Source organism: Eleginops maclovinus, chromosome 3 (assembly GCF_036324505.1).
Source record: "Eleginops maclovinus isolate JMC-PN-2008 ecotype Puerto Natales chromosome 3, JC_Emac_rtc_rv5, whole genome shotgun sequence".
NCBI lineage: Eukaryota > Metazoa > Chordata > Actinopteri > Perciformes > Eleginopidae > Eleginops > Eleginops maclovinus.
Genome location: NC_086351.1, coordinates 18,583,084 through 18,655,172, shown reverse-complemented (window position 1 = coordinate 18,655,172; position 72,089 = coordinate 18,583,084). Strand labels below are relative to the sequence as shown.

At 39.6% G+C, this 72,089-nt stretch overlaps 2 protein-coding genes across 8 annotated transcripts; one reads left to right on the top strand and one right to left on the bottom strand.

Annotated features, from left to right (window-relative positions):
- The first annotated feature begins 37,597 nt into the window (after positions 1 to 37,597).
- zhx2a (zinc fingers and homeoboxes 2a) lies at positions 37,598 to 65,207 on the top strand. 7 transcript variants are annotated; one of them, XM_063878978.1, is made up of 15 exons: positions 37,598 to 38,014; positions 40,069 to 40,156; positions 54,360 to 54,565; positions 54,637 to 54,821; positions 55,919 to 56,599; positions 57,192 to 57,404; positions 57,686 to 57,937; positions 58,626 to 58,841; positions 59,033 to 59,117; positions 59,377 to 59,562; positions 60,083 to 60,483; positions 62,043 to 62,289; positions 62,406 to 62,577; positions 62,896 to 63,019; positions 63,867 to 65,207. In XM_063878978.1, the coding sequence occupies exons 4-14, from the start codon at positions 54,729 to 54,731 to the stop codon at positions 63,011 to 63,013; spliced, it is 2,664 nt and encodes an 887-aa protein (XP_063735048.1). In that variant the 5' UTR covers positions 37,598 to 38,014; positions 40,069 to 40,156; positions 54,360 to 54,565; positions 54,637 to 54,728; the 3' UTR covers positions 63,014 to 63,019; positions 63,867 to 65,207. The 7 variants fall into 7 exon arrangements, with proteins under 7 accessions (XP_063735048.1, XP_063735047.1, XP_063735046.1 ...); XM_063878977.1 differs by lacking the exon at positions 40,069 to 40,156; XM_063878976.1 differs by having other exon boundaries at positions 54,360 to 54,821.
- Positions 65,208 to 65,957: 750 nt separating this feature from the next.
- derl1 (derlin 1) lies at positions 65,958 to 71,833 on the bottom strand. The gene is made up of 8 exons (XM_063878983.1): positions 71,503 to 71,833; positions 69,935 to 70,046; positions 69,658 to 69,722; positions 68,976 to 69,002; positions 68,273 to 68,368; positions 68,075 to 68,127; positions 67,758 to 67,868; positions 65,958 to 67,117 (listed from the first exon to the last, which is right to left on the bottom strand). The coding sequence occupies exons 1-8, from the start codon at positions 71,653 to 71,655 to the stop codon at positions 66,961 to 66,963; spliced, it is 774 nt and encodes a 257-aa protein (XP_063735053.1). The 5' UTR covers positions 71,656 to 71,833; the 3' UTR covers positions 65,958 to 66,960.
- Positions 71,834 to 72,089: the final 256 nt, after the last annotated feature.

The window sequence follows — 72,089 nt, the reverse complement described above, 5'->3', positions numbered from 1 at the left end:
GACCTAATGAGATATTTAAAGATGTGTGAACGCTAAGCTGACAGCCCTTAAAACAATAAATAGTATTTACCTTGACTTTCATTCTCTTATGTGAATCTCTGAAGTATGTATGCTATGTGCGCACATGTTGCATGTTTCTCTTTGAACTCTATTTGTGAGGTCCAGAAGTTGTCAGTACGACAATACAAATGTAACTTTTGAAGAGTTATCTCAGTCCTCTGCGGTAGGATGAGCCCTGAGTCAGGATCTGTATATGTTTTTGTCTTAGGCTGTGTGTGAAGTTCCACTACTTCAAAGGCCGTCTGTGGCCCCCTGAGGCCCTCTTAGACGTAGGTGTTTCCTTTGAGTAGACACCTACTGTCAACATTTCAGTCAGGAGCCAATATTTCTCAAACTATTAACCCAGGAAATAGCTGCTCCTCAACATATAAAGGCTCCTCATCTACAAAGCAATCAACATCTGCTGGAGTGAAGTGCTAGATGTGGCTCCTGCTGCGGCTATAACATGTGAACAACTTTTATACGTTCATTCCTAAAAGTCCGTCACTTTCATAGCCTGGTGCTTTGAGAATAACAGCATGCTAAGGTCACACAGACACACCTTCTCACGACTTTGCTAAGGAGAAATAATGCAATGTTTTATAGGCCACTGGGTAGACAGAGTTTAACACATGTGAAATACTTTAGGTCCAAAAACCAAATAGAGATTTCTTTAGCTCATAGAATGCTCACAAAATATTTTTTGGACTGGGCAAAGAACAGATCTTCAAAGAGACAACATGACACCGTGTCACAACATCGCACCGTCTCTGCTCAGTCAGCAGTAAAATCCCTCCATATGCTCTTGCTTACTTATCTTTTCTCATTGTGAAGCACACTCTAACAGGAGTGGGCCACTGACCTTTTTCACCTGCAGGGTGAACAGTAACAGGGCATGTTGTCTGTCTGGGAGTCCGGATGGATGATCGCATGGCTGGCTGCTCGGCAGACTGTCTGTCCACCTCTGACTTTTTCTCACTCAGTCTTTCTGGCTTCTGCTGTCTCTTCTCATGGAACATTTACTCAAAGGGAGGATTCTGGGGAGGAACTTATTTGAATCTCATCAGCATTGAACTCTTTGGAGAGAGACACACTGCATTACTTTTGTCAAAATGTCACCTCGCCTCTTAGAATTTGGTTCAAACTGTTGAAAGCAGTAGGTCAACGTAACATATCAAATGCAAAAGATCCCAGATTACCTAAATAAAGAAATATATTCCAATTAACACCATTACAAATTGACAGTGGTTCATTGGTTATAGAGAAACTAAACCAGTATACACTTAGTATACTATAAGTATAAACGAATGTGTGTTTTATATTTTGATCAACTTTTGCGAGTCCTCCAAAAATAAGTGGGTTTTTTTAAGGTCAGAGGGTCAGCCAGAGATATTCTCGTTAGCCTGCCAGGATGGAGAATTCCTAAGGATGAGTCATGAGAAACTCATTAACAATGTTTAGTCTGAATGGGGGAAGACGTGACTGGGTCAAACAGTCTGTTCAGATCACAGTCAAATGAAAAGAAGCCGCACCCTGAAGAGGAATAGGATGGCTTAGAATGCCACTGAATTTGGCCAACATATTATATCTCATGATATAGAAAAGAAAAAACAAACAAAAATCATCTGAATATCTTTAGCAAAGATTATAGGATGGCAACACAGACACCTGAACCTCCAACTTTGAGGATTTACCTTCAGTGTAATCTTATCTCATCTTTAATGCTTCTTGGGCCTCCTCCAGCTCATGAGCCGGAAGAGGAGCTCAAAGGCGAGCGCCTGTTGGTCAACTCATGACCCTCAGGCCCCCTGCTGGGATAACCTGGTGAGGACACATGCCTCTGGGCTCACTGAATGAAATATCATTAAGTATTTAGTGTACCAGCCTAGAAGCTCAATTCATGGATGAATTGTTCGGATTGTCTGCGTAGGGGTTGTAAGAGCTATGAATGTATTACCTACAGTAGATGTAGACAAAGATGTCAACGTATGTGTGATGTGTGACTTTGGTTAGTTTGAATTCACTAAAGTTACACAATAATATTACCAAACTAACCGAACATGGCAGCGTTCGATTAAACAAGCTGTGCTTTGTAGTTAAAGCTACTGTTTTTGACAAAGGAGTCTTTTGTCTTATACTGATATACCAGTTTCAATTCCCCGTAGTGCTTTCTGAAGGCAAGATTCAAAATGTATTGTACACTCCAACTGATATAGATTGATGTAGATTGACTTTTAAGATGTTGCTGCTGCCCCCCAACCGCAATTTCCTTGCTTTGCGTCTTTGAGAGAACTTCTCCAAACTGTTGCTTGCTGACGGTCGTCTGCTGTGGGTACTCCACTGACTATGGATAAGTAGCTCATACAACCCCACTTCAAACAACGTGAACCATCGATTTAACTTATACACAAACATACATAGAAGCCAACATGTCCCACGCATCATTCTTTTTTTTAAATCATACTCAGGCATTGGACCTCTACATTTTTACAGTTTGATGGAATGTAAAGGATGTGGTCAATGACTTACAGAATATCATTACCATGTTGTTGGTGGCGATATCCTATAACAAATAACTTTGGGGCTCTGATATAAAACCCAAGCACTTTTCCCTGTGAAGGCCAACTGCATAGTTAGTTTATGTTGACATGTGTTTATAGCTTACAATGCTTAATATAAAGTCCATAGCAATGTATACATACAAGGATGACATTGTATACTTTACACCTGTGTATGTGTAGGGAAAAGCCATTTAACAGATGCACTTAATTGGGCATGCTATGATGCAATATTCCCTTGGTAGCAAAGTCATTTTTCGTCTTAACATTTACGTTTATTGTTGGCTTATTCAACACTGAGACCAGGGCAAGAATCCAGAAAGGAATATGGTGTGTCCCAGAGGCACAGGATCTGCGACCAGTTTTCCCTTTTGACAGTTGTGTTCTTTAAAGTCAATAATGAGTTATTCTTAAGGGTTGTGGACCATTTTCTCTTCAAAACAAAAACCCAAGCAGCTGTATGCAGAATAAGTTCTTAGTAAAGCATTCTTCTTGGTAATGCAGTCAGAGGGTGGTGAACATACACATTCTGTGGACAGACTTCGTACAGTCTGCAGTATGTTGACATGTATGTAAATAGCATGTAAACCAAGGCCTATTAGATCCTATGGACTTTTTTGTCATTGTATTCATGAGTCATCTGCCTTAAACTTTTTAATGCTTAATTGAATTCATCTATAAATATAGATGGGGGATAAACAACTTGGAAAAGCTATCAGCTTTGAGCAAAAATGTACAACACATCTTCTTTGTCGAGTCCAAGTTGATTTCACATTACAATTTAAAGCTCTTTAACACATCGTAGATGGCAGAATGACTTCCGAAGTTTGGAAATTGGACCATTCACAGAGTCCTGGGCTCCCCTAGTACCATTGTAGTTGTTTATGCAACTACTGGGATGGTATTTAATTATAAGGGCCCCAGCACTGACTAGTGTCATTGCTGCTTGCAGTGATTACCGTGTTGTATTCCATTGAGTCCATAGTGTGTACCATATCATTAATTTATTAATATGAACCGTTACTGAATTTAAGAAATATTACAATGCAAGTTTCACAACCATACCAACAAAATGCAGTCATTAACATTAAAATAAACAACTGTATAGCAAAAGAAGTCTTTGCGTAAACAAAAATGTTGTCTGTTTTTCTCAAAAAAAATCCAAAAAGCTCAAATAAAAAAACAGGGTTCTTACATTCACAGTATCACCATGGGTTGCTCCATGCTTTGATCATCAAACGTAACGTTTACCTGTAGTGTCCTGATGGTGTCCGCCCTGCGCACCTTATCACAGTCAAAGTGAGTGAAACCATAGGGTGACCTCATGCTACAATGTGGTCATATTCCTGCATTGGTTTAAATCCACACTTCCTGCCCTCTCAGCAGTGAACGCAACTCAGAGACCATAGAAAGAATGGGTGTGTGTGTGGACAGCCATGTGAAAATGACATTTGCAGATTTCAGTACTTAGCAATCCGATTATATGAACTTGTGTGACTGCCAAAGAACATGTATGACACACAGGGCACAACAAGAGCTAGAGATCAAAGGGAAAAAGGTTAAATGGACAGATCATTTATAAGTTATGACATTACTTTATACATGGATAAAGATAAAGATCAAGGCAAAGAGAGAGGGAGGAGGTACAGACCAAATGCACAGATGGCACTGCGGTTTGAATCTACTCTCCAATGAATATATTACAATATTAGCTGGTTTCTCTACACTGTGATATGATTTACAAACTGCTACCCGCTACTCCTCTCTGCAGGGATGGAGCCCTGTGGAGAGGTGTTCATTTGAGAGAGACAGAGTGCTGACAGTGGAACGGATGCTCCTGCTGTGAAGGTTGACAAAGTCTCCATATGTTCTTTCCTATTATAAGATCTGACCAAGGACTTTTCATGACACAAGTGTGTGCCTGTGTTTGAATGTATTTTAACATATTGCCTTAACCTGCTTTGTGTTTTCCACTCTTTTATTATCCATTAACTCTCTCCATAGTTTTTTCCACATGGTGTCAGATAACAAGTCTTAATTCATATTTTGAAATGTGAAGCTTATAAGGCAGTAGATAAGGACAAAATAAAAGTTTCTGTCATTTCAAATCCACTTCAGAAGGGTTGACCATTTTTATATAAGATGCTGTTTTTTTAACCTGCCTTTGTTAAGTTGTGCTTTTGTTTTGTTTTTTGTCTTTAGTCTTTTGAACTGTGACACAAACTGTAACAGAGCCAGCTAAGCTTGGCATCACTTCCATATTGGATGCTTCCCCACCTCAGAATTCACTTACAATGCCTTTTAAAGGAGTGGGTCTTTTTTGTAGCAATACAGGAAGTGCAGAGGTTGAGCTGGTGAATCGACAGCACTTGTGACTTTCATCAGTAGATCATGTCCGATTACAGAAATGCTACTCTCATTTTAATTACCCATATCCACCAAAACCAACAACATTCAACAATCTTGTATGCTGATAGCAACCTAGTTTGCAAAAATGTTTTGGGCATTTCACATTAATGCAAAACCATGGATTTGAATTTGTTGTATATGATGTTGTTCATACAACATAAGGATTTAATGAACCTCTGCTTAAACAAACAAGAAGATGTGAAAGCAAGTTCAGAGTTTTTTGTTTTCTCCAATATTGTCCATTTCATTTAGTTAATTCTTGCTAAGCTGTGTTCCCACAGAGATAATATTGCTTGGCATTCAGTGTTTAAATCGGTGTTTGTGTGTTTCATGGATAATTGCATACAATGCAGTAAAAGAAAGTTAAAGCATCTTTGAAGTCTCAGTTTAACAGAGCAGATCCCTCAATGTGGTTCCCATCAGAACCAAACGTGACTCTGCAGGAGGCCGAGAGTGGGATCAGTGGAAACAGTGGTAGCTACAATAATCACAACAGTGCACTGTCAGTCACAACTTGGCTTCTTTAAATTCACGGGACACACAATCATATTGTTGTATAGGGCGAAGTGAAGGAGAGGAAGAGATAAACATGGGGAAGGAGGGAGTTTTTCAAAGACAAAAGAAAGAGTGTATTTGAGGGTATGGAGGGTATACCCAGTGGCTGGAAATGATTAGGTGATGTAGAATTGTATAATACGCTGTCTTTTTTTATTCTGGGAAAACTCTGGGAGATCAAGGTCAGCACAGATCAAACTATTAGCCTTAATCAGCCCTGATCCACTGGCATTGAGGGTTTTTGGTTGCATATGAGCAACATTATGCCGAAAAGAGCTGCCAGTGTGCAGCACTGCTCAAAGCTGTGTCATGGTTTCACTGCGAAATTGGCCAAATAGAGAAAATGTGTCGGTATACACGTTCAGAAAACTACATTTTACTATGAAAACATGCTTTTGCTGTAGCCTTAAGCAGTTACATATAAATCCATTTTGCGGTACAGGATAACCCACATTGCTCAGCAACGTATGTTTCCTGATTATTTGGGAATTATTTCTATAATAAACGTTCCAAGCTGGATTATACTCCATGCTGGACATGGGATACATTGGTTACAAAAAATAATCACCATGTTACATGTTGAACATTGATTTGTTTTTCTTGCTTTATCTCATGTGTGTCCATCTGTACAAAGATTGTAGTTCATATGTATTCAGTTTATTTTACTGTCTCTGGCTCCAACGGTGAACGCTGCAATATTTATAACCAGCTTGTAAAATATTTCATAAAGACGCAACAAGGTGTTTTATTAACATACATTTTAATTACATTAGGTCTGACAACATCAAAATCTGAGGGATTGTTTTTGGAAACAGTTTATTATTTCATTTTATAGAGGTGTATGTGGTGCGGGAGACAAGGTTAAATGTTAATCATTTAACTATTGATTGGCAAACGTGTGAGATTGCATAAGGTACATATGGTACAAATTCAGTTTACAGTACTGTGAGTGATCCTTAATACTGGTACATCACGTAGAATTGTGAGAAAAAACTTCAGAAACCATTAAAACATCAAACATTCCTCTGCCAAGGAAGTTATCTTTGATGGTTTGGTTGTTTTGTCAGTTTTTTAAATTACTACTAAACAGAATTTTAATTATTCTTGGTGGAAAAATGTTTAACATGGGAGGAAAGAACCCATTAAATGTTAAGCATATCTGAATGCACAGGACCGGCGTTTTATTTTCACTTTTGGTAAATATTATGGCCATGGTCTGCCTTTCCTATTGCACTTATTTTACCATACAGTACGAGTTAATCGACATTAATATATTTTTTAAAAACTGGCAGCTGGCTTTACAATGACTCGCAAGTGACCCTCTGACTTCTCATTTCTTATAAATACCTCATATGAAGAACATGTCTTGCTGGAAATACTGAAGATGTCAATTTGTATGGATGTGTTCCTCAGAAAGAGTGTTGTACCATCGATCTAGGCTTAAGTCACATGTGTGCCAGTTTATGCTCTTGTACAGTGTACGTCAGTGTTTTGAGAGAGCTTTTTTACAAGATTTTGGCCTGTTTGACCTGTCTGTCTGAGGAGTTGTTAGGAAGGCTTAAATTCATCAAGGGCATGAGTGGAAAAGACGAGAACAAGCCAGCAGTTGATTTAGTGTATTTTGAGAAAGCCAGAGAATAGTGTGTGTGCACATAATCACTCAATCGAACTTTGAGTAACACAAGGGCATTTGTGTTTTCATGCATATATGTGTCTCCATCTTCAAGTCTGAACAAGGACATTGTGATTTTACAACTATTTTGTTGATTTATTTTGATTATACTTGGCGATGGTGTTGTTTAATCATTGGCTGACATGGAAAGCTCTTCAGGCTGCATGTGGCACATTTTGAGAGGTATCATGAAAAGATTTTAGCACATTTGTAGATATTTTAGAGTCTTTAAAATATAAAAAAAACATGTATGTGCACTCACACAAACCAAGGTTTAATGAATGCAATGTAACATTTCTGGGTTTCTTTCAGCATTAGCTCTTTCTTAAAAAGCCTTTTTGAACACAAGGACATGGTACTTTATTGCAATGGTTCTATGTAATGAATAACCTCACTTTCTGTTTATATCATCCTTGAATCATTATAATGGAACACATCTGCTCGATTACGTGATAACATATATTGTATTTGCAGTTATACAAAGTGTTCAGCACAGATCAGAAGTAAATGGATCAGTCACCAGGGCTGTTAGTCTCTTTATGTTGCTTTAGAGAAACAATGCACAGAGATTAAAAACATCTTGATAGACTATAACGATGCACCATGTGTGGGAACACTGCAGTGGTGGAAAGCCCCAGAGTTTAATACACTCCAATTGGCAAAAATGTTGACTTCTTAACCTGGTTTCTCTTTTACCTCTTTGACGGATCTTCATGGGCTCACGGTTTGGTAATTACAGATTAGATTTGTGTCCGCTTTACTTAAAAAATGGCATCTTATCCAAACATTTTTTTAAAGTCTTATCTTTAACGCTCCCCAGTGCAGAAAACTCTTGTGACCCTCTGCAGGTGCCACAGAGTTTTTGGGGGGTCACTGAGTTGTAACATAAGTAGCTTATGTAGTTTAAGTAATACTGACAGAATGGAGGTACCACTCATCTCCAGTGACCTAGAAAAATAGAAACACGAGTAAGTCTACAGCCATGCTATGGACTCTGGGATCCTGTATTAATGCACAGGTGTGCTCAAAACTAAAACTAACAGGCTCTTAATTACAAAGCTGATGCTAAGCTGGTACAAAAGTACCATTTTCATTTTCTTAGTTTAACAAAATAGCAGCATGTTCGCAAGCTGATGTTTGCCAATTTGCACTTCACACAAGTACAGCTGAGGCTGATTAGCAGTGGTGTAATTAAGCTACTTGAAACCCAGAGATGAGAGGGAGAGGTGTTTCCACAGAACGTGGCATTTGAGGTGCACATATTGACTTGCGTACAAAAACATTCCTCAATCTAACTGTGATGATGAAAGTGTAAAACAACTGCATTCTGCATATACCAACACATACAGAAATCCATGACAATTTCTACAGGCAATCATGGTTCCTAAAACATGAATCTTATGGTTTTTTTTCTTAATGACTGACTTTCAGTCCAGCGCCAAATGTAGTAAACAGACATTCATGATCTCTGACTTTTCTTCTAGGATAATATCAGGTCAACATGTGTCCAATACTTTGGTTGTTACTTGCATTTCTAATGACAAACCCATCAGCCTCAATTTAACTTTATGATTTGTGCTAAGGAGCAACTCTTAGACTGCTAGCATGCTAACTAAGAAGTTGCACATCTGGCATTTAGCTGAGCAAATCTGGGCCTAAGTAAAACCTAGTAAAGCTGCTAGCATGACTATATACGGGGCCTTGCTTGGATTATTCTTCTCTATAATACATAGTACAGTATACTTAGAGTGGAACATAACTTGTGACTGACAATTGCTTGGCTTCTATAATTGAGAACTCTGTTCTCAGTAGACTCATTGGAATTTAAAACCCCTAATATTCACCACAAATATTCAGCCCTACTCTTTTGTCTCCTACAGTCTGGCTTCTGCCCAGCATCAGTCACTGCCACTGCATTAGTCCAGTTATGGGAATGCTCTTTGATGCTTGATGGTTTTTATTGCAACTAAAGTGCAGGAAGTAACGTGAGAAGTTGTGGTTGCAAAGTAACCTAATAAGAATGATGTGCATTCGGCCCACCTGTGAGAGCACACATGGACAGACATGGCTTCACAGATTTCTTGCATCTATTTTTTCCATTTCCACTGTCACTTGTCTTTTGAATGTGAGCCAGTTAAAGCTGTGAATCTCGTCAAAGAGTTAATCATACTCTCCATTCCACACATACACACACATACTGGGTCATGGAAACCCTGGCAATGGAAAGCCCCTTTTCTCCCTTTGTGCTCCCTCTGTCTGTGTCCTTGAGTCAACTGCAGCATTATGGCTCTTTTCCATCAGAGCATCTCAGTTATGTTTCGTCAACACACTGGCAGCAAGGTGGATGTTAACCATCATCCAACGGCGATACAGAGACTTCTGCAGCCTGCTGCTCTTGTCTCTAACATGTCTCCAGCTAAGACTTGGATACAATCTGAATTTCTGAGGAAATCTCCAGTGGGGCTGGAGAAGTTCAACATATACAATAAAATAAAGACATACAGTGGTTACATCTGCATAATGTAACTCTATAGTGCATAAGTAAAACAAAAGGCTCCAGGCAGTTGCTTTCTTCTGCACAGCAGTAGAGCTACAGGACAGTGTGTACAACCATTTTTTGTATGAATAATGTTTTGTTTAAAATCAACTTCATTGCTTTTATGCCCACCCGTAGACCTTCACATGTGAGTTAACAGGTATCAAACCAGCTATCTTAAAAAAAATGCAAAAAGCTATTAAGACATTATTATATGAGGCTTTTATCAATGCTTTCATTCACAGTGTGTTTTTGAATCCCCCATATATTAATATCGAACCAATGTTTTGGCACAGAGTTTGTGGTCGGTGTTGTTACTTTTAACAGATGTCGAGCAGCATAATCGTGCAGGGAGAACGGAGCTGTTCCATGTCTGTTCAGCCCAGCTTTGTGCTTCTTTCTGATGAAGACTAAAGTGACAAAGCAAAGGATGCCAATCCCTAAAACAACAAACCACAATGTACCACTGTCTTTTGACAGATAACCAGATAACCAACTCTCAGTCTTTGTTTCATGTCACATCATCACAATTTATATTTTCATAATTTCCTGATGAAAAAGCAAAGCATTGTTGGGAAATATAACAAAACACCTTAAGTCCTAAACTGCAAAGCTTTACACACAATTTTTAAACATGATTATGAGATCATTATAATACTGTGACATGAGATTGCACTGAACCTGTATTTTTGTTGATTGGTTCTGAAAAGTATAAATGGTTATTGTAATATTCGCTCAACGTTAAAGAGCATGTCTGGTTTGTCAAATGTACAAAAGATAAATGTTTCAAACAGCTGATGTGTACAACATTTTGGAAGTTTGTTACTTTAAGACCTCTTGCGTCTTCTTTCCTCGCTGTATCAACAACATCCTTTTTTATTTAGAGTGATTAATCCATTAAATTAAATTTACAAATTCATGTGGTCTTTGTAAAGTGAATGTTCCCTTTATAATTTACGTTGGCAGTGCAGTTAGTCAGCATGTCTGGCTTGTATCTCTGATAAGCTTGTTGTACTTTCATGGCTGTTGAAGCAGACTCGTTATCCCAACGATTCCTGTGACTCAGCATTAGGGGTCAGAGGTCGGGAAGTTCCGTTTAACAGTAATACTGATAAAGGCTTTGCAGGAATTCATAATGACACATTTTATTTGATTCAGCCACAGAAGGCTTCTTTTACAGTAAGATGTGAAAGTCTTAGATTTGTTTGCCCAGACCCAAGAAACACTAAGTGAAGTCTACATTAAGAATGATTACACAACAGCAAATGATCTGCAAATACTACATGTAGTAGTACATGTATTGTTCCTGCATGGAAAAGCAACATCATATTTTTTTTTTTTTTTGCGACTGCCATTGCCTCTCTTAAACACATTGATCCTAAATCTCAAATCTTTGAAATGAATAAAACACTTTTGTATGGGTCTGTCCATCCAAACAGCTGATCCCAGATTAAAGGATAATTCCACTGTGGATCACATGCAGCAGAAATCATCTGCTGTGAGTTGAAACTTTTACAATATTTCTATTCACACCTCTGTGATGTGAAGCAGGTGTTTTTCCTTTAACAGCTGATCGGAAACACCTGTAGCCAAACTCTGAATTAGGTATCGCCCCATGTCCACATTTCTGCCATGTGTGATGCAGCGTTGGTTTACCCTTTAAAACCGACAGTGACTGATTCATACATACCATGCCCACTACAAGGATGATGAAGATGAAACCAGGGTGGACACAGCTAGACAATGATCCCAAACAAACAGCCAATGAAACTCTTAATTGGTTTCAGAGAAAGAAAATAAAGCTGCTAAAATAGCCCAGCCAATCACCTGACTTGAATCCTATAGAAAATCTATGGAAAGAACTAAAGATAGTTCCATGGTTATTGCAGGGCAGTGGGTTTAAATGCTGTGTCTAGGAATTCCTTTTATTACTTTAACAGGATAGCAGAGGTGCATCATCCCACTGGTTTTCAGTGAGGGTACAAAATCTAATGACAACTGAATGCGGGATTACAGTTTGTTAAAAACAGTTCTGATCATTTTAGCCTTCACTACAACATGGCTTTAAGGATGGCAAGGTTAACCTGTGAGTTGGTTGGTCCTGTACTTTAGTACAAGTTAAATACCTCTTGATTGGGTTGCCATGATTTTTGGTATATTGTCACCGGATAATATATTCTGCTAACTTTGTTGCGCCTTTAACCTTTCTTATAACTCCATCAGCAGATCAAGTTTCCTTGTATCCAGAGAAATATCATCGATGTTATGGATTAGAACGGAATGAAAACAGTTTGAGTAAAATGCCTAAACAATAATAAGACAATCATGAGAAGCTTTATAAAACAGATCTAACCTTGCTCTTCAGTACTTTCTTTCCCAACATCGAACCGTGCATTCATTTGATGATGAAGTAGCCGGACAGTTCTAATTCAATTTATGTAAGTTTGGTGTTGCACTCTCCTGCACTGAACTGCAAGGAAACTTGGATTGCCTAGTTACAAAGATCATATCTGCTTCCCAATATTTGTGCAGGTCAATATTCACTTCAAATAATCAGTTTCTTTCCCTATCAACCTATCAATTAATTATACATGCTCGGATTTCAGTCAAATCTGCAATCTTTGTGAAACATTAAGTTAACAAAACATTCTACATTGTAGTTTAGTCCTTAAATATGAATCACAAATACAATGTGGCCTCAAGGTACTCTAGACAACGTTCCAGCAAGCTGTCAATGTTTTTAATAAAGCAATTTAACAGTGGCTGGCACTCAGCCCTCTGCTCTACATAACAATAGTCCTACATTCATTGTGAACCGGCAATGGATTGCTGGGGATGTATTTCTGTTTTTGTGCATCTGGTGATATAGAGATAAGTAGAAGTTTTGTATGCGGGAAATAAACAAATAGGTGTTAGCCTTATAAGAAAACAGTATTTGGAGTTAATTTACAGTCATATTCCTGAAGGCTGTCAACAAAGAAGCTGTTTACTCCAGTTTACCATTGATTTCTGTATTTTAGGGTCAAGAACCCCAAAATTGCGTTACCTGGAAAGAGTATAGCTCATTTTCAGGAGAAGTGAAGAAAACCAAAACAGAGAATGTAATGAAGCATGGACTTAATGTTAAACACATTTACTGCAGGCAAAGAGGAAAGATTAGCAACAAGGGTTTAAATATCTCATTGACTCAGAGTATACAGATACAGAAGTGGCCCTGGAAGCACTGCAACTAATGGGAATGGATGGGAATGTCATTAGTTTTGCATGTTGGCGTTGGTTTTGACCATGATGGTGAATCAACCAACCAAGCAACTGTAAACCGGCAGTGCCATCCAGAAATCTACAGTGCTAACATGACTAAACATGTGTGACATGTGCTACAAGAACGACATAGCGTTATACCAGCAACGTTTTTAAGGAGGAACCTCAATGAGCGTTTTGTTTTTTGTTTTTTTGCTAATCTTTACGTGGTCAGGTCATTAAGTAAGTGATTTGTGCATTACAAATGTGTTATTTGTCATTGAATGATTTAATGATATGCATTGGTGTTCTCATGTCGTCACCCTCTTAAAATAATTGCCTAAGTCATTTTTTTACAAAAATGATTTTTTTTTGCCTAAATCATCTCCTCATGATGCTGGCCACCTCTGGTAAAATTGCCTACATCCTCAGTTAAACAGATCATGCCATTCTATCCTTTTAGTATAATTGCCTATGTCAAGAGTGTGACTTAGGCAATTTTACAAGCTTTTCAAGATGGCGGCTGATACTAGAAGAAGACAATTCTACACAGATGCTGAAGTTATTTCCATGATTCAGGGCTCTTCCCATATTAGTAGGTGAAGATGTTTACTATAATATACGCTAAGCTATAAATATTGCATAATATTTCATGTTTTTATTCAGTCTTTTTAGTTAAAATCAGTTAAGCTAGGAACTAGCTAAAAAGCTAGGAATCCAAGCAGAAACGTCTCAAAGGAATGTCATACAAGAGCAAAGGTGGCAAAGAAATAAGGGCAAAGGCTATGGGTCCTCCCTGCAACTCCAAGTTCTGTCAGCGAGTCTCAACTCGAGACTGCCATGTCCTTACAGAAGAGCAGCGGCAGTGGGTATTTTTACAAGATTTGGGCAATGAACACCTGGGAAGAACGTCGGTTATACGTCACCACTTTGGTCACAAAGGTTAACATAAAGCAAAAAAAAGTTGCCGAGGCATCCCGACGCAATTCATCATTGTCCTACCAACTGAAGCTTGAAGATGGAACAAGTGTTAAAGTGTGCAAGGCACTTTTTTCCTCTACATTTGGTCTCCCTAAAAGAACCATTACAAAATGGCTGAACGACTCCATCGACCCTGAAAAACAAGCAGCAGCGCCGTCTAAATCTGGACCTAAGAGTGGCAAGCAGAAAAAGGTTGAACCTGATGTCAAGGATTTCATTAAGAACTGGTTGAGGGACCTGCCCAGTGTTAATTCAGACTACTGCAGAAGCACAGCTACCTACAAAGACAAGAAGTTCCTTTACCCAGGCACAACCATCTCCCAACTACATCATGAATATCAACAGGCAGCTGCAACTGCTGGAGTGAGGGCTGTTGGAGTCCAATATTTCACAGCTGTGTTCCATGAGGAGAAATATTCCGTATTTATTCCAAGAAAAGATCAGTGTGATGTTTGTGTTTCATTCAAACATGGGAATATCAGTAAGGCTGAATATGACGCACATGTCACCAAGAAGGATGAAGCGAGGTAAGAGAAATCCTGCGACAAGGATTGTGCTCATGAAGAGAAGTCCGTTTGGACAATGGACTTGCAAGCTGTGCTACTGTGTCCAAAAACCCAAGCCAGCAGCCTGTATTACAGAACAAAACTGCAGGTCCATAACTTTACCCTTTTCAACTTGAGATCAAAGGAAGGCTACTGCTATGTTTGGGACGAATCAGAAGGTGACCTGTGTAGCGGGGTATTTGCACATCTTCAATATCATCATTTTGAAGGTGTGATCAAAGGCCATCCAGAACTCAAGGAGATCATAGTGTGGAGCGACGGTTGTGGTTATCAGAATCGCAATGCATGTGTGGCGAATGCATACTCTGAGCTTGCAAGGAAATATGGGGTACTAATAACACAGAAATACCTTGTTGCAGGTCATACACAAATGGAGTGTGACAGCATGCATAGTACTATTGAACGCAAAATAGTTGCAGATATCTTCACCCCAAGAGACTATGTCATTATATTCCAGACTGCAAGAATCAGGCCTTCACCTTACCATGTGAAAGTGCTCAAGCACGATGAGTTCCTGAAACTGAATGGATCCTACTTCTGTAGCATCAGACCAGGCAAAAAAGTTGGAGACCCGACTGTGCATGACTTGCGGGCTCTTCAGTTTAGCAGTGAAGGCAAGGTCCATTTCAAACTGTCCTTCTCAGAAGCCTCTGTGTGGGAAGAACTGCCACAAAGGGTACAGGTGCCAAATGGGCGAATGGCATGGATACGATTGTTTCCATGTGCTCTGCCAATCAAGGAGACCTCCAGTCAATGAAACCCATCATGCCTGTCAAGTGTCATCACTTCTTTGACAATTTGCCACACTAATAGGCATCAGTCAAGAACCCAGCAAAGAAGAGCTGGAAGGAGAAGTGAATAAATGCACATGCCTCCTCAGCATTATGTTTAGTTAGTTTGTTAGTTATGCTTTATTCCTGACAGAGTAGAAGGTTTAAAATTGCCTAAGTCACAAAGGCATGTTCGAAAATTTGCCTAAGTCATTTAATTCTGCCATGTTCCATGTTTGACTGACCTTGTTGTTTGTATGTCAATAGACATCTGTTGTTATAACTGTTTTGATTAAAATTGTTGGTAAATATCATATATTCAACAAATGGTTCAGTTTTTTGTGTTTCCTGAACAATCTGAAAAAATGACTTAGGCGATTATTTTAAGAAGGTGACGATGTGTCGCATTACAAAGAGAAAACAATGTGGTCCTAATATTCAACTCTTCGTGGGTTTGTTGAAGGTGATTGCACATACAGGTATGAGGCTGAGGCTGTTTTGTGTTTGACATCAGTTCATCTCTCAGATCAGTCCCACAGTGCAATGCTCACTCAGCACTTCCTAACAGAATCCAGATGTTGGCAAGATTCTCTGTATTGTGAGTTACATCACACCAAAAAGTTGTCATATTTACACACCTGGGACATCACCACTACACTGATTAAGTTAAAGCCTCTTCATTAAGGCAAGTCGTCCCTGCACACACAGTTGAAAAACCATACAAACTGCATGTTAACTACAGGTGGTGACATGATTCATTAGCGGTGTATTATTTGCAACATGATAACATGTCCAAGGCAATGAAAATGTTTCAGGCTTCTGAATTACCGTAATGAACAATGCTGTTTTTCTAGTCAACTCTAGTCGAGTCAGGAATACTACACCATGGATTTGGGGCAGTAACTCTGAATAGGACCTTGCCTGTGTCAAGTCAATCTTTCCAATGCAAAATACATATAAGACATGATTAGACCTTTTTACTCAATGCGACTTACATACATTCAATACTGTGGGCAATGTTGGTTACTGGCTGCTCGATCCGAAGATCAGGGCAATAACCTACTGAGCCACAGCCTTCCATAATACATATTGTATTGACAAAACCCCAGAAATTATGAATTTCACCACTGTATTACAGCTTTTAAAATAGCATAAAATGGCCATAGAGGAAACTTCAATCACTATGAAGCTCACAACAATGTTACACATTAGTGGCCTAGATGAAAAATGTGTCAGACAATGATGTTGCAAGAAATTGCCAAACTAAACAGTTCAGTTTTGATTTCCTATTTGATTTTACATGCAAAAATACTATTATTGCAAAATGTATCTTTCTCTTTAAATCTCAGCAAACAAGGTGATTGTGCTCTCGTTTGACATTTCAGGGATACACCAATCTCTCTTTGTTTACAAAGCAACCATCTCCATGATAATACAGAAATAGCGTCCAAATCCAGATCTGATGTTGCAACATTTAATCCTCTGATTGAATTAACAGGGAGGAGTGGACAGAGAGGGGGAGAGAGAAGAAATAAAGTTACTCTACTTTCATAAAAATGTTGGTGAGGCTGTATCGAACCGTGTGAAGGTTTCAGTCGTCACTGAAGAGGGTGGGCCATCGTCAACACCACTGACATGGTCTGTTTTGCTTTCACAGTTAATAAAAGTTTTTTATTGCCACAACGCCCCTCCTTGGTCTCATCCAAACTGAAACCTTAGTAAGAAGTTTTTCTTAGAAAATTGTGAAATTAGGGGAAATTGTCATATTCTGCAGATTCCTGCAAAAATCCTGCACTATGTTTTGAAGTTGCAATAATCAATATCCTCATATTATCAAAAAACAGGACTCTGTTATGTGCAAGGCCTGTAGTGACTTAACTAGTGACTTTTAGCGGACTCAGAAACTCTACTTTGCGCTGAGAGGAACTGCAATCACTTTTTAAACCCCATTCGGATGGGATAGCAATTACAGGGGTTGATATGGTACATCATTTGTATTGTGCTCTTAGGTCAGTGATTTTCAACCTCTGTGCCATAGCATAGCAGTGCTAGATTGTCAGGTTTGCCATGGGAAATTGGCCAATTTCACTAAATAAATCCAAAAAGATAATAATTTGCCATTGTTGAGCTTCTGTGCCTGCAACATATTGGCTGGTTAGGTACTTAAAATACTCTTCAATGGAACTGGGTGGCATTCGGCAGTGCAATGATGACCTTGTTAATTTAAGATAGTAGAATTAATTGATTGACTATTTTGTTCGCCTGCATCAAAATTTGAGAGCAGGTAACATTCATAAGAACAAAAATGTCATTTTTTATCTTGTAGATGCTTGTAGATTCCTGAGTACATTGCAACAGGAACTACTCATAGCCATTGCTTGCTACTTGCCTCCCAGCTTCTGGCAAAGAGTCATCATAACAGAACATGCATGAATTCATCGAAACAAAGTGATACGTTAAAACCTTTTTCTGTTGTAAACCATTGGCTTTGAGAGCTTTAAATTGAAGTAATTGGTGCTAATATGCAATATTATTTCCTCTTGCAGATTCATAAAGGTTACGTTGTGAAAATGTTGGCGGGAAGTTGATCAAAACTTGAAGTTAAAAATGTGAAAGAACCCTTTGGCTTATTTGGATGAGTGAAAGGGTAGAAAGTATTTTAATTCTATTATTGTACCACATAAACTCTCTTTCGTTCGCACATATTTTTCCCATCCCCTCATTACCCCCTGCGCTGTCTCTCGTTTACCCCTCACTAGTCCCCCGCCCCTTTCTCTGAGAGGGTTGTATACACAGTGTGGTTACAGTCTCCTCAGCCCATTAAACTGTATGGAACCAGTTTGAGTCCCAGTATTGTTGGTAGTGAGGCCAATCCTCTGAGGGCCTTCTTGTGTGTGATTGCACAAATGTATCACCATGGCCGAGCAATGTGGTTTAAATACAGACTGAAAGGGGTAGCCAAGATGGGAAAGTGTTTTTCTTCTTATGGCATATTTTCTGCTTTAAAAAACAAAATAAAGAAAAAAAAATAAAGAAAATACTGTGGTGTTTTCTGCATATTTAACACACAGCCTACAATTTTGTAAGGGTGAGACAATAAAATAGTGCCTAAAATGTTGATCAAAAACAGACTCTCCAGAGCTGTTGATGCAAATTCGAATAAAAAAACAGTTGACAGAATGTGGTTGAAATAAATGATCATAAGAGACACTTTTGACTGGATTCCGAGAAGTGAGGAAATCCTTGTCTGTTTGAAACCCTCAGCAGTCCTCCTCCTCAACCTCAATGCCATAGCAGCACTTACATGTGTGAACATGAATAATATGACCTGAAAATGAAATACAACTTCAAGTCAGCGGGATGGCCATTAGTTTACCGTTAGCATACAGCTTCATCAGCAAGGCAATACATTTGATAAGATCCTTATTCTGTGAAAATATATTTCTGGGTTGTCGGGACCAGGTGGAGAAACCGAGAGGTGAAACTTGGTATAAAAAAGAAGACAGGTAAATCTGCAACCCTAGTTGCGTATGTGCTCTGTGAGAATGAAAAGTTACATAACAACAGTAAGTGAGGGGGAATTTGCAAAAAGTAGCATTGTGTATTATTGGACTTTTTGCCAAGATTTATGGCATCCTTTATGGTTAATACCTGGGAATATTTTACTATGAGCTCATAACCTCATGCTCTTAGTCAGTCTCACTGATAAAAATGCAACTGCACGCTGAAAGACTTTCCCACACACAAAGTCCTCTCTGTCTCTGTGTGACCACCCAATCCTCAGATCTCAGCAGGAAGTTCCTAATCTGTTAGTCAGACTTGGTCATGATAAACACAAGCAGTGTAACCCTTCTCCGAAACCTCACGCTCCTATTTCTGCCATTTAACAATTTGTTTGACTGTCCAACTACTTAGCAGCACATTGCTGGCATCAAGGAAATACCTAACACCCTCACCCCCCAGCCCTAGCTGCATCATTAACTTTGATAATTATCAGCTTATCCACGGCAGGGCTTCAAGGCACTTGTTAAATTGTTATCTAAGTACGATTGCATGCATTTTTAAGTCTGACTAAACCACGCTTGAAAATAATTTAATTTCTTGTTAGGTTGCTGAGTTGAGTCAGTGGTAGTGTGTTGTGTTGCAAACAACTTAACCTCTGGACTACACGAGAAGTAATGGTTTCCTAGTTTTGTGGTGCAAACACAATAAAAAGGGGTTTCCTAGAACTATAAGTCCCCCCAGTCTGTAAATTGTATAGTGACTTCTCTTTCAGTCTGCTCTGTTATCTTGTAAACTGGCCTCCAGCAATGAAGTGGTGTGTCTTGGATATACACTTATCAGTGACACCTTTGTAACAGAGTAACACAGTGGATATGGTCGGGGTTAAATGTGTCAACTGGTAGCAAAGGATGATCTTCAATTTGTCCTTTTCCAAACTAACCCTGAGGCACATAAACTGTCAGTTGGGTCAGAAGTAATGTTTGCATTCTTGCAGGATCTGAAAAATTGGAGTGAAATTGATCCCAGTGATGTTCATATTGCTGCTTAATTTCACTGCATTCCACTTCGCCCGTTGAATCAAGTTATTTTTACTTTTTTTTTGAAGCAACCAGTGCCTTTATTAAGTGAAAGTGATGAAAGGGGGAGATAGAGGGAGTGACATGAAGCAAATGGTCCCAGATTCGAACACATGTCCTCATGGGGACGAGCCCCAGTATTTTGGTGGCCAGCTCTACCTACTGAGCTATACGGCGGCCAAAATTAAAGGTACTGGCCTGAGTATTTAACTTGATTTATCATGCTTCCTCTATGGACTGCGTCTCTGTTTCAAAGTCAGGGAGTATGTAATTTGGTTAAGAATCCTGGATATTGTCCTAGAAAAACTTGGAAAGAGAGCCAGTCATGCGTCCTTACACATCAAAGGGCACAATGAAAAATAGATACAACAAGAGACATGGATGAAAAGAAGCCATTGGCATCACCATCATTAAAATGATAAGATTATTAAGTGGTAAACTGTTTGATGGTGTCCTGCCGATATTGCGTGATAAGTTTAAATCTGATTACACAAAGAATAAACGCAGTGGGACATTAAGTGTTGGAGAAAAGAATGTAAAAGATAAAAATGCTTAAAATAACAATTGTATCTAAAACAATTCAGCCAGGAGAAATTTGATTCTGCTGCTTCTGTTCCAGAAGGATTTCATTATTGCAATGGCCAGTGTTTTGCCAATGCATTTTTAAACCATTGTGAAAACTAGCGCCATCTGTGAAATAATGTGATGAACAGTATTTTGTTTCAGAAAATGCTCAAACTAAGAATTAGGGACTGGCACTGTCACTAATGATCTCCCAGTGGAGGTGAGGTGGCCTCAGTGAACTCAGAAGGAAGATCTAGCCAAGTGAAACACAAGTGCAAGTGTGAAGTGATGTGTTGGATAGAAGGGTCCTGTACACGAAGGGTCAGTTCTTCTAAATTATCCAAGACCTTTTCTTTTTTTAGGTATTGCACATCAGTTTGTAGACTGTTTCTTTATCTGAAGGTTTTAAACTCCATGTCAACAGTTTCTTTTAGCTTTTTATCTGTTGACAGCTAGGTGTAAGGTAACTGAAATGCAGTGCTTCAAACCACACAAACAAAATTCCACTTGCCTACATTTCGTTGAGAGGTAAGTGAGAAAATTCAGTTTTTTGTGAGAGAAATGTATCCTTTAAATAAGACAACTTGCTTCTGATTTGTCTGTTGAATCGAGCACTCTGATTGGCCCATTAAAACAAGCTCTCTTAATGGCCTTTTGAAACAAGCTATTTGATCACATCATTGAAACAAGCCCTCTTACTGTATAGGCTCGTTGAAACAAACCTTTGGATAGGCCCATTAAAACTGGTAATTTGATTGGCTCATTAAAACAGGTAATTTGATTGGCTCATTAAAACAGGTAATTTGATTGGTCCATCAAAACAAACCTTCTGATTGGACCATTGAAATATTTTTTTATCTCCACATCATCATACCTAAGCATAGTTGCTTAACAAATCAGGTCACTTTCAAGAGGAAAAGTAATGTATCTTTTTGGAACAGAACAGAATTAGGATAACTGTTCATAATAAAATAATTCTGGTATGTCTTTTGTTGTTTAGATACTTTCCAAATCACATATCCGATGTATGACATTGTTAAATAATGATTTTATTTGTATTTTCAATATGAATAAAGTGGTTATAGTGACCAACAGGCAACCCCCGATATTTGATTGAAACTATGAATTTGAAAGCACAGTGTACCTCAAGGGTTTTTTTTGTATAGATGTGTGTTTGCTTTGGTGGCTGCACTCCATTGTTCACCTTCATCATCAAATCAGGCATATGAAGGGGGATTATGCGTGCCTCTCAGAAATCACACAGTTTCTGCCCGCTGTGAGTGCACACTTACTGCTTCCACTGTGCCTTGTCTGCAAAAGAGGAAGTATTGGTTATTAAATTGTCTGCAAGAACTGGTGCCTGTTCTTCTTCATCACACAGAGCCTGCTAGAATTAAAAGCTAGTGGGCTAATTAGTATTTGGTCTTTGGTTTCTCCGACAACCCCATGGCGTTCTGTGCCCTGATTGGCTCTGACACTGCAGGCCAGCAGCTAATTGGATCAACACAATTACGCACATTCTTACCATGTTAAGGGCTTTGCTTCATGTGTTGAATTTCATTAGAAACCCATGAAAACACACTGACATGCGTGCACACAGGTGTCAAACATTTCTACACAATTATACATACGAACACAAATGCTATTGTGATCTCTGACCTAAATCTCTTTCTCATACTGACGGCCATCCTTCTGGTTGATGATAAATTACTGTAAGCTGTTTGCAGAAAGTTGTAATGTTATATGCTAAGTCAGAAGAGATTTAGGGGAGTTAAGATAAAGATTCTAAGTGCTTTGCTGACAGCCCAAGCTCATAGGAAATCCTGTTTCAACTCCACTTTCATAACTTTAAAATTGGCATGTCAAATATTTCACTAACTCTCTGGTTTGACTGTTTTTACAACCCCTTACTTATGTCTTGTGTTTAGCACTGTTGCCCCTGGGTTCCTATTTTCTCTCACATGTTCATGTTTCTGTTTTTACTCCTTCTTATTTCTTTTGCTTGAAAAATATGTCTTGCCATACCTCCTCTGCTTGCTTGCTCTGTTTGTTTAAGAAATTCTTATCATAAAAGCAAAACAGATGATATCACATTTCGTAAATGAAATCCAGACACTGGGAGAGACATTAAGATGTTACTTCTTGTAAAAATCTACATAATTCAGCAGTAGTTTTCCCTTCTTTATTAGCAGGTTAACAAACATTTATATCCTAAAATACTTTTTAGGATTGCTTCATATTTTGGAATAATTATGGCAGTGCCTAAGCTAATAAAACTTGAACTATTAAAGAATAAAATAAAGATGATTTATATTTAAAATGATAAAAACAAAATCATTAACAGACAATTCTGGGATTCATTTTCAACAACTCAATACAGTTGTTAATAATTAAAGCTTCCATGTGAAAAACAAAGCTAAATAAAGGAACAAAAAAGTTTAAAAAACTAAAATTTTGTGAAGCACTTTGAATTGCCTTGTGTTGAAAGGTGCTATATAAATAAACTTGCCTTGCTTTAAAAAGGCTGAAATTCTTTAAAGCTCTGTGATAAATGTCAGTATAGCACATTTGAATAGAGAACAAAGGAGTAAATATAGATGTAAATATAATGGGAAAGACAGACAGAGAATGGAGAAAGAGTGTGTGTGAGAGAGAGAGTGTCCATGCTACATCGCAAACCACTTCAGTTCATCTGCTGCCCATTTGGCTCCAATTAGTGTGCAGCCCCCTCTAGCTCCCTCTGTCTCTACCTCGCTGCCGCAACTGGTGTCTCTTTGCAGCTTGCTCTCATTCGCTCTGCTTCCTACACCCATACGTCCCTGACACAATTACCTCCAGTAGCTTCTGATCAGCTTGTGTGTAAGACAAAAAAGGGAATACGTGGATGCAGATGTTTATATCTGCGTCTGTGTTTGTGTGTGTGTGTGTGTGTTTGTGTGTGCGTGCGTATGTGTGTGTGTGTGTGTGTGTGTGTGTGTGTGTGTGTGTGTGTGTGTGTGTGTATGTGTGTGTGTGTGTGTGTACCTAACCTCCCGCTGCCTTTTTCCATAATGCGCCACCACCAAGACAGACTGGCTGTGTGTTTTAAGACATAATGACACACACTCACCGATTGAAACAAAGCCCCCACAGTCAGTCCGTCAGTCCATAGAGCAGCACAGGGGTTGGGGTTTGTAAACGGTAACATATTTCCATAGCCGCACGGGCATAATAAGCACTTATCGAGATTTCAACAGGTGAGATTAAAGAAAAACCTCAATGGCCATTTTCACGTGGAAGAAACAGCACCATACTTTATCTTAGATCTCTGAATATTTCAAAGACTAGTGTTAGCTATGGCAGCAGTGCTTTCCTTTATTTTACATCTATACAGTTTGTGGCAAGCCAGCGATGAAAAAATTGGCCCTTTGAGTATTATAATGTCATGCTTCAGCACGTGGTGAAAGGTCATGTCATCATAAGCAGTTAAAATAACATATCCCTTCCTTCACCTGAAAAAAGGGGTGCGTTTGTGTTACAGGACGTGATATATCACGGGTTGTTTTAACTGCTGCGACCTTTCGTATCAAGATGACATCACCCTGCGCACATACGAACATCAGCATGGTCAAGTTATTCTTCATGTTCACTTTTGGTTGCTCGTTTTGCACTTACTTTCATTAGATCCCCCTAAGGATGAGCTCTTATTGAGTCATTTGGATTCATAATACTGTCAGACCACCCAATAACAAGTACTGCTCATGACCTCTGACTCCTGCAGCTCATCACACACTTCCTCTTTCTGGTATCGCTTCCTTAACTCATATTTAATATAAACAAAAGAGATATTTCATCGGTGGTCATCAGGTAGAGCTCTGGGACATGTAAGGGATCCCTCAAATCATTAGGACTCATCCTCTGGGGAACATGAATGTTTTTACAAAAATGTCATGGCATTCCATCCATTCAGAAGTGGTGGACCCAATAACAGACATTGGCAGTTAGAGGCAGCAATCATGATTGTTGTTGGCAGCAATCCTTATTCAATAAACCAAGTCAGTTAAAAGCAGCTATCACTTATTTGTATTTTATTGATGTAATTTAAATACCTCCGTAAATTTCAATTGATTCATTGCAGATAGCTTTAAGGCTTTTTTATCGCATTGCCACTTTTATAATGGTGTACACTGCAGAGTTTCCCTCAGTTTTAAGGGTTGCATTGTGTTGAGTCACTTTAGGATCACTGTTCAGAGTTACAAAGTGTTTATCTAATAAGGTCTTCACTTTTCTTTTGTTTGAGACAGAACAGCTGTGGAGGAAGTCCAGGTTTAACAAGATGAACAGTCGCTGAACAAAACCCAGCTTTACTTGGTTCGACACTATGGGACTATAGCCATGCAAAATTTTAGGAAGCCAGCATAAATGTTAAGTCATGTCCAGCTGTAGTACCCCTGCTCCCTTCATTTACTGATTTATAGTATATTGAAATGTCATCATGGCAATGCAGTTGGTTTTGCATGTGTTAGCAAACACAGCAAATCATGTCTACTGTACATTCCTAGTAGTTTAAAGATTGATGTGCACTCCATGCAGCTGCTGGTTTCCATCCATATTCATACAATATGAAGTTCTTGCAAAGGGAAAAAAATGTGGTATATAAAGAGTTAACTATTACAGGAAGATAGTAACATTTATGTGTTGAGCACTATATCCATTTCCCCATCCACTGACATCATTTGGTTATGACCAGAGGTAAGCATAAAGCACATGTTCGTTAATGAGCACAAAAGGTATCCAGAAGGTGGACATGATGTTTTTTAAACAAATACGGATGTGAATCAGTTTTCATTGTGACGATATTTAAATATTCAGAAACTGGCCTGTGGACTGAGTAGCTCGATGTTAAGAAAGCACTTCAGATCAAAGAAGCCACCGAATGGCATGAAATGCTCCAGCCTGCAGATGGTGAAGGTACAGCAGTGTGGTTCACCTTCTCAAAGCTGGTACAGATGTCCAGTGGTTTTTAGATCGGGTTAGAGTGGGGACAGAGGCTAACCAACTGACAGTTAACAAATGGTCTCCCAGCGTTTATAGAGCTGGGGAAAGGAAACCAGAGTGCCACTCAACTTCCCCTAGCCACCACACACACACACACACACACACACACACACACACACACACACACACACACACACACACACACACACACACACACACACAGTGGCTCACATTCATGCCACTAAAAAGTGATGAGGAGGGGACTGACTGCGGTCACATTTACAAGACAGCAGCCTACAGTTTCCCAGGCAGATTTATGAGGGATTATATTTCAGTTATGGGTTAGCGAATATCCGAGTATCCTGTTAAAACCAACTATTATGATCTTATCAGCTCCTGACACTGATTTGGGAATAATTTAGTTTAGGAAATAGATAGATAAGGAGCAGCATGGGACAGTGTGTGTTCAGGCCCTAGTAAACATGCCAAGGGTTCATGACAAGTCATACATATTTTTGAAATTGTTTTACTGGGCTATTGTTTGGTCTAAATATGTTAGTATACAAGCCTATCTACACATTACCAAAGAGCGTGTACTTTTACCAAGACTGCTCTAAATATAATTTATTATTCCAAATAGAACTGATTTCCATCTGGAGCTGAATACAGATATACATGAAGATTTATAAAAATCAACTGAGTCACTGGAGTGGGCCTTTGGACAAAGCTGATTGGGAGTATTATGTTACTTGGGTCCTAAGGCTGCACAGGTTTATAAATGCCATAAAGATTAGCTGTATCAGTAGTATGTCCATGTTTTATATTCTGCTGCAACCATGCAGTGCTGAGTTATAGCAGTTAATGAAATACTAAACCTTATCCACTTACAAACCATATATTTATGGAATATAGTTATAAGGCTCGTCCAGATTGGCTTGACATTTCTTGACCTTTAAGACAGTAATAGACAACATAATCTCCAGTCATAGTCCACTAACTGGCTTTATTTAGGACTTTTGGCGACTTCAAATGGTCTTCATCAGCAAAAGACCAGGTGATATGATCAACAACAACGAGGTCTTGTGTTGCAGCAGTTAACAAACATGGAGATGAATGCTGTTACCTCCTCTTGCACTCCTTGACCATGTGCACTGTAGAGATACAGAGATCCATTACTATATCATCCTGTTGTCTAGAATAATCAAGCAGATTTTAAAATGATAGGATCAAACAACACCAAGAATGGTAAACTTCAAACTGTGCAGGCATACTTGTTATTCTGAGACATCACATCTTTAAACCCATCTATAGTATAACACAGATGCATAGTACAGAGTAGGAATTGACCTGCTAAATGTACAGCCAAAACTAGATTTGTTACACAACGGCGAGAGGAAACAGCATGAAATCAGGTAATACTTCAAATCCCATACTGGACATCAAACAATGTTCCCAGAGTTCAAACAATTTTCCGTTTCAGTGACCACATGTCCATTCACTCCTGTTCCTTTCAAGGCTTCAGGGAAGCTGTTTAACCCGTGTCCGTGACCATGGGTCAGTCATTCAATTAAAGCGGTAAATCTGAGAGAATCAAGCTGGAATAAATCCTGCTTCCCAGGTGAGTCCAATTCAAGTTGACTGGCTCAGGCGGCGTCACAGCAGTGCCCCGTTCACTCGTTTGCTGGGGTTTGGTTCACTTTGCTGTAAATGGACACCATTAGCTGGTAGGCTTGTTCAGCCACTTTAGGCCAATTAACTTTCCTTTACACGCAACACGCCCAGCTGGAAGGCGACTGTTTGGGTTTTTGCAAAGAGAAAAAAGAAAAGGAGAGGAAGACAGAGAACACAATGTGGATTTCTTTTTGCTCATTTCTTGTTTATTTATCATTGTGTGGTGTTCGCATAATCAAAGACTTGCACAACCATCTTTTGGAGCAGTTGTTACGATGGTTGGTGCCATCGTGAAGATGAGACAAAGTAGGAAATGAGAGGAATAAGGATATTAAAATGAACACAGAAGAAGAAAGGTCAGTTAAGGTGAAATTGAAAATGGTTAACCAAGTTAGAGATGAAAGGAAGAGGAGAGGAAGCAAGGGCGGTGAAACAGAAGTTCAGGGTTGTTTTCATTCTGTATGCCATGGAAATATACAACATTTTTCAGCATCTTCACTCCTAACTGTCTACCGGAATGTTTAGTCAGGAACTTAATACATAAGGGGAAAAGCAAAACAGCCATGTTTAGAAATAGAAGGGGACAGAGGTTACAACAGATGTTTGCAGATAAGTGTTTCCGTGTTACACTATTTTTCATGCGGAGTTGCCTCACTAAAATAGTTGAAAAAATAAAATAGAGTTGATATATCTATAATCAACGACCATAATGATAACACAGACAAACATAAATGGCTTAAAAATGCTGTGGCTACCAAATAACAGAGAAGAGAGGAAGACAGAGTGAGTAGAAAAGCGAAACACTTTAATGACTCAATGAGGAATATATACAAGGCCAGGTAGAAACAGCAAGAAAGAGAAGACGTGGAAAAGAAGATTTAGTGTTCTCTCAGAGATTATAGCCTTCTTTCCAAGACTTGCAATAAAAAGTTAACAATAAAAAAGGTAAACATTTTACTGAATGTATCCCCAGCACCGTTTACAGCCCAGTCTTAATTCCACTGCTTTATACATGTCATGTTTGTACCAAACAAGAAAGAAGAGGCTCTCTGGAATGCTATACAAACAGAAATGAAAGGGGGAACACACCCCATAATGGCCATCACAGTGCAACAGCTTACATGAAGTTTGTCTTGTATACTTTAATTAGAGGCCAACAGCTCAAGGGCATCATGCATATGCAGCCCTCATAGATACACAATGAAATGAAAGGAAGAGGAGGGGGATAGATGCCAAATGTACAAATGATTTTGCTGAGTGGATGAAACAAATTATCAGTGACAAAGGCGACAGAACAGAATAATCCAGCAGTATGATTTGATGCAACAAATGCTTACAGTAACACAGCAAAACAGTAACATTGTTTGTCAACCATGTCTATACTGCTGCACTTAATAAGTCACAAAGGGAGCATTGTTACTGTGTGCCAATTTTTTTCCTGCTCAACTTGGAAGTGTACTGAAGTAAACTCGCAAAACTCGAATCATCTTTCCTTTGTGTAATAAAAAATATATATTATTGCTATATACAACCACTATAACCAATAGTATCATCCATGTCCATGAAAAAGTGACAACTTTGGTGGAGCCTAATTGTCCTTGAGAAGGTACAAAAAAAGGCTAATGTTATTGCTATTAAAGGGGCTCTATTGTGCTTTTTGGAGATTTTTCGTTTCCTGTAGTGTGGTTTTTTGTTCATGTAAATGGTCTGCAAACGCTAAATTCCGAGGTTCCCTCCAGAGGGCTAAGTCGTCCCCCCTCTGCCTGAAATGTCTTGATTTAAGTATTTTGTTTACTTCCTCAATATAGTGACATCACTATTTACAGTAACACCCCCTCTATTGGCTCGAACTCCAACACATTTTACGTAATAGGCTAAGGGGCGGATCATCTCTAAACTGTTGCCCAATCACAACAGAGCCAGCCATCTAAATAATCAGAACAGACTGGGCTCTGGTTTCAGAGAGAGTGTGAAAAGAGGTGCTACAGCACAGGCAGTATGAGAGGAAGAAGGCCTTTTTGAACATTAAAGCATGGACGCATACACAAAATACAATTATGAGACTGAAAATGTGCATAATAGGGCTCCTTTAAAGCAAAAACAATTGAGAAAGAGAAGCGGCCAGGAGCTATACACTTCATGTGCCCCCTCTTTTTTCTCTCATCCTTCTGTTATCTTCTTGTCCTCCTATTTTTCAATGTATCTTTCAATCTTAACTCCTATGTTTTCATCTCTACCGCTTCTTTGTTCTTTCTTTCCCTTTCTCCCCCCTCCTCATCACCTCCCTCCACTTACTTCACCCTACTTGTTTTGCCTCTGTTATCTCTCTCCACTTCCCCTTTTCTCTTTCCTTCTGGCACTTGAAGCCATATGTTCTGATTGTTACCATGTGTGTGTTGATGATTACAGTGGTAGCTCTGTGCGACTCTGAGAAACGTTACTATAAGACATAAAGGTGGCACTGACAGACACACATACATACACTTGCTTTGCTGCCAGAAGTGACTCAAGAGAAAGAGGAAGCAATTTAAAAGATCCTCCTATTTCATGTCACTGTGGTAAATATTTTCATATCATGCTTTGTGAAGTTACAATACCCTAAACCACATGGGGAACTGTTTCACAGAAATGGAAAGGGGTGATGAATCGTCTGGTAAATGGCCTTCTTCCTCTTTTAGTGTGCCTTGGGAAAACATAATATTGCCAAGCTTTGTGTATTGTACTGCTGCCTTGGCCAATTAGAGGGAAGGCTGCTTTTGTCTTGCAAAACAAAAGAATTACGCAGATTTGAAATCAAATAAAGATGAACTAAACAAGGACGAAGAGGTAGAAGCAGAGAGGGTAGGGGAGGAGGAAGAACAGTGATCTGGTTTCCTTCTTGTGAAGACCTGTAGGATATTCAGGCTTAACAGCACACTTTTCCTCATCAAGTTAATGTCAGTTGATGGGTTTGCTATTGTGTTTGGTTATTCTACATCTGAGAACCACATCTTCTTTGAAAAGTGTACACTGGAGAGATGAGCCAAAGATTTTAGAGTTGGATCCGAGCTTCTTACATTACCCAACAAGACCATTTTCTGCGTTGTTAAATGAAGCAGAACTCCATTGTAAAATGGAAGAATCCAACACAAGGCTTCAGTTTTTCTACAAAATTATGTTTTAGGGATTTCTGTTTATTCTAACCCTACCCTACACAGTGAACTAAATTGACCTTTAGAATCGCTGGACTCAATTAAGTGCTCCTCTCTTGTGATTGAAAAAGGGTCTGTGCAGAGGTCTACAGTTCATACAGTTTTATGTATGTTTATTAGAGGCTTCAGCAAGGGCAGTATGCAGGGTTGTAGAAACCATTTATGATTATTCTTGGCATGTTGTATTGTTTAGTTCAGATTTATCATGCAATATTATTTTAAACACTTGGAAGGTGCACAAGGTGTATAAATAAGGTCACTGTAGGTGAGCGGAGAGGAAGGGCACAAGGAGAGTGAGAGAGCACACCATTCTTAACAGACACAGCCAATACTAACAGCTTCAGGACTTTAAGTAGAGATTACTACACTTGGGAATTGAATATCTGGGACATTAAACTAATCTGCATCCAACGACCGCAAGTAATCTGTTTGTGTCTGAATAAGATCACTTTCACCCCTTTCCTATTTATTAATGGAATTGGCAAAGAGGAACTTGAGACATATACTGTAAATCACCATTACGATGGTCTCCATATTCTTCTCCTTGTTCTCTTTTGACATGTACAGTGATTTATGTAAGTCAGAAATGTGGCAGATTGTTTTGGTGTGATGTGACTCAAGCTATGGCAGTAGATCGCAGTTGGCTTGCGAGCTCAAATCATAGTGCAGAGACACGTGAGAGTGCTAAATTTAAACATTGGTGGCTTCCACTGCTGCTATACCTTTGTGAAAAACAAGGTCTGGAGATCATCTAGAGTGATTGGGCCATGATTTCTGAATTCTCAAGAGTATTTTGCCCTTTGAGAACCACAAGCCAAGTGCCATCTAGTGCCATTATATTGGGGAGAAGGCAGAGATCTGAAGGCTGATATCTCCAACACTCGGCAACTCACACCATGTCTAGGTTGATAAATAGCACTTATGTGTTCTCTCATCACTTCTCCTTCTGTTGCTCTTTTCCATTCCAAAAGTGTTCCCCCACATCCTCTTCCCCTCCTCTTCATTTGCTGTATCATCCATGTATCAACAGCTGTGTCATGGTTGAACCTGAACGTGGGAAGGGAAGTTAGTTTGCGGCTGTCGAGATGATAAGGAGATTTATAAACCCCCACTGTCTATGAATGCATCATTACCAAACAGTTCTTGACTATATTCCAACTGTAAACTGTATGAATGAACCAAAGCTAGTCACAGGGGAAGTAGATACAAAACCTGCAGACAAACACAAACAAAAAAGATTCACAGATGCACACTTACGATTCAATAAAGACACTTTTTCATTTGCTCCCCTACGCTTGTTCGGCAACAACTGTCAGAAATTACAAGCAAACAGTCTTTCCTTTACACAAAACAACTCAGTTAGTTTTATGAAAATATTATTTTATGTGTTGAAAATATATAGTGGCATTGCTTTAGTACATAACTTATTTGACACATTTTCAACATGGCTACTTGTTTCACACTGGACCTGAACAGCCTCCTCCTGGGTGAAAGTCTGCAGTGCTTGGAGCATCCCATGCATCATGACCTCCTCCTGTACTTATGCGGCCTTTGTCACACTTTCCTGTTTCGTTATTTTGTGGATTACATACAAATTGATTCAGTGGGATCAAGACAAATTACAGTGCATTATATGTTGGCAGTATTGCTACAAAGAGTGTACAAGAACCTATTAAGTACAACTGTAGAGTCTGGAAAACATACTGTATCTCTATTCAATTAATATTCAATTAAAAGCACAGCACAAATCCACTTATGTTTTTCCCAAAACTCTGCAAAAGTTTCAGTTGTTACGTATCTTCACAAAATAATGTAGTGAGCTACCAGCCATTGGCTTGTAAGTAAGTAGTAAGCTAGTAGCCAGGTATGCAAATGTTTGCCTCTAATGTAAAATCTCATCGTTCAATCCATTTCATGTTGCTCTTGAGGTTTGGCTTTGGGAAGGTGACCATCCACATTCTTTGTATACTGAATATTACTTGTAGTAGTGCTCCTGTAAGGCATGTTGAGATAGCTGTAGCGTCACAAAACTCTTTTGCCGAGTAACAGTTGCAAAACTTTCACGGTTCACAGGAGGGGTTCAGCTGACTTAGTCTCAGTGTCTATAAAAAATGACATTAAGGACAACACATAAATCAACATATGAAATAGAAGTAACACCCTCCACTGATGTCATCCTGTGGACAGATAAATGGAGGAGAGATGGCCAAGTCTGGTATTCCCTGTGTGTTCATATGCACGTCATCCATTATGAGCCAAGTCAACTTCTTTGAACTCCCAATGAACTATTGTGTTTAATTTCTAATCTATTTAGTTGAATAACTTTTCTTCAATTCAAAGTACCTCCCCCCATCTCTGTGTCTCACCCCTCACCCAAGTCAAATTTCCAGTCCCTTTAGTGATAATTTTATCAAATAAGAAATTAGTTTTAAAAAGTAAAGGGCTATTTTTTCCAACAGAGCAAACTTGAGTGATTAGAAAACCTTTTTTTAAAGAGAATTCTGTCAATCATATCATTAACCTCAGTGACAGCCATTATAAGTCAGTTCTGAGAAGGTATAAATACAAACACATTTATTATTAGTTATACTGAAAGTTGGTAGGACAAGGACAAGCATAAAACCAGACCTGTTCAGACCCAGATAGAGTTGAGGGATTCACAGAGGACTGGTTGTACAGCCATGTGGCACCATCTAGTGGCCTGTTGTTTTATCACATTGATACAGATATAGAGAATCCGACTACAATGCGCTTTTCGACCTATTTTCCTGCTATGGGATAATACGAATCGAGAATCAAATTGAGGGATTGAATAATAACAGTTCAGTAACAGAAATGTATGTAGCCTTATGTAGAGCACCTTAATAAATGTCATTCTTCCTTCCCTTCATCAGGGTTTGAAAAAATCAACTTTGATCAACTTCTAGGTAGGATGTGATTTCTAGAAAAGAAAGTGTGATCTTAAAAGCGTTGTTTTTTCTATGGTGAACATGCAAGTCAAAAGCATGAATCATAGCTGTACCAATAATCATTTGTTATTGTTGCACTAAGAAACAAAGGACTGTTCCTTTGTCACCCTAATTGACCCGGTATCTGATATTGAATGGATTTATGCTGCTGAATTTGTCTCGACAAAGCTTGAATCAGTGATGTTGCCAAACTGCACATTGGGAGTCATAGCTCACTTCTCTCTTATGTTATTTTTTATTTAAATAAGCTTGTATCGTTGATTTATTTGCTCATATTTGAACCTGGCATGCCCATTTAAACCTTGGAAGTGCGACAAATGCATGCCATTTCTCTTTGTCTCATAGGAACGAAGGGACGTCTGCATCAATACATACTTTGTGTATTTTTGACTAAAGCTGATGTACTTTTTCCTTTCAAGTGTTAGGATTAACAAGAAAGTCAATGTGAAAAGGGGCCAAAATTCATTCTACGCAGGGCTTTTCCATTCATTGCCTCATATGATTTGATAAACCAGAAATATGGACATGTGTTAGCAGGTGTAAAACCACTACCAGCTTCCTTCAATAAGCACCATATTGGACGAATGGATGAAACAGCACTCAGCACACAAACAGACAGCTTTGCTACGTCTTACATTAACAGAACAAAGTATGTCTTGAATCAATTTCAATGGCATTCAAAACTGTATATTTATCTTACTCCTGCCTTCTTTCTGCTTGATTGTGTCAGGGTTTTGGTGGCAGGACCCAAGCGCAGAGTGAACAAAGGAGGCAGGTATGTGGGTGAAACCAAAAGCAAGCTTTATTAAAAGTAAAGGTGATAACAAAAATGCTGGGTCAGGTAAACACACAAAAAGCAAAAAGGAAAAATAACCAACTACCAACCAGAGACACGACACACGGAACAAAACATCCACAGGGACAGGGACAGCAGGAAACATTTACGACAACCGGACAAGGAACAAGAGGGGAACAGACACTAAATACACAAGGGTAATCACAAAACAAAAGACACAGCTGGACAGGGGAGGAGAAACACAGGGGCAACAGGTGAATGCAATAACACAATCAGACACAGGAGGGCAAACACAGGAAGTAACACCAGACAAGAGACAAGAAGGAAGATACGTTTCCAAATTAAACTAACCAAACCTCATAACCATGACAGATTGTTTTGTCCAAACTAGTCCCAACTGTTTGGTTGTCATTGAAGTGTGGAGCTGCCTTGTTCTGTCTTACCTGAGTTAAGAAGGTAGCCCTGAAATACAAATCATTTCCTTTTCAAAATCTGATTTTGACCTCGTTTTGAATAAATCTCTATGGCCTCTGAGGACTTACAAGGGCTGTGACACCTTGAGAGCTCAATTGCTTTGACAAGACCAAGGCCAAAATATCATCAGAAAGGGACTGCGTTTTCGATGGAAGGTCATTTATTCTGATAATAATCAAGACTGAATTGAAATACTGCAAGCAACGGTTAAACTAGCAGGAACAAAAATTGGTGACCTGACATCTGAGAGTGGTTACTCAACTTATTCACATTGCTTGTAAAGGAATTTGTTGTGAAAGGATCGGAGCAAACTGCTGGACAAATAATAAAGGACACTATTTTCCATTTTTTACTCACACAAAAAATATGTTTTAATGACAGGTCCAGAAGAAAGGTGAAACCTGACTGAACAACATACATAGTAAAAACATCTTGAGGTAAAGCAGCCTTCCATAAGGATGGAGAAATAAACTGCTTTTGATCTTAACTATGCTCTAATGTTACAGCATTTCCCCTCTGTAATATTGTTAGAGACAGGCAGTTTATCAGCCTTCCATTTATGCTTGTTTTCATCTAGCCAGGGGAATTCGTCTCAATGGTCAGGTCTGAGAGCAGATCACGTAAATATTATTCCTCAGGCAGAATATCAACAACACAGTTTGACTTATGGCATTAGGGACAGTTGCATTATTTTTAATTTATCAGAAACGAAACAAGCTAAGTATTAAATAAGTAATGGCTGATATTATATAAAGATGTGACGTTGCTCTTGCACAAAAAACACGATAGGGAACACATGTATGAATAAAATCTGCCTTAGCTTTTGCTTGTGTGAAATCTCAATGATCTTTATTATTTTAAGGTTTAGATGATATTCTGGCAATCTCTGCAGACTGTATATGTAGATATGTATGTATTGTATTATCTTTAGACCAGCAATTAAATTAATAAATAATAAAAAATGATTCAATAAATAATTGGATAAATAGATAAATACATTAATATATAAATAATGCTTTCAGTTTAATTCATCTGTAACTTTGTTTATTGTGCTTTTTGTCTTTTTTGGGGCAAATGGTGGTGAAGTCCATATAGGCTTGGGAACCGGAAAAGACCATGTGCTACCGAGGTGACCCTGAGCAAGGCACCATTCCTGACACTGTTCCCCGGGTGCCGTACATAATGGCAGCCTTCTGTTCCTAAAACAAGGATGGGTCAAATGCAAAACGTAAATTTCCCCTCTGTGGAACGTTTCAGGGTTCCTTTCTTGTTTGTCTGTGTGGCTTTGTGGGAGGGAGACAACGCGAGAATGGAAAAGAAACTGAAAGGATGGATTATTAATAAGAGATAATGTGTATATTATAACACAATATCAACATTTGATTTCTGAATATCAGTGTTATCATCAATAACAGTATACCGCAATGCCCATAAATACAATAGAAGAAATACAAATATGCCAAAATACTATTAACATTTGTTTTACAAAGTTTGTTCATTTAGTTGAAAAAGCAGTTTTTAGATATATTATAAAGAAGTTGCACACTTCTTTATAATATATCTAAAAAGGATGTTGAAAGAATGTGAAAAGGTTCACAGGAATAAAAACGAATGCAATGTACAGAGATATATCTTCCTGAACATGACAATAATGTTAAACGTAGAAAGGGGTATAAAGACAATAATGTAACCTTCAATGTCTAGGAGAGGGTTTGAGAGTCCATGTTAGGGTCCCGGCATAGGTGTCGTTCATACTGGGGACGCTGGGGACATACATGTCCCCAACACTTTTGGTAATGGCCAATTTTGTCTCCACCACTTTGCATTAGGATAATTTGTTAGAAAATGTTTTGAAAATAGCGTACACAAACAATTATACACTTTCAGAAGGGTTGGTTTGCACAAGAGAACGTGAAAAATCTGGAGTACTGTTCACAGTTTTTGGGTGTATGTCTGGTAACCCAAGTGGTTTAATTTGGACATGTGGCACGTTTAATATTAGTAATAATAGAATAGTGAAGCAATGGTTGCTCCCGCTTTGCAGACTAGTTGTCAAAAAAAGTATTGTAAGAATATGTATGTGTGTATGTATTGTTGCAGGGGGCGCTTAACTCAGTATTTTCTTTTTAAAACTGAAAAAAGTGTCCCCACCACTTTTTCTAACAAAGTGACGCCCATGGTCCCGGGCATTGTTGGTCACTTGCAGATGCAAGAAACTGTTTTTGTAGCATGAGGTTTTGGTCCTAAAACTGACTCCTGCAGGATGGGGTTGATTCTAAGAACTTGTGTCCAGGGGTCTAAGGTAAGAGGGCTCGGCCAAATGAAGAAATTCACACAATGTGCTTGTGAAGCCCTGCAACTACAGAATACCTTGGAAACTGAGTGATATTGTTGATATAGTTGTTAGCTTTAGTTTATTCTATTCAAACCTGTTTTTGCGTAGCAGTATTGATGTGTTTGGTTATTTTGTAAGGGCTTAATAAAGACTGTGCAAACCAAGGACAGCAATATCAGGCCCAAGTCAGCAAATTCTAGTCCACCTCCACCTAAATACCTTTCATGTCCCGATTCACTTTGTTAAAACTGACATTGTGATTGGATATTTTTCATTCTCATCTGACAAAGAGTGGTGAATAGTGGCATCACTGCAGTAAAATGTTTTACATGACTCCAGCTACATGTGACGGGCCAAGGTCAGAATCAATTCTTGAGAGGATCCAGTGGAGGTCACTGTTGCGTTTGTCTGTGTCACCTCAGGGCACTTTGTCTCACCAATATAAACTGTGAATATCAAACTGACCTCAGACTAACCTTTGAGGATCCAGATGTGAATGTGTTTTTTTGTGTGTGATGAAAGGAGGGGAAGCATGCAGTTCCCCCCCTGCAGACCAGCTTCCACTTAGGAAAGCACTGCAGCAGCTCCTCACATGCACATGTATATAGCGAGAAAGAGGGGTGGGCGGTTTGAAAAGGCAGAGGGAGGGGCTCGTGGGGTAAGACACACCCCCTCTGATACTTTAATATTCAATTAGCTCCGAGCAAAGGGGCAGACAGGCATCAGCACAGGGACAAGTTGACGACAACAAGACACAGTTCATTCATTTTTAAACCAGCATGCATGCTCTATGGAGCCACTGCTGTACTCCTGCCGTCTAGACAGAGAGTTGCTTTACTTTCCTCCGCCTGGTTCTGAACTTTTACCGGCAATAACACTATGGACCCGCTATGGACGGGCACCGGCGCTCCGGTACGGCATGCAAATACGTACTCTGACGTCGGCGATCATGTGGCTTTTGGCGTAGATCCTCCTTGTGATCGCCAATTTTTTCTTTCCTGTCGCCTGTTGTCTGCTCGGTTATTGGACCGCAGTGAGACAGTTTAGAGCAGATTGGGGTTATTTCTCGCTATAGCAATCGCTTTGGGATTGTACCGCTCTACCTGAGCATCGCGCCAAAACGGTGGGCAGGTAAGAAATGTATAAACTCTTCCTCTGTTTTTCTAACGCCCCCTTACCCTCAAAAGTCCCTCAAGTTAACACTGCACGTACTTGTTTTTGTGCCCCTCGCGTGGTTTGCTCTGCCCCTGCGTGACTCCCAAACACCCACACGCCTCTGTCTAAATATTGTAACTTGTCTCGCCGCATGAACTTTGCCTGCTTATCTCTTTTACACCTGCGTGCTGAGACAATGTGTCCGCCAAGTTGTTAAATGGACGTTTTCTCCCCCGTGTTTAAGTTTCACTTTGATACGTTGTAACCGCCGTGCGAGAAGGCAGAGCGGAGAAACATCGTGTCTACTTTTCCTCCTCCCCGTGTCGACATAACCAGCAAAACATGGCCGTCCTTTGCCGACATGTTGTTACGTCGGTGGCGAGAGGGGGAACATTTGGGGAGAGTGTTTTTCTGCGCCCCACTGTCACATTTCGGGTTGGCCGGGGGAAACGGCCGGTAAACTGCGCACCGCGCCAGTGTACCTGTTCACATTCAGCGCCACTGACGTTTCACAGCAACTTTTGGAGTCCGACGTTGTTTATAGACTTTGATTTGTGCGACTCTGTGATGTAGGCGGAACGTTACCCCTGGTGATGCCTCCTCCCCTCCAAGACCACGGCAGACGGACACACTGCTGTAGCATGGACTTGTATCCTGTCTGTGCAGTAGGCCTGTAACTGCTGTAAAAAGTCAGGCGTGGTTGTTTTTATTCAGAACATCAACTTATTTGAACCCAGCGTCCAGGACTGCAGGCAGTGGGTCGAACACGCTGTGCTTAAACCGGACATGAATGTGTCCTCAGTGCACCCTGTAAAACCTTTGAACGGATAGTTGTTATTATATTTAGCGGTGTTGTATCTTTTATGTTTTCCTGTACTGCATTAGATCGGACTAGTAAAACCACTGAAAAGCATTATATGCTTACAGGATTAGGATAATACATAGCCATAATTCTAAACGCATAAACACTCGATTACCCCAGTGGAATAGTTCAAACAGGGACATTCAGCTGGCTCGTACAGGCCACTAGCACCTCCTTCCTAGTTTCTAGCTTATTCCATCCATGTGTCATTTTACAGTCATTTCATACAAAGTGCTTATACATCATGTATGTTTATTATTGGGAGTTCATGCAATACATTTGTTTCAAAAATCACTGCAATCTTTCTGAGAATGTTGTGCTTGCATGTCTCCATCAGACCCCAGTGCCTTCTATTTAAGCCTTAAATAATTGATCTAATTGTGTTATGGAGAATTAACATAACACCTACGTTGTAGTACACAATACTATTGTCCTATATGTTTGATTGGTACTGGGGTTTACACAGTCCAGATTAACTGATTGGGTATTCGCCATGACTTAATGTGTGAATCCACATTAAACGCAGTTCATTTGTCAATGTTATTGTACAATTATTTTAATAAACCTAATAAATTATATTCTTTCAGTCCGTCACCAAGGAGACCGTTTGTGCTAAAACTGCAGTCATTGTCCTCAGGTTACCGTACAGGAACATTATTCCCATTCAGTGAGATATATCAGTTTTAAAATGTTATCAGATTAGTACTTGGTATTGGTACATGCCCTCAATTTAAGGTATGAGAAGAACAAATGGGTGCATCCCTACAAATTACCATACATTTAGTACTTATTGACCTGTTCTGTATTGCTTATGGACATGATAACTATTTGATTTAAGTCTATCCTAAACGTAAAAAGAGGTGATCACAACAATGAGTGAAATGAGAATATGCAAGGAAAAATGAACACCTTACTTTGATAATTCTACAAACAGAGATCCTCTGACAGCGAGTATGTTTAGTTTAAAGTAGCATTTCATATCTTGGACATTTCCAGATTGTTACTTTGCTGTAATTTATTGCACCTGTTCACCAACGTGAAGTCCTGTGGGCCAATTGTTCGAAAAAGCATTTAGTGTCTGTTAAAGACATTTATTTTCTGTCACCTAGTCTGTATCCACTTTCTTCTGGGTGTCTTTATGAGATATTCTTTTTTTTTTTTTTGACAGCATTCCCGTTATACTGGAATGACCTACTATGTTTTACTTCAGAACATACCTTGATCAACAGCCCCACGGAGCCCAATCCGTTAAAGATGTAAGTGATTGTGATCACAGTGCAGTTAACCCTCCTGTCAAACCCGTTACCAACAATTCCTCTGGGTATAGACTTGGCTTTGCTCGCTAAGGCACGCACTTCTGCTCTTTCCATTTGAGTGAAAATGTGGCTTGTCTTTATTCTTTTCGCATGTGATCTGCCAAATCATGGATAATGTTATATAATTTATCATGACAACAAATTCATTATTGGTGCTGAACAATCAAAGGGTTTTTGTTGATAAAAGCAAACCATCAAATTCCAAAATCACACACTTTGCTTGGCAAATCACGTAGACATTTTTTGCAGGGAAAACATCTGGAAATAGGTTATTAGGAAAAAATGACAAGCAGTAAACTAACCAAATAAAATCAAACTTGTTTATGCCTGCCCCAAAAAACTTGAATGTTACAAAGAATTGGTCTCAATTAATATTCCTTTGGTCATGTTAGGCATATAAAACATTATTCAATGTTTTTTTACATTTTGACAGATGCAAGGTTAAGGCTGTTTAATTTTTGGGTGGATATTGTTATTCTCAGTATTGCACAAGGGGATTAGAGAAATGCACAGATGTCGCCTTCCTATCTTGTTTTCAAAATCGGTGACGGCCCCATCATCACTTTACGTGTAAACCGTAAGGGAGCGCATTTCAGTAAGGAGAAGTGAACATCTTATACTAGTTTAGTTTGTTTACAGTCAGGACTTCGACAGCTATTTTTATTTGAAGAAGAGGCAAAGAAATCTACTCTCATTGAATTGCCTAATTTTCCGGGCTTGCTCAACCATGCAGTGTTTCTCAATGTACTGTGACCTCTTAGAATGTCGCAGCCATAACATCCAGCTGTGAGGGGATGTGCTCTGTTTTTTTCCTAGAGGCACTTATTCGTTTGTTTTATTCACATGTTGGAAAATGAGACACTCAGTCTATCAGATTCATAAAAATAACAACCATTGGTTGGAGGAAGAAAAAGTCCTCTTCAGTCAAATATCATTTGTATAAATGATGTGCAAGGTCTGATTGTTGAAAGTCATCTTTCCACCTGATTTTGGATGGGTCAGTCATGATGGCAAAAGCTTTGAAAGTGTCTGTTGCAGTTTCCGAATGCTAACTGTTACAACTCATCTGGAGGATTTGCGTTAAAACAATAAGAAAGTGTGTTAGTCCTGTTTTCAATGCTGCGGGAGAAACTGTGTTGTGTGTACTGCTAATGTTATGTTGTCTTGTGTTTGAGCCAAGAGCTTAAAGGGATGGTCTGCAAATTATGAGGTGAACCTACAATAGATGTAGGCCCTTGCGAAGTTAACAGACTGTAGTGGCTTTGAAGAGAGTAAATAATGCTTTTAGTTGGTTTTTGGAAACCGATATCTGATGGCAAGGTAAAGCTGTGAAAATACATTGTATCGATTTTTTTAGGTGGCTAAATTACATTTGACTGATGTCCCCATATTAAAAAAGGGATGAATACTATGTAGTTTTCCACTTACGATAATGATGACACACTGATGTTGAGTCTTATTTAACGATTAAAAGCTGAAGGAATCAGATCTCATCTAAATTGATCTTGTTGACAGCTCTCTGTCTCTCCTATTAACTGCTGAGCTAACCTTACGTTAGCTAATGTTACAGTTTCACAATTTCCCTGAAACTGGAATGGACATTTTCTTAACATTATTAATCATTTTATACACCAAATAATTTGCCAGAAAATAACCAGTCGATTAATTGACAATGAAAATAATGATTAATTGCAGGCCCAGCTGCAGCTTCACCAGAGAGCAGTCAACAGTTCATTTCGTAATGATGTCAACTCTCAAGATACGTGTTTAAAACGTCTAAAGAAGCATTCTAACAGCATGAACAATTGACTTGTATGGGGACAATTGAACGAGAGAATTTGTAGTGTTGGTATATTTTATGTTTTTGACTGGTTATAAATGCAATGGTTGCCAAAACCCTGGCTGTTGATAATTGGCATGTTGTTGATTTGGAAAAAAATAATGTTTTATTAGAGCCTTACAGCAAATCATAATACCCATGTTTCTCTTTTTAACCTCACTACTTGTTAAGGTTTTTCCTGACCGGTACTGCATGTGAGACACAATGTATCAATTGTATATTTTATGTTAGTTTTGAGCTCAAAACTCTTTATCGCATGTAAAGTGGGTGGTTATGAGTAGTGCCAGCTCATCTGTTAGGTTTCAAAAAGTTTTAGTTCTTCATAATCATCACGAACACCCAGCATGTACCGCCTGCACATCACACTTTAAAACCCAATGCCGAGCTTTATATAATGGCTGTCCGTTCTCTTGGTAAAGCGCTGGAATGAGTCATCACGGGCTGGAGGACGGAGGTTGTTGTCAACATGGCCCTTCGTGCTCAGACTGGCTCTGTGATGACATCATCAACATCCACACCGTGCTTTGTTTGTTCCCGTGTTTTCAGTTCAGGTCCTTCCCCAGCTGTGCCTCCACTGGCTTCTCAGACGTGTTGTTAGGTGACTACGGCAACCACAGAGATGAGCTCATCAACTGTAGGAGGGGCTGAGAGGAAGAGCGTGATGGTGGGAAGGAGACAATTACAGAGGCAGAGCTGAAGGGTTATATAGGGACAGAAGGAGAGGGAGCATGAAATCCACACTGTTCAGGAGAGTTTGTGTGATGTCTGAGAGAGACAGAGCGTTACAGGGAAAGGGACAATTGAGTGAAGCTGCATGAGTGTTTAGAGAGGAAGATAGAAGAGAAAGCCCAATGCAGTCTACACGACTACCTTAACATCTAAAAGCAATTCTCCAAATTTGTGTCATGTCAGTTAGGGCTGTGCAACTAATCAAATTTTGATCGTGATTTTGATTTTTGGGTCAAACGGTCTCCAAACTAATATAATCGAGTTGAAACGATTAATTTGGCATTTTCCGTTGTCTATGGTAGGCCTAGAGATTTTCTGAAAGAGACGCACATGCGCAATTCAGTCCCTCCCCCAAAGCATTCAACGCTGCCCTGCTGACTGGCTCTCAAAGCAGCTGTAAAGTGAAGGACGCGAGTTGTGTATGTGGTGACCCGCAGTATTCAAAAAACAGCGCAAGTGGAAAATGGCAGAGGGAGGGCAGCCCCGTTTAATCGACAAAAAGGGTAGAACAAGTTCTTTTGTATGGGAACACTTCGGATTCAAAGACTCCGACGAGGCTCAGCACCACACAATGTGCAAAATGTGCTACAAACTGATATCTGCGCCCCTTGGCAACACAACAAACTTATTCAATCACCTCAAACTTAAGCATAAAGTCGCTTACGACGAATTAGTAAAGAAACAAAAAGACAAGGCCACAACCCACACGACATCAACACAGCAGCGATTTCAAACAGACGGTATAATGCGACTCCCTATCCGTCGAATTCAATACAAAATGTTGGATTCAGAATGTTGTCAGTGCACTTAAACACGAGAAAGTTTATTTTGGATAAAAATAAGTTTTTCTATGTCTTATTTGATTTTCTTTAAGTACATTTATTTTATTCATTAAAAGTTTTATAGAAATTGCAGAACAGCAGGATACATATTTGTAAATTATTTTCGATTTGAACATTTTTCTATTTTTTTATTTGAACATTTTGTGTAGTAGGCTTATCTTTCTAAGGGGATTTTTGAAAATTCTCAGTTTTTTTTGGGAGAGAAATGCTGTAATAAATGCATTGTGTTTTCAAACTTACTTAAAAATAATCATTTGAATAATCGTGATTTCAATATTGACCAAAATAATCGTGATTATGATTTTTTTTCCATAATCGAGCAGCCCTAATGTCAGTTTTTGGTGCATTAGGCTGCGATTTGCAAGCTCAGGAACTAGTTTGAATCCTGGAAATCTTCAACTGCAGCAATATTTCAAGGTAAAGCCCACAAAGGTCACAACGCTCTAGAAAATGATGGTTTTATGTGACCCATTTCTGGTGTTGTACTGCAGTTGCTGTGGCCAGTTTGTGCCAATGGACATCTTTTTGAGAATTGCATTAAAATTTAAGACATTTATGGGGGTATGAAGAGGTCTGAAATCAAACCAAACCATTAGTATTTGCAGTTTAAACACTCGTATGCATTCTTGCTGCATTGATTTTATATAAAGGGACAGTTCATCCAAAAATGTGTAACTATAAACCATCGCCTCGCAGAACGGTGCATGCATCTACTTGTGGATGAGAGGCTTGTGCTTGTGACAGCCTGCAATGTGTACTATATTAGATCCTCCCAAGAGATGTTAAAAATTCTCTAGATAATGAGCTTCAGTTTTCCTTTTATTATTTCCTTTAGCTTAGGATACACTAATCCATCCTTTACAAAGGAAAACAAATAATGCTACAGGAGGAAGTATGTATTTTGGTCTATTGGTGCAAATTGCAGTGCTTTTGCATGTGGACGCTTGTATTTAACTAGGGACTAATTATTGGTTGCCACTGCAGTTTTATTTTTTAGCTTGTAGTGCTCCTGAAGTTGACAAACTAGATCCTCTGGTTATATTTTAAACATTCAACCACTATGCGCAACTCTCGGAAAAGTTGGTCTCAAACCGCTGCACACAATGGGGACTGTATGCAATGTAAGTTGTGCATGAATGGATGAATGAATGTGTGGAGTAGCTCCCATTCTCCCATCCCAGTGTCCTCCAAATTTCAAGTATAGGAAAAAAAGGAAAGGGAGCTTACAAAAAGGCCTTCTGCACTGCACCACGTAAGCCGCTGCCACGGCACAGACACACCCACTCCTGCCAGCGTGAGACCAATGAGAGGCTGGAGACAATTTCACAAGCCACACCCACTGCAGGGAAGGCAGAGATTGACAGGTTGGAAATCTGGCCCAACAGGAGGACTAAATAGACACTGAGACTCTAACAAACATCAAGTAAAAGACCTCCAAATTCTCCAGGTGTCCTCTTTTGGAAGTAGGTTAATCCTTCTCTCCCTCTCATGCATGCACTGTACAGGATATACTGTACGCAAAGAAATAATAATCAAGCTAAATATCACGTTGCATTTGCAGTGTTAACAATGCAACCTCTGACTGCAGTTTTGCAGAACCCCTCCTTAGTCTTTTGTCATTGTTGTCCTAATTTGGAGGCTGCTGGTTGGGTGACCTTTGTCCTACTTTGCTACTGTTGTAAAGTGTGTTTACTGTAACTGAAACACATTAGATTCTGCCCAAATAAAAATAAAAATTATAGATCATTTTTTGCAGAGTTTTAAGCTCCTAAAGGTTGTCATGGTAGGTATATTTCAGTGGGAAAGTAAGCTGTGCAGAAGGCCATCAGGGAGAGCGAAGAGAGGAGCATAGAGGTAGACAGACGGAGTGCAAATACAACAGCAAATCCAGTCAAGGGGGGGCCATTATCACGACACCTAAATAAAAATGTTCAAGAGGGATTGTTAACCCCTTTTATTATTCGGTTCGCGGTAATGAAACTGCCCCGCTCTCCATCTGCTTTTCATTCTCACTCGCAGCCTCGGGATCAAGTGAATGCTCGCTGACGTGTTGGCATTCGTCATTGGGGTCACTTTGTGAGTTTATATGGGGCTACAGCAACAAACTGAATTGAAACAGCATTACATTTTCCATGAGAACTTGCGTCAATAACACATTGGTTCTAGCATGCAATGCAAAATCCAAGCCCATTATAGTTTGATAAAGTGTGCTTAAAATTAGATGGCTTTTTTGGAGTATATCCCTAGAATATTGCTGATTGGTTTTACTATATCCAGATCTATATTCTGATTGGGATGCAGTGCCTAATGCTTTACATATACACTGGCTTATACAACGTACTTAACACCTGAATGTCATCCAGGTATGATAAGTGTGTACAATGATTTTTAACACAGAATCAGTTATGTAAACCTTACCTTCATGCAGTAAAAAGTGAGCCGGCTTTTAAACACCGCTGCTGTCGTGACACTGATTGACCTCTGCTGGGTTTCCGCTCCTGGATACGAGCACACAAACTTTCTGTTGGTTACAGTGTTACCATGGAAACACAACCATCAGCAGAAGAGTGGGTGACACTTGGATATTTTTATAGCTTGCCCTTTGTGTGTGTGACGAGGAGTCTGTGCGTGTTCAGTGAGGAGACAGGTCTGGCAATGTGACACTACTGTTCCCTGCTACATGTGAGCCAGAATAACCGGAAGACTGGATTTCTTATTTAATACAGTGCAGTCTGTGGTACTGTACTGTATGTAGGCCAATGTGTCTCTTGTAGTGTTTGTGGATTAAATAAGGTCACAGCAGTCATGTCCAGTCTAGCTATGTGTTACTTGGAAGGGGCTCTATTATGCTCATTTTGAGGTTAATATTTGTATTTTGTGCCTCTACTGTGACATGTCTCCATGCTTCAATGTTCAAAAAGGTCTTTATTTTTCTCACATTGCCTGCCTCTTTTCACCCTCTGTCTGGAACCAGAGCTCGTCTGCTTTGATTGGTTAGCTGGCCGGCTGTGGTGATTGGGCGACCAATTGAAGATTAGCTTAAACCAGTCTGGACATTCTCCTCTGACTTATGGCGTCAACAAGGCATTTTCACCCAGAGAACTGCCGCTCACTTGATAGTTTCCCTTTTTTGGACCATTCTCTGTAAACCCTAGAGATGGTTGTGAAAATCCCAGTAGATCAGCAGTTTCTGAAATACTCAGATCAGTCCGTCTGGAACCAACAACCATGCCACGTTCAAAGTCACTTACCTTTCTTCCCCATCCTGATGCTCTGTTTGAACTTTACCAGGTCATCTTGACCATGTCTACGTGCCTAAATGCATTGAATTGCTGCCATGTGATTGGGTGATTGGATATTTAGTTTAACAAACAGTTGAAAACGTGTACCTAATAGTGACCAGTGAGTGTATATCACACACTGCAGGAAAGGGAAAACCCCAAATGCACAATAGGGCCCTTTTTTAAGAAGCTTGGCAAGTTGTCAGAAGTTGGTGTGTGAAATTGGGCAAAAAAGTAGATCCTGCACCTTTTTAGTAGATTGAATAAAACACTGAATCGGAAAAAGTGCTGATCTTAAAAGATGTTCATCTGCAAAATACACAATTTTAAAGGAAAATGTGCTGATGTGACTAAACCCTGTTCTGATCTTAAGAGCAATCCTGCTTTGTCACACTGATACCAGTATCAGCTAAAACGAAGTTGCAAAAAAGAGTATTGTAGTATTTTGGTGAAATTGAGTAGCTTTTATGTGACTGAACCCTATTTTTCTATATATAAAAACTCTCAGAAATACTGAACCCATTTTTTTTTTTTACTTTATCAGCATCTGCCTCAGAAGTCCAAAATGGGTCTGACCCTAGTCTAAAAGCAACCCTTTCTATCATTTATCCTCGCTAAGTCTTTATCCCAGCCCAGCTGAAGTAGCGCTGCTCTGTTGCTATGCAGAACAATCCGAGCACATCAGCACAGTGCAGCAGCGCTTTGCTCTAGAGGAGCCGCGTGATGAGATTTAAATCAATTCTGCGACGGTCCGAAATTCTGCCTCCACCCCTGCTGCCTGGGACATGTTGTATTAATGGCTGTGGTGCTTCTCCAACAAAATTCAGACACACACACACACAGACACACACACACATCACACACACCGCACAAACACCATCCTCCTCACTGCAGTGGCTGACTGGTGAACCAAGCAGTCAGGAGGGAGAACACACCCCATACAGCACTGCCAAAAAAAGCAGTGTGTGTACTCTCTTTGTGCAATATGTTTTTGTTACTTACTTTGGATATAAATTGTGTGATGGAGCCTCAAAGTTTGTGTTTATTTAACAGAAAAGTCACAGTTACAGTCAGTATTTCTACAGCTTGTGGTTTTTGCGCTGCTGGCATGCTTTGCGCTTGTTATTTTAAAGTGTTAGTGGCTGGTTTGTACTTCATCCTTGGCTTCAAGTGCGGGAGAGGTTGCCACCCTTATGCCTTTTGTGTTTGTGATTACAGCCCGCCGGAAAACTCAGTTGACTGTCTCCACATTTCAGCGAGTGCACGCAGGGCCTTGAAAGGCTCAAGTGCACAGGATCAGTCTGGCTGCATTATATAATTTCCTGTGTAATATCATATCAGCCATGTGTTCTTGGCATTATATTTTCTCCATTAAAAAGCATGGGAATGCCTTTTCATCTCTTGCTTTCCTTTCTTAATGTGCCACTGAAAATGGAGCTGTGCGACTTTGGTGTTTTTAAAGGGCTGGTTCTGAATCCCACAATAACACCAACACACTGATGGATCAAGGCATTGGTTGTCTGTGTGTTCTGTGAGGTAAAATTACAGTTTTGGTCAAAGGTGTCTGGTGGCTTTCGTAGATCACAGAGAACTTCTTCAGTTGTCAGAAAGGGCTGTCAGAAGTGGTCATTTCTTAAGTAGACAAGCTGCACAAATGCTGGGACTACTGTCTGTTGCTCCAAACTGGGAGCGTGTCGACCCGACCGCCATCTACTGTACAGAATACTCTGACTATGAATAACTAAATCATTCCACTCCAAACATCAGAAGTAGTCCTTTTAATGTCTGAGCCACAGTTGCAGTGATCGATGAGAAAAGTAGTACCCCTATAACTACACCACTATACTCAAGGTCAGAATAAGAAATCCATCAATCATCCCACTGCTGGGAAATGTACAATAATGACACATTCAGCCAGGGACTGGTGGCCTAGGGGGGGTTATTCGGTTCTGACGTGTAGTAAGAGAGGATATATGCATCAGAGAGACTGTACTGCCTCTCCAAAAATTCCAGTTTCCGAGAGTACAGTCATATTTTCCCCCTTACTACACTTTGAGATTACATCAATGATGCACAGAAATAGGAGCTGAGTGCAGAGGGCTGCTGTGACTCATTTGTTCAGTGTTGCTCTCTTCTCACTGCTGTTTAGATACACCTCCTTCCTATAGCACCACCACCATTGCTTTGCGTGACAGTCTTCATACATTAGACAGGCTCGGTAATATGGAGAATTTGTATTGCTTTATTGCGTATTCTATCCAGTGTGCAGCCAAAAGTGATGACTGCCAAGGACTGATAAGTGTGTGTTTTACCTGGCAGCATTAAAGGTATCTCTTTCAGAAACACTCCGCTAATATAATGCACCAATCAGACAGACAGCCAGACATAGACAGACGGGAAGGCAAAGGGGCTGCCAGGCTGGGTATTCATACAAGTTTAATGAGCATCCCGACAGTAAGGAATGTGTGGCTCACAGCTCACTCTGCACACAGACGCTGGCTGACTAGGTTAGACAAACTACAAAAAAGGCGCCAGACTGACTGTTTGACCCAGGTTATGAAAACAGCCGAGTTTGAGCGCAATTATTTTTTTGAGGAGAAATAATCTGAATAGCTCTGAAACATTACTTCAAGCCCGTTTCTATGAGCTCCGTCGCAGAGATGTTTACAGCCAAACAAACAAACAGCTCACAGAATACAATTCATCCGTCAGGGACACCAAATGATAAAGTTTGTACGGCTGGTTAATTCAGTTGTACACTGGCATGGTTATTAATCACATCCTCTGCCAATTATCTCTTCCATGATGGCACTCATTGCTCCCAAGTAGCCAGTGAAAGCAGTGGGAGACTCCTACTAGAGTAAAGAGAGGAAGAGGATTTTGGTGCAAGTGTATCCTCTGTGTTCAGCACTCTTTGCACAGGCTATTGTCTTTGTTTGAGACAGTCAGCTAACACAAGTTTAGTTCTACTGCAAAATCTCCAACTGCTGAGTTGTTTGTATTGACATTTTGTAAGATAATGTTCCTTTTTCTGAGCCGGCCTCTGTTTAAAATCGGTCGTGTTGCGAACACTTTTTCTATAAAATGACTCAGTAGTCACTTTAAAGAGTGAAGAGCAACTAGCAACTTTTATGAGTTGACCACAGTGACATTGTTTAGCTGGTGCTTTCTAGGTTACTTCTATATGCAAAAATGGATCTGCTCATCCTTTCTCCCTCTGACTGTGGGGTTCAAAACACCAGTGGGAGGTAAAACAGTCCAGCTATGGTGTTCTGCTCACAGTCAGATCCTCCTGCAGCCCATCAGCTCCCAGAAAGAGTGCGGGCTGTTTCAGCAAAAGTTCAGCAGGTCGATTGAAGTGGCACTTCAGATGCAGCTGACAGATGCTCTCTCTCACCAGTGGTTGGCTTCATTGCTAGATTTTGGGCAGACTTTCAGGGACAACGTCGCAGTGTGAGGCTTATTAGGTAAATGCACTGTGGTGTGTAGCATCAATCTAAACTTTGATAATCAAACTCAACATTTGAGTGCTTTATTTCTGCACAGTTGCACTTACAGATTCGGCACCACTTACATTAATGATGTACTTTTTGTAGAATTGGCTGCATAGGATTGTTTCTGACTCTTGTGATCCCACTATTTCAAATAACTCCAGAGTGGGAGTCTAAAAGTCAACATTTATTGAAAGAAAAACCCTTTAAAATATCCGACATTTACTACGTGTTTTTGATTATCAAATATTCTGCTTTATTCTTTTTTTACATTCTCACTCCCCTGTTGTGGACCACAAAGAAAGTACCCACTGATGTTATATTCACAAAATAAAGTCTAATTAATAAATCAAGAACTACTGATTCAATCAGATGAATCTCTTGGTTCAAAGTGATGTTTTTAAATTGGTCTCCCTTTTTGTTATTTTTAAGACAAACACTTCCATTTTATTTATTATTCTGCCAGGACAGCACCTTACCATTTCTGCCTGTCTCTGACCTATTTTTATTTTATTTTTTTAACCATGTGACTCATTTTAGAGATGTATTAAATGTTCAGCTTGGTGCACCGTTTGACATTCAGTGAACAGGAGGAGGGCAAGGAACAATCAACAGCTCTCTATTGATCAGAGGAATTTCTGACATGTTAGAAATCAGGATCTCACACTGCAGAGCCACACAAGAATTCCCTCTATTCCCCATATAAGAATGTACTGTTTGTACCGTATAACTTATAAGCTTACTTCCAATTCTCTCCTCAAGCCATACTGTACATGTCTTCCTTACGACCTAGCTGTCAATATAAGCTATAGCAAAACATTGTTTTAGAAGTCTCCACAACAGATGATCAGGAAACATGATTGTGAACGTGTTTCAACGTTACAGACCTCCGCTTGCAAACAAACTTCTAACTCAAAGCATCTTCATTGACAATAGCCAGAACAATCAGTCGGGGCAGATCTGCGGTTATATTTTGTATTTTATTCGCACACTGGACCACTTGATGGGTGGGCCATAACTGTGAAAGATAAATCATGAGCTGTGACTCACCATTTTTGACAATTTACTTGTACAGTACGTGTTTGAACTCAAACAACAATTCTAAAATGGTGCGGTGCGTCCCCATCTTTAAACAGTCTTAATCTTGCCAATAACAGTGGGATAATCTGAAACCCAGTAACATTTCCTGCTACCTGAGAATGTACTGTTCACAACTTGCTCTGATTATTCCAGAAAAAAACTTTTAACTTCTTCTTGTGACTTTGCCTTGACCTTCTCTATCGACTTTCTGTGAGCGAAGCTGAGAAAACCTCCCGAACGCACCGCTCTGCATCCTGCTGGAATCGGATAGTCCTGACTTTCAAGTCACGCGGCCTGTCAGATATTTCTGTCTTCCTGAGTTTTCTCATTTGTTTCTAAAAACACCAAACCCAGGTGTTGTGGTCACCCCTATATATACACACAGTCTTCGTCACACGGATGTAGGAGCTAGTTCACTACAGCTCTACGTCCGTTGTTGCCATAGAGACACCATGGCAATGAGTCTGCATTCTAATGATGCCTCAGTGTGTTGTGTGAGGAGTCGTGATATCTCGGGACAATGACTGGCGAACGAGGAGCCTTGAAGGGTAAAGTGTCATGTGATTAATGACACTTTAGCATGACAACAAAGTCTAATTCTGACGTGCTGATTGGACGGAACCCTTTCTGCATACACTGTTGCACCACCCTTTTGTGCGGTAAACTGTGCAGGCTTATATTTAATGATAAATTCTTCTCTTTTTTTTTTTGATGCGTGTAAACATATTTTAGCCATCAATATTTACTCCTAAACATCACATATTTAACCAGCCTTGTATACAGGATACTTTTTTTAATTAGCTACAGGACTTTCCCTCATCATCTGCTGACCTTATTTTTTTGAACTTCATTACATTTTGATGTAAGAGCGCTGCTGCTGCCCCGACTCAATTTGATTCTCACTCATGTGAATATGAAGCTTCTGCATGAGGCCACTTGAATATCAATAGACTTTCAGCCAGATAAGCTCTCTCTACTCTTATTATAATATTACCGTAGGAAAGTTTCATATTCTCACTCTCCCTCAGCTTTTCTTAACTGCTTCTTCTTCACGGAGGTGTCATTTTGAAATATCAGCTCTGGGTTTTTTTGAGAGCTCTCTCTGAAGCCGCTTTGTCTCTGGTTTTCACTTTATTCACACTCTGTAGCACAAACACATTTATGATATGTCAATATTTCTCAGGACAACTTGTCCCACCGACAGCTGCATATATTTGCATACCATATCAAACCACAGATTTTAAAGCGTGATGATAAAGGTTTTTTAAGATACATAAATAGACACTTTAAAATCCTTCTGTAAAACTTGTCAAAGCCTGTCCATGAAGCTAGGTTGTTCTCATTTCCTGTCCCTGTAAAATTACAGCCGCCACTTGAACTGTTCTCTGCCAGTTAAACCGATAAGCTGTAATTATAGCAGGTTGTAAGTATAAGTGGCCAAAGTTCATATTATGGTGTTATGCTTGTTGCTCTTGTTGTTGACATGGCAGTGCTTCAGCTTTAGTGTATTAGTAAAAATGTGCCAATATTTATTATTGATTTTTGCTTACTGATCAATTAATAGTTAAGCCTTATTTATTCCAAAAATATGCATAGTTGTAAAACATTTATAATAATTATGTTAATGTGTCTTCGATTGCATTTTTCTTCTCTCAATATGACCCTCCTGCCCAAGACAAAAAGGGTTTGTTTCACAATATAACCTTTTATTTGGTTTGGCTCCAGATTAGTTGTAGTTGGGGGGTTGCATGCACTCTATGTTTTGTATTTTATTGTTTTGCACAATATGAAAATACACAAAAATGACAGCTCAGAAATTAGAAACTGTGCAGGAAGAGGCAAAGAACCCAGTGGGCTTTGTTCGGAGCCTCACTCCAGTTAACAATCACAATGTTTTAAAAAACACAAGATCAATATACAACAATAGCTTAAATTCAATCGTGATGGCAAAACTTTGTTTTTATCACACATGTAAAAAACAAAACAAGTATCATATTTTGATTAAATGGTTTTCAGGCATTTACCTAGGCTAAACAGTTACAGTACTTTGGTATGAATGAAATCTATTCTAGATTTGTATTCCCCTAAAGCGGATGGAAAATAGACTCTATGAGTTAGACACTTCACACACTGCTCCTCTCCATCAGCCTGAACCAACACGCACTCATTATGCAGGGCAGGGTTTCTTGTTTTGGGCGTAGGATTTTATTATATTTCCAGCCCCAGTGATGTTGTGCTGTCTGTCAGTGGACTACCTGTAGACCATCTGCTCTGCACTGTTTGTTTGTTGTTTGTTTTGTTTGTTAGCTTCCTCTGACCTTTCTTATTGTGAGCCATTTGTTGCCCTCTGGCAAAGTGTTTACTCTACTACCTCCTTTTGGATGGTGGCACGCTGCAGACCCACATGGGATCCTGCTGAGCTATATAAACCAGCATGTTGTCTTCTCTTGACACGCTCAAACCAGCATGTTTGGTTTCTGCTGCAATACTTACCAAAGGCACACAAAAAGGTTATCTAAGGCTTTAACTTACTTTCCGTTTTCTCTGCTCCCTTTACCCAATGTTATTGTTGGCTCATATATATTTTTAATTTGTAACTGAAATAAATATTTCAGACTTGATCTGACAAAGTATTATCTTATTGTATCAAATGTACAGCAGATTTCACATAAAGTGGGTTTATATGGTACACCTGATGCTTTACAAACTGTACATGACCTTTTCACTTTTGATGTCATATGTGACCCTCTCCCTCTCTCTCTTTTAAATGTGACCTAAAAATAGATGTCTGAAATAGATTAAATTACTTTTATGGATTTTGTTGAAATTTGAATTTGTATAATGTGTTCGATAATAATCAGTACTCTTTGTTCCATCCAGGTACCATCCTGTCATGAAGTTCCTGGAGGTCTTCCAGCACTGGAGCTGACACTGTTAGTGAGCCCGGCCAACACTACACCAGAACCATCCCGACCAGACCTCCACCTGAGACTGGCTGCTCACTCCCGTCCCAGACACTGTCCTGTTTTCTAATTCCTCTCTGAATATCAAAGAGAGACCAAGCCGGTCTCTGGGTCCCACTACAGGTCAGGCCTCCTGGCTGTTCTACAGATCTTTACCCACCCACCTGTGATAGCAATCCTCTTTCCTGCACCAGGAGCCCCTCGGCCTCCTTAATACCACCACTGGCTGAGCACTGACACCAGGTGAGGGCAGCGGTCCACCCAGACCCAACCAGGAGCCATCATCATGTCCAGCCGACGGAAGGCCTCCACCCCCCTAATGATCCGCCCAGAGCAGACCATGGTGGAGCTGGACGATGACACAGACGATGACATGCAGGTACACTTCCACTTTGTTTGTTAGGAACGACTAAATAAATTATGTTATACGTTTTTATATTTTGAATATTTTATTTAGAGATAGTTTTTATTCAGTTGGTTATTGCAAATACAAACCCCAAAATACATGGTATGTAGGTATCACAAAGAGATACATAACTTTAGATTTCTAGTAGTAATTATAATATTACATTATAAGAAAAACTTTTAAATAAAAAAAGGATATAACAAATGTAAAACAAAAATAAAAAAATATTTGGATAAACAAACAGCCAGAAAGCTAACCTGTAATACGTACATATTTAATTAGGTATGGTTTTCATTTCAAAAGCTATATTGAGCAAGAATTGTGGCTCTATTTTTTTTAACGCAACTTATTGTGATGGAAATGGGGCGAAGCCTGCGAGCTAGTTCAGGCAGTCAACTCGAGCACCAATGATACATTCGCACATAGCGCCCCTCTTCACACTTGCAACCAACCAAACATAGTCTCCTAATCCGGCGCTCTATTTAAACTGTTGGATCCGCCTACCTCTGCCTCGCTAATGCAGTTGCTGCTACTACTGCTGTTTCTACGCTGCTTATGCGTTCACCTCGCTGCTGCTGCTGCTGCTGCTGCTGCTGCTGCTGCTGCTGCTGCTGCTGCTGCTGCTGCTGCTGCTGCTGCTGCTGCGTCCACGTTTGCGATGCTCGCCTGCCCCACCACCACCCCAGCTTCCACCTGTTGGCTCGGGGGGTAGTTATCTAATCATCACTCAATGTTCTATGTAAATATGTGGAGTGATGACGCCAAACTCAAACTATATACTGCTTCTAATGTACATATTAATGAAACGTGTGAGTTGTCTAACTGAACTATATTAATTATACACCGAATTAAATTGTGGTTGCTAGGGAAAAAAAACGGTGAAAATATCAATAAAAAAACACATTTTTATAAATAGATTTATGCATTTTTGAAAGGGTTTCTCAGATGTTCATTACAAAGGAACCCATGAATTATATAAACACTTTTCCAAAAAATCCATGACATGAATTGGGAAATCTTTTTTTTTAATGTTTTATATCCATTTAATCTATAAACTGCCTTTTTTCCAGACAACATCAGAGAACCATACTGAGGAGAGGCCTATGGAAACTGATCTCTCAGCAGAGACGGAGCCCTCTGTGGAATTAGACCTGACTGGATCGGCCGCCGACCCTTCCCTGGCTCCAGACAAACCCCAAGCTGAGCCACCCGACCTTTCCAAGCCTCAGCGCAGACAGCAGGGGGGCTACGAGTGTAAATACTGCCCCTTCTCCACACAGAACCTCAACAATTTCAAAGAACACGTAGACGCCAACCACCCCAACGTCATCCTCAACCCCCTGTACCTGTGCGCCGTTTGTAATTTTAACACAAAGAAGTTTGACACCCTGACGGAACACAACGAGAGGTGTCACCCGGGGGAGAGCAACTTTAAATTCAAACGCATCAAAATGAACAATCAGACAATCCTAGAACAGACGATAGAGGGCTGCAGCAACAGCGCGGTCATCTACAACACCTTTACTGGCAAAGGGGACGACCTCAGCGCTCTGCCGCTCAGCAAACCCACCACGGTCAAGATCGGTAAACCAAAAATGTCGACAGATAATAAACGAACAGATCTGGCCAAGAAACCAATCACAGCGGTCACTGTGAACGGGACGGTCATCATCCCTGAGTCGACTCTGCTCAAAGCAGAAGGCCTTTCACACATAATGCCTTCCCTACAGCGGCCTCTCAACTACTCTCAGGTAGGATAGGAAGTGTAGCCATTTCCTTTGACTTACCATTCCTTTATATTCTGAGCCTGCAATGACGTGTCTTTTAAAAGTAGAATGATTTTTGTCAAAATCACATTTTATTGTTTTATATATGTCCTTTTATTTAACCAGGTAAAAAGAGGTTTTGATGGTAATGCTTTATTTTATGGGTCTGTTATTTCCCAGTAATTTAGTGCTAATTATAAGGAGAAATGAACCAGTGTTCAGTTTGTGCACCTCAATTCATTAATTCCAATTAATTGTTCATATAAACCTGCAAGTCTTTTATTCAGAGCACTGCAGATCATCTGAAGATGTAACAAGAGAAGCATAAAATCTAACAGTTATGGGGAATAAAGTTACCAAATTATTAGTTTTAAGAGGTAATTTTAATCTGGTACCAAACCATTACTAAGAAAATTACATTAGAGATCCCTCAAATAAAAATGTTACCATTGTTTGCTTTTTTTAATATGCACAATGCTAAAACAAAATGTGTCCATGTGAACACTGTTCTCCTTATTATTATTATTATTATATGGGAAAAAGCCATTTAGTCACCATTGACACTGTATTCTTTCAGGTTCCGAAGATCGCAGTGCCCCTCAACACAACCAAATACAACCCTTCGCTGGACGACAACCTGACGCTTATCTCTTCCTTCAACAAGTTCCCCTACCCAACGCAGGCAGAGCTCTCCTGGCTCACCGCCGCCTCAAAACATCCAGAGGAGCAAATCAAAGTCTGGTTCACCACACAGAGGCTCAAGCAGGGCATTAGCTGGTCTCCTGAGGAGGTAGGAATTAGTGAAATGATGAACATTAGAGGCACTTATGTTGATTCTTCAAATTCAAGTGAGGTTCAGTGTATTTTACCAGTTATTTTTCAAATCTCTGAGGCTTAATAAGGTATCATCTGGTTTACCGAATACTCACCATTTCTAAAACATTACATTTGAAATGCTTGATTGAGGTTACATTGAAAATAATTGTGGTTACTGCCGATAATGACTGTAGCAGCCATAACTACAAAGATATAATTGTATTTTTTTTATAACAAGTGCTTTCCCTCTGACAGGTTGAAGAAGCCAGGAAGAAGATGTTCAACGGTACAATCTCCTCTCTGCCTCAGACCTTCACCGTGGTAGCTCCTCAGCTTAACTCCCAATCATCAAACATGTCTGCAGCTTCGAAAGCCATGCAGACCGCAGCCTCCGTCCTCCAGTCGCTGCCCTGTCAGCTGCTGGGACAGACCAGCCTTGTACTCACTCCTGTAGCCAACGGCTCCACCGTCACCTGTGCACCGCTGGCCCTCACCGTGGCTAACCAGGTACAAAACCCCAGGGAGAAAGGTTAACTTGATAATAACCAATAACCAGAGACCTAAATTTAGCTAGCGTTAATCCATGTTTGCAGTTACTGTTATCACCTTTTCTGTTATTTTTTAACTATGCATAAAACCATTTGCTACTTCTGCATTTGTTGCAGTCGCTTATTTGTTTTTTTATTTAATTATTATTCAAGCCGTAGAAATACGAGTTAAATTGAAGGAAAAATCCATCAACCCTTAATCTGTGCTTTAAAGCACCTAAACATTATTTGGCATTGGTAGAAACGTCCTGTTCTTCAAGAGGCTATGCTCAATGGAAACCATTTTTAACCAATAGAGAAACAATGGAAGCCCCATATTTATATATATTCTAGTTTAATTAAATATATTTAACCTATTGTAACTTTACAACTGAAAAGAATCTATTATTTGGGTAATGTTTTTTTGCTTTTTCGGTAATTGAATTCTTTACTTTTAATTTTTGTTACATTGAAATCATTTATATGCACATGTAAGTGTTATGGAATTGGTTTTGTTTGATTATTAAAACTATACAATGGACAGGGCTGTGTTAGAGTGGAAACGGGGGTTATACTTCATCTATCCGACTGTATCTGTTTTTATTGCATTGAGTTAAAACATTTTTTAAAGAAACCTTGAACATAAGCTACCTTCATGTCCACCACAGGTGGCACAGTCGCTCAAAAGACCCCTGGCCTCCCCTGTAATTACCACGGATAGTAAACGACCCTCCATCATTCAGACCTTCTCCGTGCCCATGGCCACATCCAAGCTGGCGTCGCCCAAAGTCCTCAGTTTCACCGTGGACCCCAACAAAACTGCTGAGCAGCTCTCAGTCCTGAGGGCCAGCTACACACAGTGTCCTTTTCCCGAGGAAGATGAGGTAAGAATAAGTGAGTGAAATGACATTTCTTGTGCCATGTCTTACAAGTTAAACATATATTTGTGGGATTTTTGGCATTCAGATTTTTGTAGCTGCTTTTTATTTCCAATTCAGTTTTCTATTTTAAAACACACCGCTGTCACTGTTGGACCCCACACTTAATTTTTCATTTTCTGTTGCTCGTGTTAAAGATCTACAGGCTAATAGAGACCACCGGGCTGTCCAGAGGAGAGATAAAGAAGTGGTTCAGTGAACAGAGGCTCCTTAATCTCAAAGGTATGTGGCATCATCAGTGTCGCCCCATCTAAAATGATAAAACACCCTGCCTGTACAAAAAATCTGCCATTTTTCTGTGGGTTTTAAACAAGCTTATTTTGATTTTGAGAAGACGGGTTTTTAGTTGAAAGCAAAGTGATTGTGGTCAGTAATCTGTTAGTCATGTACTTTTAAGAGCAATTTAATTTAATAAAATAAATGACCCATTTTGGCACTTGCATATTTTGGTTTTTCAGTCTCTCTCTGTGTCTCTACAAAGGTGTTCCTCCCCCTCCGGTGCTGGTGAAGGCAGAGGTGACTCCAGCACCCAAAGACGGTCCTGTAAAGAAGGCGGTGCCCAGCCACTTCCCCCTGCTGGAGAGGGTGAAGGGGAAGTCGTCAGATCAGCTGAAGGCGCTGGAGGAGAGTTTTCAGAGAAGCGGCACACCGACTCAGGAGGAGCTAGGTAAAGATTAAAACATTTCCAATAACTGAGAAAGTGGTTATGTTAATAGTTATATAGTTACCTAAAAATAAATGACGCTTCAGCCCATATTTGTTGTATTTTAGCATTTCAAAAACTCAATTTTCACCGTGGTCATTAAAACTGTTTGCTCTTACCTATTTTGAAACTTCCTGACTGAATAAATTGGGTGAAAATCAGGTGGTTAGAAAAGCAGTGGGTTGTGTTCTTGTAAAGTTTTGTACCCTCACTCCGTATCTTAGAATTTGAAATTAGTTTTAAAAGTCCAGTAGTGTTTTCTACTATTTATACAAGTTCACAGCATGTGACTTAATTTTCTTTCACCTCAAAAGAGCTGCGCGGCCCGTCTCTGGTGGGTTCCTGCAGACAGGAATAGCAGAAATGTTTTTAATGAGCCCATTTTTATACCCCCTGAGAGGGAATGAATTCCCAGGTTTCTGAGAAAGCCTTCCACTTGGTGTAAGACGGCTCAGCTGATCCACTGAACTCTGTCCTGCTGCAGACCTGCTGGCCCAGGAGACCAGACTGTCCAAGACGGAGGTGGACTGCTGGTTTTCGGAGCGCCGGGCGTTGAGGGACAACATGGAGAAGGCTCTGCTTGCCATGTCTGCGAAGAACATGGAGGAGCGGCCGGTAGCGCTGCTGAACGGGGCGTCACACAGCGGGAAACCTCCACGCTCCTCTCCACATCCACCTGTCCTCTCCCCTTCTTCCTCCTCCTCGTCGGCCTCTTCCCCTCCTATACTCGCAGCCTCCTCCCCTCACCCACCCACCCTCTCCTCCTCAGCATCACCTCCCATCCTCACTTCATCTTCCTCCTCCTCTTCTCCCCATCCCCCAATCCTGTCAGCTTCCACCAGCCCGGCTCCCATAACCGGCCTCTCCCTCCGCCTATTAAGAGAGGTAAGAAAAGCCGACAAAGACACATCAGCACTTATTGGATGAAAATGTATTAAAATCTGACACAATTTAAAACTTTAAATCAAAAATACATATTTTTCCTTTTAGAAATATTGTTATTTATGAACAAAGTACACCTGCCAACCAGTGAGCAAGAGCCCCTTGTCCATAGGTAGATGCACGAGGATAAATAGCTCCTTCATGAAACTGCTCACACCAAGGTCTGCAGATTATCTTTCATGATTTCTGGAAAGAGACATTGTGAGTGTTTCCAAGTGTATTTCTTTGAAGACTTGAGAACCACAAGCGGAGTGCCTTTTAGATCCATTATACATAGAAAAACATTCTACAGCTGATATCTCAAGAACTCTGCAATTGACCCAAAAGCATCTAAATAGATGGAGAGCACTTCAGGAAAAAGGAAAATGTGCATATTTGGTTTTGGGATGACCTGTCTCTTTTAATGTGAGCGTCAATCCTTCGAAACAAGTGCGGATGGGCTGCTAATGGTATCAGTACATTAATGAGTTGTCACTTTGAAGAGATAAATTAACATGACATAGCACCTTTTTTGTGCATGAGAAGAAGTGTAAAATTAATTAAACCTGAGAACGTATAGTACCGGTGCCTGAGAACAATCTGTGATTGACAGCAAATGAAGAGACGTGCTGGTACTTGGATATTAGAAGTGAGATAACACAGTAACGTGATGACAAGGTCATATTTGACAAACTCAAGAGAAGCAGCTGAAGATTGTTGTGGTTATAGAAGAGCAGTTTCCCATAGGATTACAGAACCTATAAATGGAATGTATATCCATGAGATGTCTCTTGAAAGGAGCCGTACTTGTTTTATACTCTGGAACACATTGCACAGACTGCCAGTGCAATATGTAATACATACCTTATTTTCTACAGCTGGTAGAATATGAAGTACTTTGTAATACATATTGATACATTATTTATCCCATTTTTAAATACCATAAAAAAACATTCAAAATATCCTCTAAGGATCCTGAAATCCTGTATTACCTTTATGTTCATCCAGTAGATTTTAAGATATGTGTTTGCCTAATAGCTTGTATTAAACCATTTACTTTTAAACAGTTAAAGCAATATATGTCAGAACAAATTCAATAGTATTCTAAATACAGTAATCAGAATCTGCAGAGATATTTAGACTATTTATCCGCTAATTGCAGGTAAGTGAAATACCTCCTGAGTTTACTTCCTTAACATAATGAAATCATTACATAAGACTCAAGCTTTAAATGACTAACGCTCTGAGCTCAAAATGACTTGCACTCCAACACATTGTACATGATAGTCTAGGGGGCGGGACATCTTTAAGCTGTTGACCAATCAGAGCAGACTTGGCTCTGGTTTCAGACAGAGAGTAAAAAGAGGTGCTGCAGCACAGGCATTATGAGACAAATAAAGACCTTTTTGAACATTAAACCAAGGAGACATGCCACAGTAGATGCACCAAATACATTTATAAATTTGAAAATGTACATAATATTTTCTTTTTAAAATGATTGATATGGTAATCTGTCTCCACAGATGTTCTGTCGGACCCAGTGGCCGTCTCCTGAGGAATACAACCAGCTGGAGGTCCAGACAAGCCTCGGACGCACCGACATTGTCCGCTGGTTCAAGGACCACCGATCGGCATTGAAAAACGGTGAAATTCTGGAATGGAGGGAAAGTTTCCAAAACCAAAAGCTTGCAGAGCAGCAGAAATCAGGCCAGGAACAGAACGGCCAGAGTTCTGAGAACAGTGTTTCCTTGGAAGTCAAGGCTGTGAAAGGTGAGTTTTTGGCTATGGGAAGAAGATTTAATTATTTTGTATGCAGTGTTTTATACCCATGTTTGACTTTGTGTTTTTGTGTTGTGTCTCTGTGGTGTACATTTCCTATTCTACAGTAGTTGGTGCAGTGGATGAGGCCTGTGTGAACGCAGCAGCTGCACCGGAGCACTCCAAGCTGTCTGACCAAGATAAAGTGCAGTGGTTGACGGACAGATTAGCCCACAGTGTGACGGACCTGAGCCGGACCAGACCGGACCAGACCAGCACAAGCCCTGCTGACAAAGGAAGGTGGGTGGAGAGAGAGCAACCGATTCACCCTACACTTATTTTTCTACTGTAATGTTATACAGATAAAAAAACATCAACTCATTGCCAATTTTAGATTTTTCTTAAAGTAATATCACAAGAGTTATTTTAAGAGTTTATGTGTGAAAACAGTCTATAAATACAGAACTGTATGGTTGAGTTGTGGATACATTTGCAAGTTTGATTTGTTGCATCAACTCAAAATGTGTGTATGGTTTATGGCATTCACAGAAGCATTTAATGTGTTTTTATAAAAGCCTTCAAGTTTTTGTTTAAACTTTGCATCTGTTCCCTTGTCAGATGGGTAAAGGTGACCGTGGCAGTGGGGGAGGAGAGTGATGCAGCAGTGGAGAGACCGAAGCTGGCAACAGACACTGAAGTTCTGAGCATGGAGCAGCCTGGGAGGGTCACTGGTTGAGAGCAGGTTGAAAGAAAGTTAATATTGGATACAAAATTGTGAAAAAGCACCAGGCTTTAATATTGCTTTGGATGGATTTAGCTTTTCTGTGTCTTGGCAAAATAGAAAAATTAATGTTGAACTGTTCCTTTAAGATGCCACAGCTGCAGCCTCCAGCGATCCAGGAAGTTATTAGGGTGTAATTACCTCCGATTGGCCCTTCAAAAAAGATGGCCTGCTGGGATGGCAGGATGATATTTGGACCCACACCATCATTAGCATTAACATGTAGACCCACACGGTGTTATAGTCATAGCGAAGCAAAGGGTGTTAAATTCTAATTATTCTTTAAATAATTTGTATCCAAAGCTTAGTTTTTACCTTACATTCAAAAGTATAGAAGCCCAAAGTGGACTTTGTTAAACTGTCTTAATGTTTTTTAATTTTCCAAAATTGTCAAATAAAATGTAAATGTTCTTTTTTATTTAGACATTTGAATACTGTCCACTCCATTATCATACTTTTAAAGGTAATAGACCGCCCATACGTATATTTGGAAAGGCTAATCCAATTTTAATTTTACTCAAATAATGCATTCACATGAAAAATGATAATGCATTTGAGGAATATATTACATATTACAACATTTTCAAGTTTTCATTATCATTTTAAAAGCCCCTTCTAGTGCTTTCATACAAAACCAATATCTAGCTATTTCGTTTTTATGAATTTCTCAGCGAATCACACATTTGGTGAAATTTGAATCTGTAAATAATGAGTATTACCTGTGATAATAGGTAGAAGAACAGTGATGTTAACTTTACTTAGCCCATTAGTCAGCTCATGCATTCATTCCTGTCTGGTTCTATTCCAGGTCCAGTCAAATCGCATGTGGAAGGAACCAGTGATGTCTGCGTGTGATGTCATCACAAAGCGCCGGGGACTTTGCAGTTCCATTGTTAAAGCACTGACAGATGTGTTGGACAGATGCTGACATTAAGAGGAGTGCCAAAGCTGGACTTGATGCATTGTTCTTACTACTACACTTTTTCTTCTTTTAAAGAAGCACCCTTGTAAATATTTTTCTGTATTACAAAAACAGTTTGTACAGTTTTACTGGGAGGGCAAGTTTTGTTACATTTTTAAAAGAAAAATTCAAAGACTGGTGCCCCCAAACCTTTTTGTTGTTGTTTTAAGATCAAAGTGTATGATAGTGTGTTATTTGCTGAAAATCAGTCCTATTTTTTTGAAAATCATGACTACTCACTAAGAGTATTTGAAAGCACTTGCATATATCCCTGTGTTAGTGATAGATATTCACATGCTAGGCCCCTTCATCTCAAACTGTTGGGAGACAAATCCGTTTCTCCTGCAGCGTCACCCTGACTCGCACTCATAGAATTACGCTGACGGAGGTGAAAATCAGTCAGACGTGCTCGAGGGCCGCTAGAAGGAGTCATCGTGTTTCGGGCAATCGGAACACGATATAGAAATGATAAATCACATCGAGTGTAGTGTCTGTTTTATCGCACCATGCTGCCTTTTTCTGCTCTCTTATCTGACATTTGCTTTCCACCTCAGAGAGAACTGGGGAAGATTATTTCAGCGTATCAAATCTTTTTTCTATAAAAACTTGAAATATTCTCGAATGAAAGTGTTATGCGCATGATAAAGCAACTTCAGCTCCAGCGATCTGTGAACACCCCTTTGCTTTTGCTCTTTGTTTTTATGGCTTTAGAAAGGCCTTTGTGTTCAAATATGGATTGGTTATGTTGATTTCTGTACAGTCGGTTCAGAACACCTGACCTGGTGGTTCATGAATCTCCACATTAACAAAGATAAATGATCAGACCTGTGCTGTTATCAAGTAAAACACACATTGGAATATCACAACTGTTATGAACTTCTTGCATGTGCTTCAACAATTTTCATTTTTAACAACTCACTTTCAGAAATGATTTAAAAGGGATATCTGTGATTAATGGGTCAAATTGCAAGCGCTTGCAATATTTGTGCAGCAAAATAGTTGAGTTGAACTGTCATTTTTTCCATGGTTCGAACAGCAAGTGTATGGCTGTGCTGGCTGAATGTCTGTGTGTGCTGCTGTATGTGAGATACTGTACATTTTGTTGGCTAAAATTGGAACTGCTTGCATTTTTCATTTTCTACTTTAAGTTTGCTGTAACTCAATAAAAACACAACCGACTGCAAAACCGCCTTTGTGTTGTGGCTTGAATGATCGCACCAACATTTTTGGATTTGAACAAGGTACAGGAAAACTGACTGGAATTGCTTTCTTACTTCAGTACACAATTACATTAATTGTGTGTGTTTCAATGTATACAGAAACCCTGAGAAAGTGCAAATTTGTCATCTCTTCCAGAATCCACATGGCTCCTTCTGGACTGATATCTGGGTTTGCTTGGTAGGGTATTTGCATCTTCAAATCATGCATTTGTTTTAATCAAAGGCCTGAGCAGCATTTTGTTGGGAGTGTTACTCAAACAGGATTTTTTACATGGGAAATGTTTACGCAACAAAAGCCTATACATGTGTGGCAGCTTCTTTTAATTTGTCTGAAGTACATTTACATTTGTTGTGTTGCCATACGAGGAATTGAATCAACTTGCTCAACACGCTGGTCTGCATGATGTGTAGTTTTAGAGTAGGTGTGCAGCTTCTGTTTACTTTTGTTAAACTCCTTTGTTTAGGCCTTTCCATGGCATTATTCTAGCTTTATGTGCACATAGTTTGAATGCAAATGAACCAATGGAGCTCATTTGCATCACACCATTTGCATAATGTTCAATAAACGCCAATAAAGCTATATTTAGTATATATAGATCAATTAGTTGAATAATCACCTAGTTTGATGATAGATTTAAGCATTGTTTAGATTTATTGTGAGCCGTTTATTCTTTTCTTTGTTTAATGGTTGTTGGATTGCTAATGGACAAGACAAAAGCCTTTTTTGCCATTTATAAAACAATATTTGATTCATAACAAATTGGCAGCTAATTGATTATGAATAATTAATAGTTGCGATTAGCTCTGATTATATATTGTACATAAAAGGCACAGTGATTCTCAACCAGCAGAACTGGCACATAACAGAAAATCCCAGCATTCAGGGAACATGGATATTATGATAATTACACTCGTATTCGATAGCCATTTCAATAAACAATTGTTATATTTACAAGAAAAAAGAAGCAACAAATCCCATCTTCCCCTTATTTTGGTTAAGATTAGATCTTAACACAGGGGCTTAAAAAAAACATTTTACACCCATGAACAATCAGACCTAGAAACAGTGCTCTCTAAATAGCTTTGCCCATGTTCAGCTGAGAGCAGCCTCGCAGTGCTTGGTAATTACAATGTAATCTGATACTGCATCACAGAGGGGGAGAGAGAGAGAGAAGGAGGGAGAGAGGGAGGGAGAGAAGGAGGGAGAGAGGGAGGGAGAGAAGGAGGGAGAGAGGGAGGGAGAGAGGGAGGGAGAGAGAGGGAGGGAGAGAGAGAGGAAGGAAGGGAGGGTGAGGAACATAAGAGTCGAAATCAACAGCAGGTTGGAGTACAGCTGCAACATCTTGTCTTCACTGTCTGATTTCAGGTTGGAAAGAGGACGGAAAGAAAAGGGGGAGTGGAGATCAAGAATCATCACATAAAAAAAACGATTTATTCATATTGCCTTCTATCTGCTTCACATGGACACATCCTCAGTAAGAGTAGAGCTGGCTGTTAGTGGTGAATTGGGCTTAAGGCCACAGTCTGAGTCCTGCTGCCTTGGGTATAAAGTGTGTGCCTTTTCAAATTCCCTTCAAAACTAAACATGAATGTAAATAGAATTTTAAGTCAAGGTATTCCCTCAAGCGGAAGAATGAGAAAAAGCAAGCACTTTAACCCCATAGCTTTGTTACTGGGAGTAAAAAGGGGGAGGGGGTGGAGCTCTCTCATTTCCTCTCCGCTCATTCCCCCCCCAGACGGAAGCCTTGGCCCCAGGTGTGACGTCCTCTTAATACTCCTGCCCCGCCTCCTCCCGCCTGTGGCTCCTGGGCAGCTGGTCTGCTGGGGGGGACTCCAAAGCCCGACACGCCTCCCCTCCTGTTGGGGAAACACCGATACCTGGGGAGAGGAGGAGAGAGACGTTGGAACATTTGAAATCGAGGAAGCAGGTAATCTCACACAATTCCTGTTTATTATGTGTAGTGTTACGGTACATGGGGGTCTAACCTACGTTTCTCTCTTGTGATTAATCTAATTAAATCACTTCTACTTACAATTTTCAAATATATTTTGAAAGGCACAGAGGGTTCAAGTTTACTTTTAGTATATTTCTTTAATATAGTAGTTAATAGTAGTATTAATAGTAGTGGTTTAGGTAATACAGAACAGCTCTAAGAACAATGTAACCCTGTCTAATATTTTCTCTGTCCTCCCTATGTTGTGCACTTTAAACCCAGCCTATGTATCTTTGACTCAACAGCAGTCACTGTGGTCACAAGTAGTAATGTTGGCAATATGGTAAATGCTAACAAAGTGTTATAATGGTTATCAGAGGAAATGTATCCTCCATTTAAGGCATTGAAATCTATCTTGCATTTGATCCTCTATCTTACACTGGTCACAATTAGCTGCTAGTCAAAACACATCCAGTAAGGCTTTAGCAGCAGCCTTGAAATAAGTAAGGGTGAGTGTAGTCAAACTTTCATTTACAAGAGGAAAAGATTTAAATTTCTTCATTCAAAAGTTGCAAAAAACATACAAGAATTCAGGTGTGGAGAGCAGGGCCCGTCCTCCCAGGTCCATGGGGTATTTGAACATGAGGAAGAAGTAGAGGTGACCCACCAGGTTCCCTGTCAGTTCATTTACAAACCTGCACAATAGAGAAGAGGTTTAGCAAACCTCATAGAAATAACATTCAGTTAAAACACTATAACAAGTCTAATGTGGCTTAACAGAATATTCCCTACTAGTCCCTAGAACAGTAACAAGGAACATTCTGTATTCATTAAAAGACAATACATTTATATATATACACTACAGATAACTCAAACAAATATTTGTTTAAATGTTACTTACGAGCCTCCGATAATGAAGTTGAAGGCCAGGATGACCCAAGGTAGATAATGTGCCTACAGGAAATAACATTAATGGGATTATAAGAATAAGCCTCACATTCAGGTAGCAAATATAATGTGGAATAATGATGACAGTCCAAACCACAAAAGGCTGCCTAGTATGTAAAATTGTTACAAGTGTTGGTGATATACCACACACCTTGAACCTTGTTCCAAACCAGAAGGACACGATGGTGTCCTTGTTGAACTGAGCCCAGACGTAGAGCACTGACATGATCAGGGGGATCATCAGCAGCTGGAAACAAAAACAAAAAGCATATTTATACAAGCAAACAGCATCAACCACAGAGCTGTGTAAAGAGGTGTATCACTTACTTTACATTTGCTCATTACAGCGAATAAGTATGTAAGATCTTATGGGTGATTTATGAAAAGTGGTTTTGAAAATGAAGGGCTTATTGTGAGAAGCCTAACAACCGGATTAATGCCTTTCATAAGTCTTACTCTAATATAACCACATAAAGTCAAGGCTTGTTTGTAGAGCCACTTGTTTTTTATTCTGGAGTTATACAAACACTCTTTGTGAAGTAAAAATGACATGTACAAAGTGATGACTTAACATTTGCCAGAGATATTTCTAAGCTTACTTTAATTCCAGGGCATTTAAAAATGCTGTGCATATACCTAAGATTAAAAAAATACGAGCTTGGATTTGATGCAAGCCCTGGTTAATGTGTTATTTTGTGGTGTAAACTAAACTTTTAGTTTTAGTCAGACTTGTTCCTTAAGTTTAACTGGCTCTCTTTATTGTGTGAGACTCAAGTGATAAGTGCAGACTATTTTTATGTTTATATACAGTACATCATTATGTGATCAATGTGATAAGACAGGAGGATTCTCACCCGCATGTTCATCAGCATCCCGGTTATCTATAGTAAGAGTCAAGGTCAACACAATACAATACAGCTGGTGCCTTCAGAGTAGAACAGCTGAGGACTGGAGGGTTGCCAGGTCCAATCCCAACATCGGCCGACTGTCACCCTCCAATTCAGCCTCTCTACCTCACACACCTGAATTTTTTTCCCCTCACCTTTTCCCACAATTTGCCAATGGTCCAATAAGCTGAACACTTGGTTTAGATTTAAGGTAAACAGGATCTTTTGCAAATTTTCTCTGTACAGTTTCTGTATCTAGGCGAGGCAAACTGACAATGGAGGCTAAACACAAAGACAGTGTTGAGATGTGGGCTGGGTTGTGCCAAGTGTGACCTAGATTAGGTTTCTCTGCTCTGCAGGGGTAGACTGACACTGGGCCACTGGCACAGAGCCACCCTGACATGGCACAGTGCTGCAGAGAGACAGGGGGAGGAGAGGGGGCCGGACACAGATGAGAGAGAAATGCAGTGGGGCAAAGAAGGTAGCAGAGAGCTAGGATCGATGGTGGGGAGGAGACCAAGCTGTGAATTCAGATGCTGAAGGTAGATTGCAATTCATCATTAACAAACAGGAGGTTTGTAAATGATGAATTGATAATTGTGATAAAAACAGTTATGGTACTTTGTGAAACCAGTTTAAAAAAGGATACAACAATGCAGATCCAGTTGAAGAGGAGCATGAAGATATAGTCTGCAGGTCTGCCATCAAAAGCCCCTGGGGAACAAAACCGAGAAAAAAGATTTAGCAGGACATTGTGTGTGTGTGTGTGTGTGTGTGTGTGTGTGTGTGTGTGTGTGTGTGTGTGTGTGTGTGTGTGTGTGTGTGTGTGTGTGTGTGTGTGTGTGTGTGTGTGTGTGTGTGTGTGTGTGTGTGTGTGTGTGTGTGTGTGTGTGTGTGTGTGTGAGTGAGCACCTGGGCAGGCTTACCTGTCTCTAGCCGACTAGAATAGTGGTAGAGGAAATAGAGGTTGACCAGGTACAGAAACCCAGTATTAGGGGTTATTGGGAAATACAAGGTGGCAGTCACTGGTCTCCAGAGCTGAAACAAACAGAAGAGAAATTAATCTAATGTAGTCAGACATAGACATAGCTGTGTGTGTTGGGATCCAGACTTTAAATGGGTTTCTTGTAAAACACATGAAGTCTCATGTGGATTGTAAATAATAACTTCTATGCAGAGAAAAAGTAGCACCAGACTCAAACGTTTTGTTTGATGCCAACAGACATTGTTGAAATTCATATTTTCAGAGCTTAATCTACAAAAATTGGCGAACCTTCTAAAATTCTAGTTTATCAAATCTGAGGAAGTATTTATTTTCTGCTTTGTTGTTGTTGTTGTTGTTGTTGTTGTTGTTGTTGTTGTTGTTGATCATCAGTGTAGGCTGGCTGTGTTTACATGGAAGCCCTAGATTTGCTAACACTCTTTTGAGACCTGTTGCCAGACACCCTAACGTTACCTCAACCATCTTAAGGTCAATGCCAAATGTAACCATCTCTCAAAAGCTTTTGCTAAACGAGCCTTACATTTGAATATGTCACCATGGACGCCCAAACATTGTGATGGGCATATTTTTATAGGTTTTTGATCATTAAAATCAGACTTGAATATCCTCCAGCTATCCTCTGAAGCTATACAAGATGACAAAAGAATGACAGTCATACAAACTAAGGTGTATTTTAAACAGAGCAGGTCTCAGCAATCACTTACCATTACAGAGATAGCAAAAGTCTCCATATTAAAGTTAATGTCTGAAGGAGGAACTTCAATGTTCTATAAAGGATATTCAGAAGCCTTTAAAATAGTTCTGACTTAACTGCCGTTTAGTTATATTGAAATGTATCACGTTACATCATCATAACTAACCCACAGTAGGCTGTATTATATGGTTTAGCTTCAATTTGTTATTCATTATATTTAATGCGTTATTGAATGTTTCACCTTTCATCAAATGTATATTCATATTGCATAATATTCCATAAACTGATTATATATCTTGTATAAGAAACACATCAAAGTTAGTAATTTGCGGAGGGTATTTTGCCTTTAGGTAAGCTCATCTGGATACAGTGAAGATGCGGAGTGATATTAAAGGTAAAAGGGCTGCCTGGAGGGCTCATTTCCAAGTAGCAAAGTCCCTTAATAATTATGGAAAAATACTTTCTCCGCATCCAAAGCTACAGCACTAGAACACACTGGTTTTATTTCAGCAGAAACACTTCTGCTACAATACCATTTCTGGTTGGTAACTTAATATTTTTGCAGTTCTGTTATATTTAACCCATATTTCAGTGTTACTAAATTAAGTAGCAGCTTGGCAGCATCCGGAAGTAATGAGCTCCTGCGTATCGCCCTCTCATTGGCTGTCACACAGCACGGCCTGCTCTGTTAGCCTAGCTAGCCACCTGCTAACTAATCTACAACATCGAAAGCAAAGCAACCATGGAATTTATCAACTACTACAACACACATGTGAACATAAACAAGACACACTTACATGAAATCTGCTTATGACCAGCTCTGGAAACAACATGAGGTTCCTGAAATCAATCAATCCCAGTTTCCCAATAAAGGGAACAGCAATAGAGGCAGCAAACCATGATCGGGTGATGAAAGGGATGCTTCTGAACCAGTCCCCGAGGTCTGACATCTTCCCATATAATTACTGCCGAGTTATAACCATGAAACAGGCGCTTTTCTTTAAAAATGAACGAATATCCCCCAAAACAATGCCACCCCCTCGCTGCTTTTGTATCAGAATTGCTGCTCTGCTAACTTTACATGACGTGGCTAATCACAGACAGCTAGCTAAATATTGATAAAGTTTCCTGGATTAGAGCACGCATATCCGGTTCAGCTTTTCAAAGTAATATCTACCCCTAATAGTCAGCTTTTACTACTACTGCTTCTACCACAGATAATAAAAATAACAGCAATTAAAAGGGAACATTCTATTTTACATAGAGGGCATATTATTGGGGTCAAAACATGTTTGTCTGAGGAAGTTTAAGGCTTAAATACAATTTATCAGGAATATAAGAAGAAAATGTGTTTTGGCCTATGTATGATAATGTAGCCTATGTG

What these genes read in the sequence shown, in the direction of transcription:
- zhx2a (XM_063878977.1), top strand. Translation starts at nt 54,729, where the DNA reads ATGTCCAGCCGACGGAAGGCCTCCACCCCCCTAATGATCCGCCCAGAG. An exon ending in GAGGCTCCTTAATCTCAAAG is followed by an intron (nt 59,118 to 59,376) that starts GTATGTGGCATC and finishes GTCTCTACAAAG; the next exon opens with GTGTTCCTCCCCCTCCGGTG. An exon ending in AGCCCTGCTGACAAAGGAAG is followed by an intron (nt 62,578 to 62,895) that starts GTGGGTGGAGAG and finishes TTCCCTTGTCAG; the next exon opens with ATGGGTAAAGGTGACCGTGG.
- derl1 (XM_063878983.1), bottom strand. Translation starts at nt 71,655, where the DNA reads ATGTCAGACCTCGGGGACTGGTTCAGAAGCATCCCTTTCATCACCCGA. An exon ending in TCAACTGGATCTGCATTGTT is followed by an intron (nt 69,003 to 69,657) that starts GTATCCTTTTTT and finishes CTCTTACTATAG; the next exon opens with ATAACCGGGATGCTGATGAA. An exon ending in AACTTCATTATCGGAGGCTC is followed by an intron (nt 67,869 to 68,074) that starts GTAAGTAACATT and finishes TCTATTGTGCAG; the next exon opens with GTTTGTAAATGAACTGACAG.